This window comes from Mya arenaria, chromosome 16 (assembly GCF_026914265.1).
Source record: "Mya arenaria isolate MELC-2E11 chromosome 16, ASM2691426v1".
NCBI classification, from domain to species: Eukaryota; Metazoa; Mollusca; class Bivalvia; order Myida; family Myidae; genus Mya; species Mya arenaria.
In genome coordinates, this window is record NC_069137.1 from 51346774 (window position 1) to 51418862 (window position 72089).

General features: G+C 35.2%; 5 protein-coding genes across 5 annotated transcripts in view; 1 reads left to right on the forward strand and 4 right to left on the reverse strand.

Annotated features, from left to right (window-relative positions):
• Positions 1 to 4828: 4828 nt before the first annotated feature.
• Positions 4829 to 24406, reverse strand: LOC128221920 (methylcytosine dioxygenase TET-like). Its single transcript, XM_052930605.1, has 3 exons — positions 23963 to 24406; positions 13786 to 13929; positions 4829 to 12479 (listed from the first exon to the last, which is right to left on the reverse strand). The coding sequence occupies exons 1-3, from the start codon at positions 24080 to 24082 to the stop codon at positions 8145 to 8147; spliced, it is 4599 nt and encodes a 1532-aa protein (XP_052786565.1). The 5' UTR covers positions 24083 to 24406; the 3' UTR covers positions 4829 to 8144.
• Positions 24407 to 36506: 12100 nt separating this feature from the next.
• Positions 36507 to 44763, reverse strand: LOC128221189 (uncharacterized). The gene is made up of 6 exons (XM_052929663.1): positions 44566 to 44763; positions 43428 to 43568; positions 41475 to 41603; positions 40471 to 40557; positions 39187 to 39317; positions 36507 to 38214 (listed from the first exon to the last, which is right to left on the reverse strand). The coding sequence occupies exons 1-6, from the start codon at positions 44675 to 44677 to the stop codon at positions 38017 to 38019; spliced, it is 798 nt and encodes a 265-aa protein (XP_052785623.1). The 5' UTR covers positions 44678 to 44763; the 3' UTR covers positions 36507 to 38016.
• An 8881-nt stretch (positions 44764 to 53644) lies between these two features.
• On the forward strand, positions 53645 to 56866 carry LOC128222648 (complement C1q-like protein 2). Its single transcript, XM_052931741.1, has 2 exons — positions 53645 to 54062; positions 55357 to 56866. The coding sequence occupies exons 1-2, from the start codon at positions 53702 to 53704 to the stop codon at positions 55764 to 55766; spliced, it is 771 nt and encodes a 256-aa protein (XP_052787701.1). The 5' UTR covers positions 53645 to 53701; the 3' UTR covers positions 55767 to 56866.
• An 8111-nt stretch (positions 56867 to 64977) lies between these two features.
• On the reverse strand, positions 64978 to 67136 carry LOC128221778 (complement C1q-like protein 4). The gene is made up of 2 exons (XM_052930381.1): positions 66893 to 67136; positions 64978 to 65393 (listed from the first exon to the last, which is right to left on the reverse strand). Exons 1-2 carry the CDS (start codon positions 67134 to 67136, stop codon positions 64978 to 64980), a joined length of 660 nt encoding a protein of 219 aa, XP_052786341.1.
• Positions 67137 to 70403: 3267 nt separating this feature from the next.
• LOC128222163 (uncharacterized) overlaps positions 70404 to 72089 on the reverse strand; it is a 4366-nt gene continuing 2680 nt past the window's right edge. Inside the window, exon 2 of the mRNA XM_052931040.1 lies at positions 70404 to 72089. This exon is cut by the window's right edge and continues 1127 nt beyond it. The gene's annotated coding sequence lies outside the window, so the exon portion shown is untranslated.

A 72089-nucleotide genomic window follows, 5' to 3' on the forward strand; every position in this document is an offset into this window, starting at 1 on the left:
TTTTATGACATTCTATTTTAATGCAAACTATTTTTCAAGAGTATATATACATCCTTAGCAACAAGTTTCCGTGTAATAAGGATTTTTTTAACAAATGTAACGAAGGAATATTTATCAGATTTGTTGAAATTGTGTTTGTATTTTTTTACAGAAATGACTTCTTACAATATGTATATGTTTTTATTACAAAAATGTCTTTATGATTAATTACTATAATCATATTTTTGTTATGTTACATGCATGTTGCTTTTTTATGAATTACAATCAATGAATAAAATAATACCATAAATGTGTTTCAGTGCTTATAAAATGTAAAATAACTGATAAAGGCACCAGACGTATTGTGTATAATGTGACAATAAAGATGCCTACGTCATCAAAACGGTAGATCACGTACGTCATTATCTTGTGCACTAAGAGGTATGCAATTTTGTGACTAATGTCTTTGGCGGGATTCGTATGCATATCACGTGGTATACAATATACAAGGGTAGTTATTTTTAAGAAGTTCAAGTCAGAAATATAATAGCATATTTATCACACACATTACTTGACCAGAAGATGAGTGATATTTGTCAATTTAGTTATTTAAAATATAATATGAATGCTGTTTGCAGAAAAGTTTCGGCTAACGCTGTGCATAATTCGACCACTGTAAGCAAGGCAATTTAGAGCCTTCACAGACTTTAAATACAAAAAAAAATGTTCAACAATGAAAAGACCGATCAGATGTTTAATTATTATATTCAATATAAATTCAAAGAAATAGTGAACAACAAACCCCAGCATCAGGCCTTTTAAATAAGGAACAAGGAATGAGGAACCAGCGGATCCGTGATCTAGTGGTAACACACTTGACTTTCAATCCAGGGGGCGCAAGTTCGATTCCCCGTCGCACCAGTAAAATACTAATCGTCTTCCGCGAGGGACGTTAAATGGGGGTCCCGTGTGACAGTGGTATACACTGGTGCACGTTAAAGAACCAGGGTAGCTCTAACCAGGGTTACATTTTGACTGCGCACTATGTTCCAAAAAACTAAAATGACTAACAATCTTAACGGAGCACTCGCCGAATGGGCAAGGCCCGAGTGCGAGTATAAATAAGCTTACACATCCACCCAGGAACTAGCTTGATGTTGCTGTTTGTGTATAAAAGCATCCTTCAGTGAGGGATTAAATACATTCTAGTAGACATGAGTTAAATAGATTGCAATTCATTTAACTGATATATTTTGGTTCACGAAGGAACATGAAGCCAATTCATTATTTTTTCGAAAATGAATTAGGAACCAACTAATTACTCATAGCGCGCATTCCAATCTAATTGATACTGACCATAAAATATCTTCAGATTTGATTGAATATTTATATAAAAAGCTATAGAAACAAGTGCAGTAGTCGAAAGTTTAAACCTAAACTCCGTTTAATGACACAGGGTCAACGCCAAAGACATAGAACACAAAAACAAACCATCACATACCAGAAACATGGAACAACAGAACAAAGATACACAAGCTATACACTACAAATATAATATATAAAACACCAGTGGCGTTTATCAAGGATTGCTAGGTACCGCTTTGGAACGGTCAGTAAAATGTAAATTGAAATGATGTTAACTTGGCGTCTGTTTTCAATTGATTTCGTTTTTTTTAGTTCGAAGGATATTCGACAACACATTTATTATTGCATTATTTTGTTATAATGTGTATTCCTCCTGGCATGTATAATGATACTTTCGTTAGAAGACAATACTGACCTTACTAAGGCGAGCTACCGCAGATGGCTGTCTTTAAATGATTAGACACTCTTACTCCCCAAATAAGATTTACCACAATTATTTCAATTTGATTGATATAACAAAAAGGATAAATAACATCGAACACAATGGTTCTTAACCTCATGAGACTACAGTAGATCGCAGATAATCTTTTAACACTCACCACTCATTTAAATGTTTTTGCGTTTTCAGATATTGTATACACGGTCACAATCTTGTTATCAGTAATTGATATTTTCAATAAATGCATTTTTTAGAATGTAGTTCAATCCATGACAATTGAACGTGTTCCGCCCATATATATGTCTTTCAAAGAGAATATCACTGAAGCCGGTGATAGGGTCGTTGACAGTGCTGAACATTTCATTGCTCTCAATAGACTGAAGCTGCTATATTCATTTTTTTGATGCAATTGCTACCTTCAAAGATGCTCTTCTCCGGAATGTATATCCTCTACTGTCTAGTAAGCCTGTCTCACCATTGTGTTTGACAAATCATTTACATATTTACTCGACTGATAATATTTACATATAATGATATCACTAGCGGATCCAAAAGGGAGCCCCCCCCCCCCTTAGAATCGTGAAAGTTTACATTTTATGTCACTATCGGAGGTTTGTGGAAGACAGGTTTGAGGGAGGGGCTTATTGATTTGATTATGAATATTGAATTGATTAGGTGTATTTATTTTTGTGTTTATAACGATGAGCTGTATATGCTTAAGTTAAATAAACATTCTGTTCTGTTCTGTTCTGTCAAAAAGTGTGCCCCTAAGTTATTATCCAAGCTGACCTATCCTTGCCTTGATCCGCCCCTGCTATCTACTAAGTATGTATTATAGTGCAATATGCTGATCGGCGTATCGTGATTACCTGAAGTAACACATTAACTAGAGGATGTATATATAACAGTAACGTGGGGTTAAATTGGAACCTATATCATTTTAAAAAGCATATCGCAATAATTACCGCCCCGATTGCAAAGTGTTACAGTGTGTGTATACCACGTAATAAATGACGTCATATATGCTACTTCGAAGACAACATTTTGCTTAAAATGATGCCTTAAAATAAAGATAACGTTTCTTTTACTACAGCATTTTAAAGAAAACAAATGGCAGTCTATGTCGCTTTAAAAGCCCCGCCTCCGTTTTATTACCGAAGTTTGATATATTGATGAGTTTCATCAAACACTTCGACTAACCTATTTCCAAAATAATGTTTAGACAGTGCTCGGTCAGACGGCTGTATTGTGAAAAGGTCTGTCGAAGTGTTCTAAGAAACTAAACCCTCAATCAAACTCTGGTAAAGACCGAAGGCGGAGCTCCGTAAGCGGCGTAGACTGCACTTTGTTTCATTAAAAATGGTTAAGAAATAGGTAAGTTATCTTTGTTTAAAGTCTTCATTCGCAGCAAAATATTGCCTTCCGACGTAGCATTTATGACGCAATTTATCACATGGTAAACACACATTGTGTTAGAGGTTGCTTTGGGGGGGGGGGGGGGGGGGGGGGGAGGTAGTGGGGTCAAACTTTGACCGCGTAATGACTAAAATCATGAATTGAAACGATCAGAGGGGTACGCCCGGGCGTACAAATCAATTCTGATGCCCTAAAAATGACAAATGCTCAAATATCGAAATCAGAAGAAATATATATATATATATCGTATATGTATGTAAAATGTGTTTACTATGTTTACTTTGTTAACTTGTACTATACTGCTCAATGTTAGAGCACTTTATAAGCTGTTAATATATTTACATATCTTCTATATAGGAGGAAATAAAGATTTGATTAATTGATTGATTGAATCATTCATAAAGAACAAGCTATGTAGCCCTTAGCCGAGCGAATCTGTAGTCTTACCTGACCTAGCTTCTCTCCTGGCTTCAATAACGATCTTAAAGGCCTAGTTTAAGCCTTCTATAAGTGCCCCCCCCCCCAAAAAAAACCCCCAAAAAAACCCCGTGTATTTGTACTCTGTTAATGGATCTTAATCTTATTGCCTTATTGTCTTATCAGATCTCCAATCTGAGTATCCTGCTATGCAGTTTGGGTTGTTTTATTATTAAAATGGACCCTAAATGGATCTGAGGCAATAAACGAATACATAGGAAATTGGCCCCTACTGTGACACCAGTGCAATTAGCAGGAGATGCACAGCCGGGGATTTATTTATTTTTTATATAATTATGTTGCTAAATATTCATGTGATTTGAACTTTATTCACTATTGCAAATGCACTCAAAGATGAGAAATAAAAACAATCAATATGTTGCCATTTTATACAGATTTAAGGTAATTTAAGTAATGACTTAGATCCTCAATTGAAACGATCAGAGGGGTGTACCAAGGCATACTCCGGTACGCCCGGGCGTACAAATCAGTTCTGGTGCCCCAAAAATGACAAGTGCTAAAATCTCGAAATCAGGAGAAATCATCATCGAAGGTTAATGGTATCAGGTTAACGTGTGTCGTAATATCACTGTATGTTGGCGTTCAAAACCTAGAAATTGCCTATAAATGGTTCTTTCGTTGGTGTATTCTTCAAAATGATGGGACACCCCTTCCTCTCGCAACCCGTATAGCAAATATATGAAGAACAATCTGATGTAAAACCTCCTCTCTCAAGTGTACCAGCGTACAGTTCAAAATGCTTCAGGACACCCTGGCACCAAGCCCCGTGTCCCGTACAAGAACGGACCTGCATACAGTCGAACACCTTTGGCTCGAACTACCAGGCATCGGCGAAAATAACTCGAGCCTAGGAAAATTCGAGCCAATCGTTAATGTTTACATTAAATAGAAACAAATCGGTCCTTTACATCCAGTTCGAGCCATAGAGAAAATCGAACCAGACGTGTTCGAGCCAACGGGGTTAGACTGTATTTAATTTGGTCTAGCTACGCTCCTGGCGCTTCCAAATCCCGAATGTGACTCGGTAACTGCACAGTTACCATAACCGCTGAACGCACGCGATTAACAAAAAAGATTGACGTGCTTTTCTAAAATAATGACAAACATATTGAACGTTAAACCGGAGTTTATTAGAACACAAACTGCATAACTTAAATGGGGAAAAGACGCGTCAATTAAATGTCTAAATATAACAAGTAAAAGATGAATCATCGACTTTTCCATGTAAGTGCATATCATATCATTACAAACATATAAGATCTGTCAAAATGAAGAAAAAACACAATAATATTAATAGTTTTATACAGGTGCATTTTCTCGTTTATCTAATTTCAATGAAAAAACTTTCGACAAATATTGCTATAATATTTCAATCTCAATTATCCGTCGTTATGAATATCAATGAAAACAGTTTTAACGATATTTGAGATTAACAAAAAAAAGCATTTACATGATATCTAATACATTAAACGTTTGTCTATGTCTTTACAGAATGTATGGCCATTTCTTATTATGACAATAGAAAAACAAAAACGCTTTATTAAGAGCGCCGCCTACTGGTCACCGTTCTGACGTGAGAACCAATGTCATCATAATTATATACTAAATCGATGGACAAATATTTTAGACGAATAACTTTTGATAAAAAATGACACAAATAACTTAACACAATATAGACAAATACCTTTGGACTAATAACTTGAGTCAAATAACCTTAGTCAAATAACTTTAAACAAATAACTTTAGACAAATAACTTTAGACAAATAACTTTAGACACAACACTTTAGACATATAACTTTAGACAAATAACTGTAGACACACCACTTTAGACAAATAACTTTAAACAAATAACTTTAGACAAATAACTTTAGACAAATAACTTTAGACACAACACTTTAGACATATAACTTTAGACAAATAACTGTAGACACACCACTTTAGACAAATACCTTTAAACAAATAACTTTAGACAAATAACTTTAGACAAATAACTTTAGACAAATAACCTTAGACACAACACTTTAGACAAATGACTATAGACAAATAACTTCAGACAAATAACTTTAGACACAACACTTCTGACAAATAACATGAGATAAATAACCTTCGATAAATCAGTTAACACAATCAAATTCACATACAAAACCATAGACAAATCCGTTAGGACAAACACATTTAGACAAATAACTTAAGACAATTTCACACATATAGACTTAGAGAAACGATCTCAGACAAATAACATGAGACAAAAAATATTAGACAAATAAACTGTGACAAACCAGTTTAGACAAACACATTTAGACAAATAACTTAAGACAATTTCACACATATAGACTTCGAGAAATAATCTCAGAAAAATAATATGAGACAAATACTATTAGACGAACAACCTAAGACAACATTAGAAAATAAAAAAAGTCATTTTGTCATTGTGAACGCTGAAAACGACCAAACATACTAGTATGGTATATATATATATATATATGGCATGGTGTTACATCGTTCAAGAAGAAACAAACTCTAACTCAGACAAAAAGGAAAAACGTTGATAAAATCCAGGAGTGCGTAATTTAAAACTTTTCATTCCATATGACGTCAAAAACTGACCTGTTGCTGTATTCATGTTAACAATAAAAAAAACCAGCAGATTTTATCAAAATATAGAATTATTTTTTTTAACAATTAGTACAATTTGATAAAAGAACCTTTTTGAAAATCTGTATCAAAAAGGTTATAATGCACGAAACTTCGGAAAAAGTAAGACATCACTTTTCTTCTTCATATGGACTCATTGTCGCTTATGACGTCACTTATTTTAAACAGATGTTTAACCGCGATTGAAGTACACGCCTCAGCAATAACACATAAATACGAAACAGGAAAATATATGTGATGAACACATTAAATTTATTGCGTACTTTTCACACATTTCATGATTTAATATGCAATATTGTGCATTTATAACATTAGATAACAAAACTTGAACATTGATAGATTGTATGAATTGTTAATTTTTAAAGGGACTTATTCACGTCTTATCCGGTCAGACATCAAAAATAATAATTGCTTGTAAAATGTGTACTGGTATTAAGTGACCCTCCAATAATAATATTAACGAAATTAATTTAACCATGGTGTAATATTGTTTAATATCTCTGATACAGATTACATTCAATATTAATTCTCTGTTATTTGAAATATGGTTATAATGTTAACATGGTAATAATGTTAACATCAATAGGATGCATATATGTGCATTTTAGATTTTAACATTGAGATTGTCACTATACTAAACTATTTTATAGACCTTTATGTTATTTTACATGGCCTACATTTTTAACAACATCAAAATGACTCTACTATTGCCATAGGATAATGTAAAGGAAGGTATAATATCGAAATTTTATATGATCATTTAGCAATGTTATAAATTTATTTCTTTAATAACATAATGTTTATACATAGAAGCTCTCGGTGAAAACTTTCAGAATATTCAAACTTTACATTTTGTAACTTGAAAATGAAACTTTACCAGTAACAATGATATGCATTTATAGATTGATAGATGGGTCACCTTAAACGACTTTCCGCTTGTTGCTTTTTTACCATAATTTTTGTGAATTAGTCCCTTTAACGCAAAAAAGTTGCAACAAAATTGATTGCCATGTGACAAAAGCAATCAATCAGTATAATTGAATTTAATTAATCTTGAAATTATAGCTTTTCGAGAAATTTGATTTAATTGGCAATTACGATGAAAGAAGAACATATTCGTGAACTTTGTCAATGTGGTTATATTTATCAAACAAAAACAAAGCGCAAACTCATCGAAATGCATTTCCCTTCTTAGTTTTAAGAACGAAACATGTTTTTTATTCATATTAAAATATTCGAAGTATAAGACTTTTCTTAATTTTAAGATAAGAATTCAAGTGTTTTGATTGGACAGTAAAAACAGGTTGCATATGATGCATATCTAAGGTTAAGGATAATAATTATATTGAATACTGTCCCTGGTTAAGTTGCATAGTCAACGGAACATTCAAGTTTTAACCAACACCTAGTGAACTTATCGCTTTTATAATCGCGATTGAGACATAACAAATGTATTAATAAATACGAGCACAGGCAGCGTAATCAACAATAAATTAACTACAACATAAATACTAGAAATGATCACGCCCTCTATGGCATATTTGTAGACTATTACTGACGTCATAAATGCATGAGACCGGAAATGATGAAACGCTCAACCAAAAGGTTATACAAAACGAAGTTTTTCATAATGAGGCTTTAAGCTAAACCAATCAGAACTTTCGAAACAAAATCTTCACTTCGAATCCAAAAAGAAGAAACATTTCCCAATGTTTAATTCGTTTCCAAGAGTTGATATCATTCCCTGATAATGACGTCATTAAGACCAATACGCAGTCGATTTCATATCATTTAATCATTAGCCTCGTTTCCTCCACCCTCTCCTCCACCTTCTTCCCCGCTAGATGGACTTCTCCAGTTAAACCTCATACCCGCACCAAACTGACCCGGAAATGGCATCATCATCGGCATTGGCATCATCATATTGGGCATCCCCATCATTGGCATCGATCCCGACCACATCTGTGAAGGCATGGCGGGTTGGGCAGGTTGTTCCGGTTTACTGGTCGGCTGTGTTTCCGGATTGATTAAACTACTGAAACGTTCGTTCCTACTCCATTTCGCTCTCAAGCGTCGTCGTTGCCAGTTTCGTCCCGACGGGGTGGGGTCGGGTTTGGGAGCCGGAAGCTGCCATTCTGTGCCTCCCCAGTCCGGAAGTCTTGCCGCTGCAGTAGTGGGTTCAGTTTTAGCGGGTGTCGCCTTCGGGCTAACCGCCATTTCTGACAATCGTTGCTGCGCCTCGGAACCCCAGGCCACATTGTTGATATTCGCAACGTGCTTCTTTTGGGCACTCGAACTATGCTGGTCTAACGGGTTCAATTTGAAGTCCAACATTGGAGATGGAGTCGACGGTGGAAAACCCCATGGAAACCAATGCATCGTCGTGGACGGCGGCGCAGGCGTTGTGGTCCCGTCCTCCGCCTCGTACTCTTCTTCTTCCGGGGGCTCATCAGTTGTCACTTCCGGTTTAGGCGTTGATGTCGGACGCATTTGCTGCCAAGGATTCTGACCACCCCACGGGTGCAGCTGCTGATTTGCTCTCGCTTGCTGACGATATTTCAAACCGGAAGTGATATTACACCCGCACGTGCAGACGGTCTCTACGCATGCGTTCTTGATGCACATTCCAAGGCACCAGGCGCTCATTGAAGCCATCGTCGAAAACATGTCTTTGCCTTCACAGGTAAATTCCGGAGACCTAGGCGTACATGGTGCTGGTGTTGTTGATGCTAATGTCGTTTGAAGAGTCGTCGTTGTGGCTGGAGTTGTCGTTGTGGCTGGAGTTGTCGTTAATGCATCCTGTCCGCTAAGCAAATTTCGCAAACTTGCTAACAAATCTACAGTTCCAGGTTCCACAACACCAACCGATTGTAAAGACTGCTGAAAACTTTTGAATAAATCAGTTCTATCAGAGCTCACAGGTAATGGGACTTGTGTAGTTGTCGTTGTCGGTGTCGGTGTTGTCGTCGGGGAAGGTTGATGTGTTGTCGGCGCTAGCAGTAGCTTCAAACTCTGTAAAAGATCATATACACCATTACCGCCATTAGCTCCTGTCCTAATTCCATTTTGTGATGACGTCACACTTGCGGGCACTGGTTTGATGTTAACGTTTGATGACGTTGTGATATCATTAGCACCGATTGGCTTAATGTCAACAACACCGATCGGTGCCCCGGCAATATTGCCTAAATTGGAAAAAGCTGTATTCGTATTCGCAACTGGCTGAATGTCATTTTTTGGAGACTGGATGCTGAAAGGTTTAAACTGTGGTGCCAGATCTACTCTTGGTGATAGCGCATTTGGAATTTTCTTAATCTTCAGCCCCCCGATGTCGTTGCTTGACATGAACTGAGCTGCGTTTATACCAACATCATGCAGAGTTGGCAATTGTGGTAAACTTTGAATGGCTTCAACCGGGGATACGTTGAGTGGTCCAGAGTTATTATCAGTTCTTGAAACAACAAGAGGTTGTGTTTGAATCTGATGATGTTGTTGTTGATGATGATGCTGTTGTTGCTGCTGTTGTTGTTGTTGTTGTTGTTTTCCGTGTTGTTGTCGTTGTTGTTGGTTTTGCTGTTGTTGTTGTTGTTGATTTTGTTGTTGTCGATGTTGTTGTTGTTGTAGTTTTTGTTGTTGTTGTTGTTGGCGTTGGGAGTGCTCTACTTGTATCTGCTGTTGTTTTTGTTGTTTTTGTTGTTGTCGGTATTGCTGTTTTTGCTTTTGTTGCTGCTGCTGCTGCATTTGCTGTTGCCCGTGAGGTTGATTTTGTTCATGACCTTGTTGATATTGTTGATGGTTGTTGCGTTGAATAACAACAGGTGCGCTATTGCCAGTACCGATTTGTGAATTTTGTGGTTGTCTATGAACATCACGGGAACTAACTCCAGAAGAGATTTTCTGCGGAACCATAGATTGCTTATTGCTTTCTAATACAGCTGGAATGTTAAGTTGACTTTTTGGTGTTTGAATAGCATTTCCTCGCAGACCAGCGATCTGTTTGATCGACGAAGATCTGGTTATAACATTGACAGGTTTAGAGTTGACGCCAGATTGTGACTCACCAGCGTTCACATTCGGTATCCGATTAGAGGGCCTCCTTCTTATAATGTAGACAGTGTGTCTTGTCTGGGAAGGAGAACCAAACCGACCTCTTGGAGCTTGTTGTTTCATAAGGGCTGGTCGAACTACATCAATGTTTGCTGATGTTAGATTGTGTTGGGGTATTCTTGGAGCTGTGTCTTTAGCATGGAAATTCGTTTGCGGTCTTTGTTTTGGATTCCAAAGTAGATTTGGTCGAGAATTTTCTGTAACCATTCCAAGAGTTGGTCGAAAGGTGGTTTGAACACTTGGTGAAGAAGATGGATCAATATTATTTAGTGCAGGAATATATTTATCAGCTGACGCAGAATTTGCTGTTGGCTTTAAATTCAGTAGTTGCGCGTTATGGTCAACTATGGATGGCGGAGGTGCCGCCTTATTTCCGATAGCTGCGCTACTTGGTGTTAACAATGAGATTATTCTCTGAGCTAACGATTGAACAAGACTTGATACTGTTGTACTTGGTGGCGTAGGTAGTGAAGTCGTGGTAGAGGCTTGTGTCGTCGTTGTTGTTGGAGCAAGGGTAGTTGTCGTCGTCGTTGGTGCCGTTGTGGTGGTGGTGGTAGTTGTGGTGGTTGTGGTAGTGGGCGGTAAATCCTCCCATTCAATCTCTTCCTCTTCCCCACCACCTCCGTTATTACCGTTGCTACCCTCGCTTACGGGAGTGCTTACATTAGCCACCCCTTTCGAAAGTTCAGCAACTAGCACGTCAACTAAAGTTGTTGGATCAGGGTTTTGAAGGGCGTTAGCAATTTTGTTTGCAAGCGTAGGTTCAGTAGCTTTCTGTGCCGGTGGAGTGGGATCCGGCGGATCGGGCGGGGAGTCAGGCGATTCCCCGCCGAAAAACAACCCGGGATAAAAGTGGTTGGCACCAAGTAAGCGATTCATGGCCGGGTATGTTGGAAACCCTATGCTTGGAAGACCGTTTGGTTGATAAATTGTATTCACCGACGACGCAACGTTGTGCGTGTAAACAGCATTTGGATTAATTCCTAGCACTGAACCTAGAATGCCTGTATTCGTATTTTGTGAAGTAGCGCCATTTGGGATTTGTACAGACGTCTGTGCGGGAGAATCCGACGGAAGGCCAAGTGCTTGAAATATTGCCCTCGTTAATGACGTCATCGGTGTGCCTTGTGACGCGGTACTTGCAGCCAATTGCTGTACGGGCACCTGCTGGACTGCTTGCGTTGGAATTGGCGTTCCTGATGGTTGCACATGCGTATTGATGTTTCCTGTCACTACTTCGGCCCTTCCGGTCGGTTGAACATCTGGGATAACGGATGGTACGAAAGTTTGGCGAAATGATGTCTCAGTAGGACCGGGATCGTTCACATGTGCACGAGGACTTGAAACTTGACTGTGTTGACGTAAATGGTTGTTTGTTTGAACATTTGCATTGGAATTGTTCGTATGTACTTGCACACTATTCGGATTCATCCTATTTCGGACATTTATATGTAAGTTACTATAATCGACATTCTGAACAATATGTCTGGGGTAGGGTTTAAAATGGTTATAGCGACTAACTATAGGAATATATTGCGCTGTTTGGACACTTGGTCTTATAGCGGGAACTGGCCTAAAATTTGATACTGGTTTTGAGGTAAACGCTTCTAAATGTCTATTTTCACGTGTTAAATCCCTTGAAATATCACGAGTGGGTAAAGTCGCGCGTCTGATATTTTCATTCCCGCCTACTCCTGTCTGACGTCTGTCAAAGTCACTTATGAAGTCACGATGGGATGTCACATCACGCATTGATTGTATATCACGTGTTCTTTCACGTGGTAATCTGCTAGAGCGAGAACTGTCTATGAACCTGTCTCTGGTATCCCCTCGAAAACGTTCATCGCGAAAATAAGGATCGCGATAATCCAGATTATTTATTCTGGTACTACTTTCTCGTCTACCGCTTGGAATATTCCTGCGCGCACTACGTCCTCTAAGGTGATCTCTTCTTGAAAGACCATCTCTAAATATAGCCCTTTCCCTTTCCCGCCTTAAGGGTATGTCTCTCCGTCTGCCCTGAAATATAATTTTTTCAATTTAGATCGCGTTCATTACCCGTTTAAAAATCGTATTATTTTTTTATTTTTATCCATAAAAAAGGCAATTATTTACATAGAATTAAAATGCAAAATTAGGGAAAGTGCAGGTCTCCTGATCCCGAACAGCCATGCGTTCATTAAATGCGTTTCCGGCGAACGTTTGCTGTTTGGTTCCCCGCTTGCAGTGTATGTACTGCATTGCAATAGGGTAACCAATCAAAACAGTTTGCTTATTATATTAAGTAAACGCTAGCCCAACTAAACGTTTTGCAGTCTCAAGTTCGAGTCAACACTCAGGGTTGTTCAGAAACGTCTTAATTATTCAAGCCAAGTCATTGCCTATGTTTTATCAATGCAAAAGCCATGCATCCGTTCATCAATACAATGCAATGCAAATTCCTGTGTATGTTTTATTCAAGTAAAAAGCAAAAAAGGAACGGATTTAAACCGATAACCTGTGTCGTGTAGCCGCGGCACACTTTTACGCTCTGTTTCATTGAAGACAATAACGTTAGCATGAATAATTTATCAGGCAGTTTCATTTCTGTATTGAGTAACATGTATGTATGTATGACGTCATTGTTAATCGTATAGGTTTAAAAGCAAAACATTTTAACATGCGACTTCATTGTTTGCAAAGATTTTCTCCGCTATCTCATTATTATTTATAAAAACAATATCTTATCAATCAATTTGCTCATGTGATAAATGTAGCATTAGCGGAAAAAAGTACCGGGGTTGCAGACGATGAGGAAGAACGTGACTTTCCTGTAACGCGAGTATGCAGGTAACACACTTGAAATTGAAAATAAATATGATAAACGTGCTGAAGATAAGAGTGGTGAACTCCAGGAGCGGTATTCAATATGCAATTTAAGTTAATCTGATGGTCATTCATAATTGACTTAATTACTCTATTGGTCAGTTATTAATAAAATGTAATCCGACTAGCTACATTGTTCTTTTGAATACCAGCCCTGGTATAGGTGTAACGATCACCCGCCTCTCTCCGAGGATGTTTTTAGATCAATCACGATCTCCTAGCCTCTCAGACATGAATTATGTAATAGAAAGACGACATGAAGTAAATTCATGATGATTAAGAAGGGACGGGTAAGCGTTGTAACCTAGCCTTCCTTAATCATTAAGATATTACTTCAAGTCATCTTACTGATTTAAAATGCAGTCTCATTGGCTTATACATTGTCAACGCAAAACTTTGCGATTGTGTATCGGATGATTGGCAGTAGGCGGACCTTTAAACACGCAAATATAATATTTACCGAATCAGGTAATCGTTCCCGAGTCACGTCGGCCCTGTTTCGCAAATCATCTCTGGTATCGAATCTCCTGTTGCTAGGGAACGGATCTCGACCTCGACCTCGAGCTGACCTTTGTGCGTCATGTGGCGGGAAGTTGCGCGGGTCCTGAAAATAATTAATACGTTATAGTTCATAGCCAATCAGCGTCAAGTATTATAGAACCTTTGTTCGTCATCCGGCGGAATAATATTGCAGTTTCTGAAAAAAATCAAGTTTATCGCTTGATAAACAGCCAATCAACTCTATGTAGTAAGTTTTCTGTGCCCTTTGGTTCGTTTATTATTCTGTTTGCTTCATTTACTGTATATATCCTCCTGCGAAAGGAAACCGAATTATAAATGGACGGTAAAATGCATTACTCAGAATATAAACACACAGGAAATGCCTTAATTTTATATCTAAACAAATCATAAAAAAAAAAAAAAAATTTAAACAACTTATGCCACTAATAGTATAGATATGATAAATAAAATGGAAGAACTGAAAATAATTCTAGAAAACATGAAACTGAAAGCAAACAAATGACACGAACGTATGCAGCAGAGAAGAAACATTCTCCATATGTTGTTGTGTTTATTTTTTCACTGGGAAATATGTGGCCACGTAGCTATAAAAAAAAAACATATAATAAAAAATATATAAATGCTTTTATTTTTTTATTTAAAAACATATCATATGTTTTTATTTGTTTTGATCATCGAAGTAATAATGCATTGAAATAAAAAATGGTATCAATATTTAGTGTCCCCTTTTAGAAAAAATGATTGTCACAATTATTGGATCTATTGAAGTTAAAAAAAAGTGGGTTACATTTCGTTTGCGAAAAAAACCCACATAGAATTGATCCACTGAAATGTTATCACATCAATGTTAAAGGTTTCATTGCTGATTTCAAACGTCTACACATTACATCGGCTGCCAATTATAAAGTGACAGGTCAGCATTACCTATGAATATTACATTAAAATGTAATGCGTAATTATACATTTATACAATTGACACTTTTATTGAATCCTTTTTCCTCAGAAGGCTGTCTTCAGAATAGCAATTAGAATTCCATCGTAAGGCAAAGTCGAAATTCATTTTGACCGAAGATATCAACAGTCTGTGACTAGTTTGTGAATTTCTACGGAATCCTGTCAGGAACATCGCGTCTTGTCCCTCGGCTTTTAAAATGCCAAGGAAAACAAAACTTTTGTTTATGATTTTTTTGGAGAAAAAAAGAAGATACGAGACTATTCTAGAAATCTCACGTGGATTGTTCCTTTGTCATAGTTGTGTCATAGTAACCAATACTAGATGGAACAAGTCCCTATGTTTCAAGCGAACCACCCAGGAGGTAATATTTATTGCACATTCACACTACATGACGTACATAAACGTTGCCATGCATAAACACATAAGCCATAATGCTGCCATCATAGGGCACAGGAAGACCTTTATAAACTAAACACAGGGACTTGTTCCAGGTTCTGGTTACTATGTCACACAATTCTAAGGGGCGACGGACGAAACCACGATGTTCAACATTCCACAGAGTTTAGGATACATCAACAACAATAATAGGTTTAAGCGAAGATAGAACCACATGTGAATTTTCTTTAGATCCTCCAGGTATACGTGACTTTGTTGTTCACGGAAGCACTTCATTTCAAAGATATATCTTCGTAAAGAGTTTACTTTTTAATTATGGAAGTAAATGTATGATTCAATATATGCTGGTTTGATTTCCAAATGGGACTATATAAAAGAAATAAATAAATAGTGCTCTAGTTATATTATCATTTATGACATAGTTCTGCCATTTCGTTCAAAGAAATCCTACATTTAGGAATAAAGTGACCGTTTCATTTTTTAACTTAATAATTTCCGAACATCAAGTTCTTAATGCATGTACATACATTACTAAGTTTTACGACTGTGCTCGCATTGAGAGCCCTTATTCATCAAGCCCACATGTATTTAGAAACAGTACCTAAAGGTGATAGTAAATTTGACTAATGGGAGGGATCGATCATGTTTTGACACAAGATTGAATAAAGCTACGGAAACTGTATGAATAAAAAGGTGAACACATTTGACTATTCTTGATAGCAAAGACACACTGACACACTTACATGTACAACGTCTAGATAGATGTACAAAAAATCGTATTAATGTTCCATTGTTGCATACTTCATTAATTTCCAGCAATCGGAATGACTGTTAAAATGCAATGGTTAAAAACTGTATATACCATCTTATTAAATTAAATGCATCGTTATGTTTAACTCATTTGACATTAATGATCTAAACAAACAAAAAAGCATATGATTATTGTACAGACAAAAAATATTAACCTTAAAAATGGGGATTTTAATTCTAAGCTACGTGGCCTCATATTTCCCATTTGATAAACGTCAAAGTTCCGCTTTCTTATCTTTTCAAAATTGTACGTTTTTGCTTCTTTTTTTAAAACATTATATTCAAATGAGTAAAATAGAGTAATGCACTAAAATTAATATGACTGCATATACAGTTTTTATCTGTCGCAAATTAGATGACGCCAGCCATTCAGATTGCAGGTTTTAGTTAAGTGAGTTACAATGACATAAAATTGTTTTCCTTATTCCATAGAAAATTAGTTATCGATGTTCTCATCATTGCGTGCACCCGTCCGATACTCCCTGCCCCAATATTGTTTTTATATATCAAAAAATTGATTCCTGATTATTTGTTTTTACAAAAATTGACACACTGACAGAACTAAGATCCTTCCATCCTCCGTAGTTTTTTTTTTTTTGAAAACATCAATGTGAGACCCTTTTATGAAAAATAATTCGTTATCCCGTTTACATACATACGCCAATCCTTATTCAACATTTCGCTTTTAATTTTCGATTTCTGGTGTTGAGTTTATAAAGGTCTGCCTGCGCCCTATAATGGGTGCATAATGGCTTGCCCCTGTCACATCCCCATGTGTGACTTAAACAATTATTTGAATCCAAAGGGGGTCTATTTTAAGTATTTTAGTTGAAGTTTATGTAGGTTTAGATTGTCCTTCAGTTTTGCAGTAATTAATGTTGTATTTCTGTTTCAAAATATACATATTACAAGATATTGTGTTATTCAGTCAAACGCCTCGCAAATATCCAACGATAGTGCTATTGTGATAGTGGCCTACATTCCAATTTATCCCCATATATTATTTTAAGTTAATGCTGTCGATTAATAACAAAATATGCATAAACATTACTTGCTTTGTCTCATAATTGTATAAATTAAGTATCTTATTTTGCATAAGTTTTATTTTTGCAAATAAATATTTGACAGTGCACGTATTTATGGTTTGTACTAGCCACGCATGTTTCAATCATTAATTAATTGATCATTGCAAGTACAATCTTTATTGTAATGGACCAACGGATTAATAAACATACAATTAAGATAACACGCACCGAGTCATTAATAACACGGACAGGAATTTGAAATGCATATGTTGGTGCATGTGTTTTATTAAGATGAACGGTTTACTAAGTAAACGCACTCATAATTTAAAAAGCACATGCTTGAAAAGAATGATATACAACTGGTAAAAGTACAAATTCCGAATATCATACAATTCATTAAGAATAATTCTTAATAAATATGCAACACAGAAACCACATAATGAACCATTTACAACACATAAAAAAGTGAGATCATAAAATGATATTATGGATTTTTTTTCACAAAATTTTACGTTGTTTTAATTTACTCTAAAATGGCGTATCTCTGCAATTCGCTCCAACCCTAGCCCCAAATGTAAACAGAATCTTAAGCTGAAATTGTACACTTTCCTTAAATTCAACCATTTCTTTAACTGATTTATTTGAAAGGTAGAAAGAGGTGTATTTAATGTATATTCTGCAATTAAAATAAGTTATCTTGAGTTTTTAAAAATGATAACACGAACAACAAGAATGTTTTTATTCAAGGAATATAACAATACCAACTTTAACAGTTAAGATGAAATGTGTTTAACCTTTTTTAAGAAGATTCCGAAGCACAGTCAGAGAAAAACCACAACACAGACACATATCAACAGGCGAGATAGAATATAAGAATCTTCCATGGCCAAGAGTGTAAGATTCCCAACCCGAGCGTAGAGTGTTTTGCAATAACTGTTTTATGATCCCATTTAAAAAGAGAAATGATTAATTAGGATTTTGAATATTGCCACAAGACAAGGTTCCCATAATGCTACAGACGACGGTTTTCAACAAGGGATGTAATTTTGTGATGACATTAAAAAAATAGTTCCATACGGGTACTTGTTTTATCTTTGTCCGTAGGCAAATTTCTAGCATGGACAAATTTTTGGATCTACTTATCTGAGGTGGGAGATATGTTTTTTTAACAAAAAATATAAAAAGGGATATGCATACATAAAAGGGGAGCTTGTCTAACGGAGCATCTTAGTAAGGCCCTTCAGAGGCTGACAAGCTTTTTGGATTCAATGTTTGACAAATTGCACCGAAATAAACGCATCACATATTCAGACAAACTGAGTTATCAAAATCACACTATCGCAACAAGCAGACGATAGGTTTACACCAACGGATTTTAGATCAAATAGATGAAGTCATAACAACGTTTTCTATGTTACGCGTGTTATTTTACATTTTACGATAGAAATGTCATTTTTATAAGATATTTGACAGCCGACAACGAGTGTGGCTTAACACACGCTATAACAACCACGGGACAAATCATTTAGCACCCATTAAGACATATTGACGTTCTTAACGCACGTTAAGAGACAATATTATGACATTTCGAGCTTTAAACCAGTCTTTTTTGTCGTCTGTCCAAAATCGCCACTATTCGGCCACGGTGAATTTCGGTAATGTCCGTTAGTTATGAAAATACAAAATAAACAGCAATCGTACATTTTCGGCAAATTCCGGACAACTTCGTAAATTGCACAAATGGTTACTTTGCACTTATTTCTTTTTCTTGTCCGCGCATTTCCTGTATACCGAGTTGAAATATTATGACACTACGTTATTTAATGACTGTCTGTGTTTATCTTTTTCCTACGTAGCATTAGTCAGCATATTTTCTGGTATGAGAAGTGATTGTTAGCCCACTAAGTTAGTAGTTTACGCAATAGTCTATTGACCACTAAAAACTTGAGCTTAATGGTTATGCGACGCAGTAAATACTAACAACATTTTACCATTACTTAAAGACATAAGGTTTAGGTCAGGAAGAAACTAATCGCGTGACGTATGCCACAAAACAAAAACGACGTATTGTAATAAATAAATGTTGGAGAAAGATCTTGAAAAGCTTGCTAGAAATGTATCAAGAATTGTAAGAAATAAATGTTGAAGTAAGACCTTAGACGGCCAGCGAAATAGGTATTACTATTGTACTGGTACGGACACTGAAGTTGAGTATGTACGCACACTATTAAAGAAACTAGACACCAGCTGGTCCTAATATCGGCAAATAAAGAAACTCCTCAAAACAAGCATAGTATTGTCAATACGACCTAGTTTGAGGCCTAAAATAAATCACTTTACATGATTAAAATAATATTTCGTCGCTCAGCAGAGGTTACCCGTTTGAAAATAACGCATACTGGTTTGTATGTTTATAGTATCATATACGCATGTGAAAATCATATGATTAGTACAGATACTTATACCAACGCGTTTTTTAATATACTGGTATTTACGTAGTAGACAAAGCCAGTAAATTCCGAATTGAAAAATACGGTAAAACTGCGAAAAATACATGTGTCGTAAGCGATGTGATATATCAGTAAGTAAGATTCAATCCGTTGTACACAACGATATTAACTTTATGTTAGTTTTTGACTATTTTCTTTTTTTCTTGCACTGGTATCTTCTGGTGTCCAGTCCCTTTAATACTGACACCAAAAGTGCACATCATGGTGCAAGTCATGCTCGTACTTTAACAATCATGATACTACTTTAAACAATAAAACCTTATAGTGTCGTTCATCACGAACTCTATTAAACACACACTATGTAATCATCATTGTCAGGTTAAAGTCAAAACAACTCGTACGAGTTTTGATTTACTGGAAAGAAAGACCGCAAAATACTGATTTAACAACATCATAAATGACTTTAACACGGAAATTAAAATAAGTAAGCCAGTGGCTTAACAAAGTGAATTATTGAATGCATTAATCTATATAAAAATCATGAAAATATTGTAAAGACTGATTTTAGTACTTGATTAAGACTTATGATCTTTGAAATGATCATTAACCTGATGTTTGTTTACCTTAATAATTTATTGCATACATTTCTACTTGGATATAATAGACCGGACCATAATGTCAAAAACAAAGAGCCACCTAGGATTTTGTTTTGAGGTTGTTTTTTTACGAAGTTCCATACCTAGGTTAAGCACATATGAGTAGGTCGTACTCAGGTCAGTGGTCAACATTTAATTTTGTCAAATTATTATTATTATTATTATTTACAAAACTTATATAGCGCCCTTTTCATATACACGTTCAAATGAGAAGGCAATATTTCTCAATTTTTCCTATACCTTTATTTCAGTAAATTTTTAGTCAGCCGTTATTGATTTAAATAAGATGAAGCGATATATATAAACTGTGACTGGCCAATTTAGTAGGTATTTTACACAATAAAATGTAGACCACTTAAAAGTGTAAATTTGTTTGTGTGTAACTACCAAAACTAAGGTTATGCGTCGAAAGTACCCAATGAAGATACGTGTAGCCTTTAACCATTACTTTAAACAATGGAGATCGTTTGGTATAGACTGTCCTACCATTGTACATAATTCGTTTGAAAGAACATCTCTTCCTTAACCAATTTGTTTATTCGAACAATACCTTGGTGGTTTCAATGTCAATTATCAATGTTTAACGGATCAGTAAACTATTAACTGCGGAATTGAGCTGCCACGAAAATACGAAGGTTCAAATTAGCTTTTCTTCAGAATCCGATGGTCCGGGTTTAAAATAGAAACACAGCAATGTTCCTTCAGTAAATACTGACCCTCTATTTATAGTGACCAAGCGCAGCAATGGTAATGCCATCGTATCACCTTGGTTTGTTATATACATTTCATAGAGATGTTTGGATTTGACTACATAAAAATAAACTGTCAATGTCCCTTTAAATACGATATATTCTGGCGTGAACCGCTGCAGTTCTAAAAAGCCTTTGCGAAGAACATTTATGATTTGGTTCCCCGCTTGCCGTGTATGCACTGGGATGCAACAGGAATTAAAAAATAAACCACATGCTAATGACCTTAACCGATCTCGTGATAGCTGTTGATACTGTACAATGTTCTTATTGTCTTGTCCAACATACAGTTGAAAAAACATCAGTCAGAAAAATAAGTCAACGTAATTCTGTGGTTTATCATTTTACCGAATAAAATAAAAACTACGATATAATGTTACATTAATAATGATAAAAACCGATACTGTTAAACTCATAGTTTTAAAACCATTTGAGTTATATCAAATTCTCTGACAAGTGAGATATTGAAAAGGACCAATCCTACGTTTGACAGATACCTCCATCACTCATATGTTTCTATAAAGAACCTTAAGGTGTGTCGACAGTTTAAAGGCAAAGAGCGGTCTTAAATGACATTAAATACAGGAGTAGATAGAACCGTTTGGCATTTATTTAATTGTATGTTTGATTTCCTAGTGTAGATCTTTAAAGGTATTCATAGTTAATACACATGATTCAAAACCTGGCAGAGGCCACTTACAACAACAACAAATATATGATGTAAAAATATCATCATGATCATAATGTTGATTATCATGCTGATGATCATACTGCTGCTGCTGTTTTTGCTGCTGCTGCTGACATTACTGATGCTGGTAATTGTGGTGATTATGACGACAACGACGACGACGACAATGATGATAATGATGATGATGATGATGATGATGATGATGATGATGATGATGATGATGATGATGATGATGATGATGATGGTGATGATGAGCTATCCGAGTAGTGATCATAAAACAGTAGTCCGAAATCATGTGCACGAATATACCATATGAAACAAGAGCTCTATTCGTTTCGGTAAGCTCTATGAATAAGGATCTCTATGTGGAGTTGTCAAGCGGCAACGATATTGACAAAATTATATGAAAAATTCATGTTTCCCTCCATCAAAACATAGCGTTCAAGAGTTCAACTAACAAACTCCTACTTCCATTCGAACCTACCTTAAATGTTTTATATTCAAATGTTAGTCAAGGAAATGCATCGCGCGTTTTATAGCCATTGGCTTTTTTATGTTTTTTAAATTAGCAATGATTTATGTTTTTATGTTGATAAATGAGTATCATTTGACACACTGTCCAACTTAGGATGAATGATATTTGCAGGCCACTTACTAAAGACATATAACCTGTTTGCTTCGTTCGAAATGAATGTATCAATATGCAGGATTACAAAAGAACACTGTATGTTTATACTGTCGTTGAGGTTAAATATTCGTCTTTAAAACAATAGTTTAAAAAACACAATGAATGGTAGTAATAAATGCCTTAAAATTGCAGCCTGATGTTTTGCACATGCGTTGGGGAACTTGTCTACAGCTGTATCATTTGCAAAATGATAGACGGGATGATGATGATGATGATGATGATGATGATGATGATGATGATGATGATGATGATAGTAGTGTTTCGTAGAAGCAGGATAACAAAGCATAACGTTTTAGTAGAAGCAGGATAACAAAGCATAACGTTTTCGTAGAAGCAGGATTACAAAGCATAACGTTTTCGTAGAAGCAGGATAACAAAGCATAACGTTTTCGTAGAAGCAGGATTACAAAGCATAACGTTTTCGTAGAAGCAGGATAACAAAGCATAACGTATTCGTTGGAACAAAATTTCAAAGCATCAGGTTTTCGTAAAAGCGAGTTTAGGTAGTAATATCCAATTACAACTAAACATAAAACAAATATAAGTGTACATATATAATTAAGACAGTAGACGGCATATTTCAGCAGTTTCACAATAAAAACATTTACTCCATCAAATAGTGTTAATACAATTATCAGAATGCCTTTAAAAGGGATATTTTAGGTAACCGACCCACAAATATGTGACTTATACATGCCTGCTGACTCCATATTGTTTTGGTATCACTAGAAAGGGTTTTGTGAGCAAGGAAATACAATGTAGATAAGCACCGAAAATAATAAAACAAACAAGTTTTTGTGGCTTTCTCAGATTGCAAATTATTTCTTCGTTACGTTCGATGGAATGAAAAGCTAATATACAAACTGTTATAACTTTATGTAAAAAGAATTTTGTTTTTTTATTTATTGTACACATTACAAACCTTTCAAATGATAACAAAATAATATAAGGTCACAAGGCATCGATATTTAACTTTATATGTAATATTAGATGTCAGAGAACTAGCTCAACGGGATTCCTATAGTGACACTTATATTGAAAATCATTACATACACATGTAAAACAAAAACAAAATTGAGTGATACACCCTCAACTACTCATCAAATAATGCATTTATGGAAAATATTAATTACTATTAACAATATTATAATCGTGTATTTAATAGCTGAGAACGCAAAATTATTAAATGATTGGTGAATGCTAAAAGATTTACTGCGATCTACTATGGTCTCGGAAGGTAGAAATACCGTGTTTTATACACATTTCTTTTAAATTTAATTCTGTATCCTTTAAAAGCATCATTGTTTTCGACATTTGTTCATCCTTTTCGGTATATTAAAACAATTGTATTAAATGTATTAAATCTTATTTGGGAGTAATAGTGCATCTTTAACATGCGGATAACACAGCATCCTGCTTCTGGAAGGCTAACGGAAGGTCTGTAAAATGTCTTTAAGGACAAAGTACATGTGTATAAGGAAATCGACTTCATTATTCTTATCATTGTAGTTATATAAATGTATACGTTTTCATCCAAACCTAAAACAATGAGTTTCCCTGATATCAGTTTTGGGATCGAAAAAACAGGTTTGTCAACAGTAGTTTATACGTTTCAAAATGAGTATGAGCTTCTGGTCTCAAAGAATCAACACATTGAACACGCATAAAAAAGGCCGTTCATGGTAGCAAGTGACTTACCCTCGGGTTAAATCTCTGTCCGTCCGTCTGTGCCACCAGGAAAGTTAAACATATCACAGCAAATACACTCCAATGTTGAAGTAAAAATCGTTTGAACGTTATACAGTGGAAGCCCATCATCTGTTGGTATCAAACAATATATGTCCAAATTTCAATCGGGTAATATCTCGTTCTAACATTAGGTATATGAATTAGTCCTTAATGTACCCACGAGGTATATTTCTCGTACGTAAACTCCAATTCTATATTAGTATAGCGTGTGCATGTAGGTAACGAAAACTGTGTTTAAAATCCAGGTGAACTCCTTTTTCTATTATAAAAAAACACCACTCGCTCGGAACGTAAAGGAACTAAGCGATAAACAATTATACAATTTTCACTTATACGCTCAAACGTTCGCGGCTAAATCGACCATCTAGATGTTTCACCGTCATTCTAAGCCTGTACTCGTAACGTTGCCTGATGACGTTATTACGTTATGTTCACGTTCACTTTTTACGGCTAACTTGATTGACAGATGAAATTGACAAGCGCCTGCATAATTTGAAGTGATATTTTCCACACAGCAAAGCGTTTGCCCACAATGATCGGTACATTTGTTATAGACTTCAAACCAGAATGGGGCAAAAAACATCTGAATGACACGGGGCTGTCAATTATTTAGCTGTCTGGTTTTGCATAATTATCATAATTAAACCGAAGATAAATAGTTCCTTAAAACATGTACTTAATTCATATGAATATATTAATAATTAATACATGTCAGAAAAGTATTTGTAACCAATTATAAGATTGGAGTGTATTACAAAATTATGAGTGAAAAATAATTTAACGCACTTTCAGAAAGGGGAGGGAATATACATGTAACCGTTCGATTAGACCTTAAAGCTGCACTCTCACAAATAGACAGTTTTGACCTTTTTATTTATTGTTTTTGTCTCAGAATCAGCCCACTTTAGTATCAGTGCCTTCAATTCAGTCATACTTATATAAGATTACAGGCAATAGTACAGATCTCAATTTCTGGGTAAACTGCCGCAACTTCATTTTTCTTGAAACGTTAGTATCGCCTTTAGCCATAAAATATCAATTTTTAAACGTAAATATGAAAACTGCGATCTGCTCTTCTGTCAACAGTTTTATATCACTGTTTTCCAGACATTTTCGCAACAATTGGCTCATTTCAAAGACAGAAATAAAAAAGTTGTCAAAACTATCACTCTGTGGGAGTGCAGCTTTAAAATAATGCTATTGGAGGTATTAATTCGTGATCAGGAGATTGTGATTTATGCGAACATTTATAAAATCAGCATGTCGTGTGAACGTACATCAAGATTTCAAATCACATTAAACAATTAACTTTCATAATAACTGTATAATCGTAACACGATCGAATATAAATGGCACAGTTGGCTGTGTGATAAGGCAACTATGAATTAATTGCTCGACTTTCATCCCCGCCCGCCCCCGCTTTTTTTCGCCGCCTTCTGAATTGTATTGACTTGAATAAAAATGTTTAACTAGGGTCTGTATTTGTGTAACGGTCCGGTGTTGTCCGGGAATGTCCGGTACTATCCGGGAATGTCCGGCACTATCCGGGAATGTCCGGGAATGTCCGGCACTATCCGGGGATGTCCGGGAATGTCCGGCACTATCCGGGAATGTCCGGCACTATCCGGGAATGTCCGGCATTATCCGGGAACGGCGTTTATTCATACCTACGGTGTCGATGTGTAAAATTCTCATTTAAAAAAATGGAGAATTGTTACGATCGTGTCCGTGGTACGTTTAGAAACACAAGTATATGGTCTCTTATGCAATAAGAAAGAGCTTGAACACATATTCAACGGTGAAACAGTCATATAAGAAAAAGAAAAAATAGAAGTCCCCCCCCCCACATCCATTCAAAAAATGATTGAAAATCTAGGAATTAATTTATATTGCCCTAATATTTATTATTTAACAGTATAATTTTGACATGAAAAGATAAACTCAAATCATTATTAATTGATTATGTAAGCGCACTCTCACATATTTTCCGTTTTCACAACTTTTTTTTATTTTTTGTCTTGGAAAGAGCAAATTTTTATGCGTAAATTTTTGCAAACCAATGATAAAAGACTGCTGACAAAAGATCAGATCGCAGATTTTCATATTTCTATTCGAAAATTAATGTTTTATGGCTTGGTTTAAGGAAAATGCATAAAACATCATTCTTTGTTCTTAAATATAAAAATCTGCGATCAATTTTTTTCCCAACAGTCTTTTATAACTGGTTTCCATAAATTTTCGCAAAAATTGGCTCGTTCCAAGACAAATAATAAAATGGTTGTCAAAACATTCAATCTGTGCGACAGCAGCTTTAATGCACTGGGGTCCGCCCGCTGAGGTCGCCACGTTTCGGTACACAGACACATAAATGTGATTCATTATTAAACGTAATTATTTCGAAAGATAATTTATATATTTCTATTATTACGGATGTGAATAAGTAATTTTATTATACTAGAGTCGGCAATTTGAGTGTAATACTTCATTTGTATCTTATCATATACAGTACATTTAAGTCACACTGCTTTCGGTGGTTGAGTGGCGGGGGGACGTTTCCTTCTCCCTCGAAGCAAAGACAAAATAATTAAACTTATAAAACAGAGATGTTGTGATTTTTTACACCTAAATCAATGTTTAGTGGTCAACATTATATTTTGGTCAAGGCTGTTTTTCTTAAAGAAATAATATGTCATGATGTAAACAATAATATCTGGTTAGTTTTGTATCTTCGGCCACTTTCTGGAGTTTTTCATAGATATTATTGTCCTTGCTCAAAGAACAATTGGCACACCAAATATTTAGAACTCCTAACAAGTAGTTTTGTAAAAAAGGGCGATTAATTTTATCCACTTAGTGTACAATTACCAAAATCAAATTACCATGGTAGCAAGCTAAATATCAGTGTTCTGACACGGCCATGTTGTAATACACGATGACGTCACAAGCATGCGCTGTTGTAAAAGAGAAAATGTCTTTTAAGTAAAAAGTAATGCAACAGTCAATCGTAACCACCGCCCCCAGGTTCGGGAAAAAGCGAGAACTTTGACTTTCGGGTCACCCAATCCCAGGTTAAATCCCCGCCCTTCGAGTACAAACTGCTGGTAAAAGCCACGCCAAATGCCCCCGCAACCCAGGAACATCATAAGTAAGGCCAATTCCCCACTATTTTCGGAACGAAAACAAAACCACTACATTCACTCGGCACTGCGGGGCCACATGAAAGGTAAAAACACGGCTCAATTCTCCATTTATCCCCAGTATACCCCCACGGACCTTGGGGCCGTGGTTACAATTGACTTGTGCATAATAAATAAACTTTACGTTTATTAATTATAGTATTCGTACCTTTTCATCGTGTATTCATTTGAATAGATATGAGGCACTCCGACGTTTAAGGTTACAGGCAACCATTTCATTTGTTTATTAGTATTTCACATCACGAAACATTAAATGAAACACGTGGGTTTTTATAAGTTGCCAATATTATTAAACATCACACATGTCATAAAAACATGACAAAATGAGCATGAAAAAATATAATACAACATAATGAGACATATTAGACATAATAATACAGATATTTATTTAGATTTTCTAATTATTCATATGTTCCAAGTTATTGAAACTTATTTTGCACACGATATACAAGATAATTGATGGCGTAGTTCGCATGTAGTAGGTTAATGTTACGTATGTTTTGCAATAGAAAGATACTCGTGTTGTTAAAACCTGGTGCCTCACGTAAAGGTGCACTCTCACAGATTTACCGTTTTTACAACATTTTTTTTTTGTCTAGGAAAGAACATTTTTGCGTAAATATCTGCAAACCAAATATAAATAAAATGCTGACAAAAGATCAGAGCGCAGATTCGTTACTAACGGTTTAAGAAAAATGCATAAAACATGAAATTTTGAACTTGAATATAAAAATCTGTGATCTATTTTTTTCAAGCAGTCTTATATCACTGGTTTTTATGGATTTTCGCCAAAAATGGATCGTTCCAAGACAAAAAATAAAAAAAAAGTTGTCAAAACGTTCAATCTTTGAGAGTGCAGCTTTAAACGATAAGTTAAGATTAACATCCAAATAAACAATAACATATACATGTAGTTTATGCAATTAATATTGTGATTCATATTTAATTTGCACTTAATTGTCGGTGCTTTTGAACCACGCCGCCACATGTTTTTGATTTACAAGCCTTTTTAATACAATACTGCAGTGTTAAAAACTAAACATGGTTTATGACTATATTTTATTCGATGTGTCGAAAGAACACGATGAAAGAACAGACAAAAACATTATAAATCAGTGTACTATGATATTTATATGTATGCGGTTGTAATCCTGGTTTATTAATGGACCTGTTTTACGCCTATTCACAACAAACCTAGTTCCTTGTTCATTCCTTTCTGCTTTTTGGTGAAATATTGAGTTCTATAAGTGAAATATCAGCAGTGAAAATATCAATTTGGTATTTTCACTTCAAGCCAGGAGTGAAAATATCAATGTTAAGAACTACTTTAAAATCATTTGTAGTTACTTCCCTTTGATCCAAATTGAACACGTGACTTTGGACCTGCAAATTAAATCAAAACAAAAGACGAAAACAAATGTTCGATTATAAATTCGATGTTATACCATGTATTCAATATCTTTCTCCTTTTTTTTCTTTGTCTGACTTAGTAGTACGAACTTCCCGGGAAATCCACACACTAATAGACGGATAAATTCAAATACCCCACCACACGTCAATCCTCTTGAAAGACGAAGCATGGTCTTCGACACACATCGGAAACGAACATTCTACAAGCGAATAAGACTGATCTCTTACAGTAAGTGTGATATAATATATACTAGCATTGAAGTTCACTCCTGGTCAAAGAAAAACAACATTTTCGCCACTCGTGAAAATAAGTATTTCCTTGACACTCGTGAAATTAAATACGATATTAAACTGAAATCAACAAATATATTCTATTTAATCACGAAGTTGGTTCATGTAGAATATAACACTTGTATTATTTTCAACGGCTTTGCATGCTATTCTGGTTGATGTAAGCTTGTAATCCTTGTTTAATAGGTCTATTCATCTCGAATATATTACTTTGTTTATTGAAATAATACATTTTATTTCTCAATGTTTATGTTGTAATTCTTGTTAATTTGGTCAATTCGTCTCGAAAATTACTAATTTCATTTTCAATGAGCATGGTTGTAATTCGTGTTTATTAGGTATGTTCGTCTCAAATGATTTCCTTTGTTTACAGAAATAATACTTATTTCATTCTTAATGTGCATGGTTGTTATCCTCGTTAATTTATTAGAGAAATAATACTTATTTTTCCAATGTTTAAGGTTGTATTCCTTGTTTATCTAGGTAAATATTTTACGACGATTCGTACTTTGTTAACTGAAAAATAAGTTTATCCCATATCGAAAGACGAAAGCGAAAGGTTGTATCTGCTTCTTAATTTAATGATACATATAACCATTGTGCTGTCCACCCATTCGGAACTCCTCGGCCATTTTTTCAAAAACAACCTCGGATGTATATGGACGGTTTACATACTTAAAAATTGGTACGTTTAAGTCCGCTGCAAATAGATCGCGTAGTAATCTTATTTGGTAGTTAAAATTTATGGCTTAACTCTTGGGAATCGTAATTATGTTTGCAATAATACACTTCACTGGCAATCAATTTGAACTGAGAGCAATGAATACAACTCTTAAACACTACATTTAATTAATGCTTTTATTCAAAAAAATACGGACTACTTCAACAGTTGTACCGGCATACATCCGAGGTTGTTTTTGAAAAAAATGGCCGAGGAGCTCCGAGTGCTGTCCACCTAGGCTTTAAAATGTTTGTGGTTGTAGTCCTGGTTTATTAGGTCTATTCGTTTCGAATGTATTTCTTTGTTTATTGAATAAATGTATGGGAAATTTTACTATTTCCGTATTCAATGTATTTCATGTTTTGATGTGACAGTATAAACAATAACTTGTTTCCTGGTGAGATTTTTAACAGCAGGAAATCTGGAATACATTTCAATACGCCTTGTATTTTTAATAAAATACGGTTTTATGAAAGCGAACATGTTTTTATGGTTAGTTTGACACGCTCATGACTTGCAGCATTCGTTAAATGTAATGGTTTTTGACATTTTTAATCGTCAATATAAATCGGAGGTTGTTTTTGAATAAAACAGGCAGAGGAGTTCCTGATGGACTTGCAGTTTTCAATTAAGATTATTATACTTCAATGCCTAGTCTTTCAAAACATTACATGCTGGTTAAAAAGAGTTCTTTGATCACATTGTTAGTAAAAATAAATGAACTAAGGTTGTTGAGTTTTCTTTATTCAATAAGTTTGCTTGTGATTCGAGTCTTTTAAGATTTACATTTTACACATGTTAGTGGTAAATACAATATTTTGTACTTTGGAAAGGAAGTAGTTCTCAAGAAAACCCAATACAACCTTAACTGATTTAATCAGATGAAGCGGTGGATGAAAATAGTGGCTGGCCCAGTAAATAGGTAGTTTACACAATATAATGTAGACCACTAAAATAAGGATTGTATGTATATTTTTACACAAAACAAATAAATATACAGCGTATAAGCTTTTAACATTATTAAAATTAAACTTCAAATAAAGGTCACGTACACAATAAAACAAAACAAAAAAGTTGAACAATTGTATATAAATACTTTTATAGTTTTAAATAAAGGCGATTTGGGGTCTTAAAACGTACTTCGGCTCGGCCAATTTTTTTAGTTGCAAATTTAATTGTGAGGAGAGTGGTACTTAACTAAAACATTGCATGATTGGCACATATGGCTCATAACTGAATCATTGCTTGATTGGAACAGTTGTATGTAGTTTGGCTCATAACTGAATCATTGCATGATTGGCACTTAGTTGTATGTAGTGTGGCTTATAACTTAATCATTGCATGATTGGCACATAGTTGTATGTAGTATGGCCCATAACTGAATCATTGCATGATTGGCACATAGTTGTATGCAGTATGGCTTATAACTGAATCATTGCATGATTGGCACATAGTTATATGCAGTATGGCTTATAACTGAATCATTGCATGATTGGCACATAGTTGTATGTAGTATGGCTCATAACTGAATCATTGCATGATTGGCACATAGTTGTATGCAGTATGGCTCATAACTGAATCATTGCATGATTGGCACATAGTTGTATGCAGTATGGCTCATAACTGAATCATTGCATGATTGGCACATAGTTGTATGTAGTATGGCTCATAACTGAATCATTGCATGATTGGCACATAGTTGTATGCAGTGTGGCTCATAACTGAATCATTGCATGATTGGCACATAGTTGTATGCAGTATGGCTCATAACTGAATCATTGCATGATTGGCACATAGTTGTATGCAGTGTGGCTCATAACTGAATCATTGCATGATTGGCACATAGTTGTGTGTAGTGTGGCTCATAACTGAATCATTGCATGATTGGCACATAGTTGTATGTAGTATGGCTCATAACTGAACCATTGCATGATTGGCACATAGTTGTATGTAGTGTGGCCCATAACTGAATCATTGCATGATTGGCTCATAGTTGTATGTAGTGTGGCTTATAACTTAATCATTGCATGATTGGCGCATAGTTGTATGTAGTATGGCTCATAACTGAATCATTGCATGATTGGCTCATAGTTGTATGTAGTGTGGCTTATAACTTAATCATTGCATGATTGGCGCATAGTTGTATGTAGTATGGCTTATAACTGAATAATTGCATGAATGGCGCATAGTTGTATGTAGAGTGGCCCATAACTGAATCATTGCATAATTGGCACATAGTTGTATGTAGTATGGCTTATAACTGAATCATTGCATGATTGGCACATAGTTGTATGTAGTATGGCTCATAACGGAATCATTGCATGATTGGCACATAGTTGTATGTAGTATGGCTCATAACTGAATCATTGCTTGATTGGCACATAGTTGTATGTAGTGTGGCTAATAACTGAATCATTGCATGATTGGCACATAGTTGTATGTAGTATGGCTAATAACTGAATCATTGCATGATTGGCACATAGTTGTATGTAGTATGGCTTATAACTGAATCATTGCATGATTGGCACATAGTTGTATGTAGTATGGCTTATAACTGAATCATTGCATGATTGGTACATAGTTGTATATAGTATGGCTCATAACTGAATCATTGCATGACTGGCACATAGTTGTATGTAGTATGGCTCATAACTGAATCATTCCATGATTGGTGCATAGTTGCATGTAGTATGGCTCATAACTGAATCATTGCATGACTGGCACATAGTTGTATGTAGTATGGCTCATAACTGAATCATTGCATGATTGGTGCATAGTTGCATGTAGTATGGCTCATAACTGAATCATTGCATGACTGGCACATAGTTGTATGTAGTATGGCTCATAACTGAATCATTGCATGACTGGCACATAGTTGTATGTAGTATGGCTCATAACTGAATCATTGCATGACTGGCACATAGTTGTATGTAGTATGGCTCATAACTGAATCATTCCATGATTGGTGCATAGTTGCATGTAGTATGGCTCATAACTGAATCATTGCATGATTGGCACATAGTTGTATGTAGTATGGCTCATAACTGAATCATTGCATGATTGGTGCATAGTTGCATGTAGTATGGTACATAACTGAATCATTGCATGACTGGCACATAGTTGTATGTAGTATGGCTCATAACTGAATCATTGCATGACTGGCACATAGTTGTATGTAGTATGGCTCATAACTGAATCATTGCATGATTGGTGCATAGTTGCATGTAGTATGGTACATAACTGAATCATTGCATGACTGGCACATAGTTGTATGTAGTATGGCTCATAACTGAATCATTGCATGATTGGCACATAGTTGTATGTAGTATGGCTCATAACTGAATCATTGCATGACTGGCACATAGTTGCATGTAGTATGGCTCATAACTGAATCATTGCATGATTGGCACATAGTTGCATGTAGTATGGCTCATAACTGAATCATTGCATGACTGGCACATAGTTGCATGTAGTATGGTACATAACTGAATCATTGCATGACTGGCACATAGTTGCATGTAGTATGGCTCATAACTGAATCATTGCATGACTGGCACATAGTTGTATGTAGTATGGCTCATAACTGAATCATTGCATGACTGGCACATAGTTGCATGTAGTATGGCTCATAACTGAATCATTGCATGACTGGCACATAGTTGTATGTAGTATGGCTCATAACTGAATCATTCCATGACTGGCACATAGTTGTATGTAGTATGGCTCATAACTGAATCATTGCATGACTGGCACATAGTTGTATGTAGTATGGCTTATCACTGAATCATTGCATGACTGGCACATAGTTGCATGTAGTATGGCTTATAACTGAATCATTGCATGATTGGCACATAGTTGTATGTAGTATGGCTTATAACTGAATCATTGCATGATTGGCACATAGTTGTATGTAGTATGGCTCATAACTGAATCATTGCATGACTGGCACATAGTTGCATGTAGTATGGCTTATAACTGAATCATTGCATGATTGGCACATAGTTGTATGTAGTATGGCTCATAACTGAATCATTGCATGACTGGCACATAGTTGTATGTAGTATGGCTTATAACTGAATCATTGCATGATTGGCACATAGTTGTATGTAGTATGGCTTATAACTGAATCATTGCATGACTGGCACATAGTTGCATGTAGTATGGTACATAACTGAATCATTGCATGATTGGCACATAGTTGCATGTAGTATGGCTCATAACTGAATCATTGCATGACTGGCACATAGTTGTATGTAGTATGGCTCATAACTGAATCATTCCATGACTGGCACATAGTTGTATGCAGTATGGCTCATAACTGAATCATTGCATGACTGGCACATAGTTGCATGTAGTATGGCTCATAACTGAATCATTCCATGATTGGCACATAGTTGTATGTAGTATGGCTCATAACTGAATCATTGCATGACTGGCACATAGTTGCATGTAGTATGGCTCATAACTGAATCATTGCTTGATTGGCACATAGTTGTATGCAGTATGGCTTATAACTGAATCATTGCATGATTGGCACATAGTTACATGTAGTATGGCTCATAACTGAATCATTGCATGATTGGCACATAGTTGTATGTAGTATGGCTCATAACTGAATCATTGCATGATTGGCACATAGTTGTATGTAGTATGGCTCATAACTGAATCATTGCATGATTGGCACATAGTTGTATGTAGTGTGGCTAATAACTGAATCATTGCATGATTGGCACATAGTTGCATGTAGTATGGCTCATAACTGAATCATTGCATGATTGGCACATAGTTGTATGTAGTATGGCTCATAACTGAATCATTGCATGATTGGCACATAGTTGTATGTAGTATGGCTCATAACTGAATCATTGCATGATTGGCACATAGTTGTATGTAGTATGGCTCATAACTGAATCATTGCATGATTGGCACATAGTTGTATGTAGTATGGCTCATAACTGAATCATTCCATGATTGGTGCATAGTTGCATGTAGTATGGCTTATAACTGAATCATTGCATGATTGGCACATAGTTGCATGTAGTATGGCTCATAACTGAATCATTGCATGATTGGCACATAGTTGGATGTAGTATGGCTCATAACTGAATCATTGCATGATTGGCACATAGTTGTATGCAGTATGGCTCATAACTGAATCATTGCATGATTGGCACATAGTTGTATGTAGTATGGCTCATAACTGAATCATTGCATGATTGGCACATAGTTGTATGCAGTATGGCTCATAACTGAATCATTGCATGATTGGCACATAGTTGTATGCAGTATGGCTCATAACTGAATCATTGCATGATTGGCACATAGTTGTATGTAGTATGGCTCATAACTGAATCATTCCATGATTGGCACATAGTTGTATGTAGTATGGCTCATAACTGAATCATTGCATGATTGGCACATAGTTGCATGTAGTATGGCTCATAACTGAATCATTGCATGATTGGCACATAGTTGTATGTAGTATGGCTCATAACTGAATCATTGCATGATTGGCACATAGTTGTATGCAGTATGGCTCATAACTGAATCATTGCATGATTGGCACATAGTTGTATGTAGTATGGCTCATAACTGAATCATTGCATGATTGGCACATAGTTGTATGCAGTATGTACATAACTGAATCATTCCATGATTGGTGCATAGCTGCATGTAGTATGGCTCATAACTGAATCATTCCATGATTGGCACATAGTTGTATGTAGTATGGCTCATAACTGAATCATTGCATGACTGGCACATAGTTGTATGTAGTATGGCTTATCACTGAATCATTGCATGACTGGCACATAGTTGTATGTAGTATGGCTCATAACTGAATCATTGCATGATTGGCACATAGTTGTATGTAGTATGGCTCATAACTGAATCATTGCATGACTGGCACATAGTTGTATGTAGTATGGCTCATAACTGAATCATTGCATGATTGGCACATAGTTGTATGTAGTATGGCTCATAACTGAATCATTGCATGATTGGCACATAGTTGTATGTAGTATGGCTTATCACTGAATCATTCCATGATTGGCGCATAGCTGCATGTAGTATGGCTTATAACTGAATCATTCCATGATTGGCGCATAGTTGCATGTAGTATGGTACATAACTGAATCATTCCATGATTGGCGCATAGTTGCATGTAGTATGGTACATAACTGAATCAGTACATGTTTGTGCCTTGATCGTCTTATATTTAAAGTTGTGCTGACCTTTAAAATTTGCCATATTTGAAGAACGGATTTATATACTCACAGGAAACATATACTTGCAGGAAAAAAAGTTAAATGTTAAAAAGGACTTACAACTTACATTTCGTTGGGTTACCTTTCTTGCATTGAGAAAATGCTGACATACTTTGTATAGTCTATACATGCATTAAATCCATTGTATTTTTATTAGACTATGTTCATTTCCATTACTGCCATGTACATTGTTTTGTGTGCTCATGATTTTTCTAAAGGAAACAGTGTACTTCAGGTAAAGAAGAACATCTTAATATTTAAATGCGAACATACTTTGATATTACAATTTATATCTTCCCTTAAACACGCTCATATAATGTATCAACACAATTCAGTTCCTTTTTTCTTTATGACAGTACAATGGGCCTTCTTTACGCGGATTAAAAAATGGTGTTAACGCCGACGGCCTCATCACATTTTCGTTACCCGTACTACTTTTTACGATGTTTATACCGAAGTTTACCGGAGATGGCCGAGTTGTTACGATTGACAGTATTGTGATAAAATCGAGCATGAAATATATGTTAAATGTGGTTTGCCAATCTGACAAAGATATATATTATAGTTCTTTAAAACTTGTGTACTGTTAGTGAAATCGAACAACACCATTAAATATTGTAGTTTATTGCACTCCTATAAAGAACTCTTCAATCAAAAGAGGTTCTTTATAAGAAAACACATTTTCACAAGAAGGAGCATCTATCTATTTGATTACATTAACAAACACATATACAGTCGAACCGCGTTGGCTCGAGCTCCCAGGGACCTGCGTAAATACCTCGAGCCTCGGTTAGTTCGAGCAAAGCTGGAATGCTTACATTCAATATAAAGAAATTGCTCCTTTACATCCAGTTCGAGACATCGAAGAAATCGAGCCAAGCGAGTTCGAGCCAACGGAGTTCGACTGTAGACCAAAGCCCCAATATCTCAAAAGTTCTTAAGCTTAGTCAGCTTAAGTAGCTATTTCATTTAATACTTTTTTGTTACTTGAATTTCGTTTTACTAATTATAAACTAGTTTATCGTGATGAGAATAAGAATAATTTCTTTTAAAAGTCCAAAAGCTCTCAGATGGTTCACAAGACAAAGAAAACAAAAATAGTGAGCTTAGCTTAAACCTGTTTTAAGTTTGAGAAATAGGGGCCTAACATTGAAATAATATTATTGTAAGAAAATAATCCGTGTACCAAATTTGTTTTTATTCTATACAATTAGTATAATTGTTTAAAAAACATTTTCAATTATTTACTTATCTAAAAATAATATTTTAACCATATATATATATATATATAATGTAAACAAAAAGGAAATAATTCCTGTTTATTTCATCATTTAACTTCGTTTTTATTTTTTAACAGAGTTTTTATTTCTTTAAAGCTTTTACTAATATTCGCGATTCTTATCTGATCAAGTTTACTTAATATGCAAAAATGTAAACGTTTACATTAAGATTTATTACTCAATTACATTTCTTTCTCTTAAACAAATTTAGTTTAAATTATTGATCTAATATTCATATAAACATACAGCATGAGAACATTAGATTCTAAATGAGTACAAGTATACATGTACAGTAAAGTATTTTTATAAACAGTTGGCTTAATATCTGCCCTAATCATACACGCACAATCTGCGAAAAATTTTGCAAAACCGTTTGCCCGTATATCACCAAGTGCAATACAGTGATTTTCCGATGACGTCACCTCATAACATTCAAGTATTATTAAATAATTATTCAAGAAATTTATTATATTTATACCTGTCTGATCAATATGTAAAAAAGAACAGTAATGCATATACTATTTTTTTTATTAGAACTCCGTTTTGATCCTGAAGGTCGTTTTTGACTTCCCTTGATTTTTAAAACTGCAAAACCCACTTGGGTCCAATACGAACACCCTGATAAAATTGCTGTACTTATAAACCTATTGTATCATCATTTAGGTATAGAGATTATCTTCAAAGAACCAAATGTCTATGCTAATTGTTCATTGTACAGTAGTTTTGTTATCAAATATATATAGTCTACTCGCATACAAAAGTCTACATTCATACATTTAGACAAATCCGTTTCAAAGTCCTGATAGTTTACTGATATAAATATAATTATCAGTGTCCTTTAATTATCCAGATTGTTCAGAGATTTCCAAAGCTCTGTCACGAATAGAGACATCAGTCTATCCGCCGGCTTTGTGACGTCAGCATAGGGCATGTCTACGTCATCAGCTCCAGCCTGTCCCAGATAAAGACTATCTGCGTCCTTCAGGATTGGAATTTTGACGCACCCAAGATCTAAGTTCACTTTGAATTCATGGACCTGAAATTATGTAGTTTGAAAACAAAATGGAAACTAAGAGCAATATCAAGTAGTCAAAACAGCATGGATGTCTCCTCGTTAGACAGTGTGTGTATACCACGTGATAAATTGCGTCATACATACTACGTCGGAAGGCAATATTTTGCTATGAATGAAGGCTTTGAACAAAGATCATTTTCCTATTTATTATCCATTTTAAATGAAACATAGCGCAGTCTATGCAGCTTACGGAGCCCCGCCTTCGGTCTTTTACCAGAGTTTAATTGAGAGTTTAGTTTCTTAAAACACTTCGACAAACCTTTGCACAATTCGGCCGTCTGTCGGAGCACTGTCAAAACAAATTTTTGGAAAATGGCTTGTCGAAGTGTTTGATGAAACTAATCACCTTATCAAACTCCGTAATAAAAAGGCGGGGCTTTTTAAGCGCCATAGACTGCGATTTGTTTCATTTAAAATGGTGCTGTCAAAGAAAAGTTATCTTTGATTTACGTTTTCATTTTAAGCAAAATGTTGCCTTGTGATGTAGCATAATGACGTAATTTATCACGTGATATACACACTGTTAGAGACGCATGGTCAAAGCATAAAAGACACATATGTCAAACAAGAAACACAAGTTACATTCTAACATGATCCTGCTATGAACGTATTGTACATGTTTCATGCATAATCGTTATAGATAATTATTATTATTATTATTATTATAACTAGTAGTAGTAGTAGTAGTAGCAGTAGCAGTAGCAGTAGCAGTAGCAGTAGCAGTAGTAGCAGCAGCAGCAGCAGCAGCAGTAGCAGTAGCAGTAGCAGTAGTAGTTGTGGGATCCACACACTTTAGCCAGCCCAACTGCGTTCAAACCCCAATGATGACATCAATCCCGCAATTTATTCCTTAAATATTGCCTACCGACGTAGCATTTATTTAAATATTAACGCTTATATGGTTACACTATACTATTAATATTACTAAGCTACCTTAATGTCCAGTTTGCCAACAACTTTGGCACAGATTTTCCTCTGAGCCATGTCGAGTCCATACAAATCCAAGCAAACCTTGGCTATGCTCAGGCCGGGTACACCGTAACAAAGAGCTGGCATATGCTTTACTGAAAGGAAAATAAAATATAAAAACAGATTGAATAATTTTGGTTACTTCAATACCAATCGTAACGCAATCGACTGTGAACACACTGAAAACATATTTAATCAAAGCACTGAAAATGCTGATAGACGGTGCCACATTTCGGTCTGCTGCTAATCAATACTGCCAGCATTTCACATAGTCAGTATATAATTGAGTTTTTCCTCTATGTAACACAGGTGACCCGCGGGGCTGGGCCAAATTTTAACCCATTGGCATAATTTGAACCTTTGGGACACCGTCCAAACACTGACAATATTGCTTCCATACAGCTCAAGGTAAACCCTGGTCACAATTAGGCCGGTAACCGTAACATAGACAAGGGACGTGTGTTAGTCAATTGATGAAATTTCGTACACTTTCTTTCATTTAAGCGCGGTACATCTCACGACAGAGGAAGGGCATTCCCCACTTAAGCCAGAGTGAAATGCTGGCAGTATTGATTACGAACACTTTTAGGCATACTAACTACCAGTAGGATTAGAACTAAAATTACTAAACTGTAGAAAGATACCTTCACATCTAACCTATATATAGACCGAAAGGACCATAGATGAAACTATTATAAAGTGTAACTGTACCTACAATCACATCTACATCAAGTCCGAAAGGACTTTAAAAGAAATAACTACACTGTGAAAATATACCTACAAATCTTACCTAGATCCGGTCCGAAAGAGCTATAAAAAAATCACTACATTTTGAAAAGGTACATACAAATCTGACCTAGATCCGGTCCGATGCGCGATACCGCTTGAGCATCCGCACCGATAGCCCAGACGGACCATAAATGAAATAACTAAACTGTAATAAGGTACATACAGAAGAGAGACTGGAAGAGGCATTTATACTTACATCTCAATTCTCTAAATGTGTACTTTCATTATTGCCATGTCATACTTACAAATATATTGATCATCGTGATTACTTTTTCTTTCATGCTTTACGATGAAATATGGGGGTTTAACAGTGAAATAACAACAGTAAAAATATACATATTGATCATCATGATTACTTTGTGATTACTTGTTTATTTGCTATTATATGTGTTTTGAACTTATCGTATTATAAAAATAAATACTGGTTAAAACAATTAGATGCATACAAATCTTACTCACAGTTGACGGCATGGCTGAACAACCTATGGTCGTTAAGGGCGAAAGTCAAGGTGAATGTTCCAGCGCTGTATGTGACAGTCACGCTGGCTGAAGGCGAAAATACATGAATTATTTGAGCATAAATTCAATTCAATTCAATAGGCCCATTTTCTCGAAACTTCTTAATGTAGCTTATTTCATTGATGATTTTTTTCATATTATTTTTATATATTTATTGATTTTACTAAAAACAAATGTGTTTATCGTGCTTTTCATGGAAGAAACTTCTTTTTAACGTCCAAAAAACTTTTCAACATGTGAATATTTCAGACATATACGGGAACAAAAAAAGTGAGAGTAGCCATATCCTGTTAGCAAGAACTGAAAATGCTTTTAGAAATCGGGGCAAAAAATGAATATTAGATTAATCGTTTCAATTAATATTTTCAAGTGTGATATAAAATATGCTATTCATAATTAAAAGCATAAACTACATTACGTCCTGGAATAAAGAGGCTTTAGAAAAAAGAAAGTACAGTTTACAAAACATGAGCGACTCCTTTTGACATTAGACTCTTTCATATCATAACAAATAAATTGGGTTCACCAGGCATCAGATTTCACACTATTGTACATCGAATATGACACAAATTACTTCAAAACATGTGAAGCATCCATTCTTCTTTTAATCACAAGAAATTATTACGTCATATTAATCGCAAAATTAATACCAAATTTTAGCACTATTTCCGCATGTCACTGATAGTTTGAAAAGCAGAGACAAAGACTGAATGAAAAGTTCCAAAATGTGCCCGAATTTTTTCACAATCAATGAAAAATAATAGGATACACTTTTAGAGTTGAGAAGGTGTTTTTGCGCAGTGAAATCATTTTATTTGACAGTGATTCATTTTCACGATCCTTTACTTCGCAAGTTTTCAATTCACGATAGGGTAGAATCAAAATGAAAGCTAGAATATCGACTCGAAAAATTAAAGCAATATACAGCAAAAAACTACCCTTACCTTTGAGGGTAAACTTTGTAAAGAAGAAGCTAAATGTGTGGGACAGACTACATTCGCAGCTACTCGTCTGGCATTTACAGCCGGCGTGGAGCCCTAAGCGTTGTAGAGGGTTCAATCTGCTCTCTTCGTCTTCAGGGTCATCGTGATTGAAAACGTTAGATTAATGCACCATTCAATTGTAACCACGGCCCCGGGTCCGGGGAATAGCGGGGACTTTGATTTTCGGTCCAGCCAATGCCCAGTAAAATCCCCACCCTGCGGGGACAAACTGCTGGTAAAATCCCTCCCAAAAGCCCCCGGACCCCAGGGGCATCCTAGGTTAGGCCCATTCCACGTCATTTTCGGCGCGAAAACAAAACCACCGCAGTCACTTACCAGCAAGTTAAAAACACTGCCCGTTTCCCTCGCTATCCTCGGTAAACCCCCGGACCTGCGGGGCCATGGTTACAATTGACTGGTGCATAAACAATATGGTCATGTAAAATAGTCGAGTAGGTAGCAAGAACAGCTCAACTGCTGAACACATCGTCGGCATTCACGGTACTTAATTCCGTTATACTTTATAAATACCGTGGGACAATTGACGGACAAAATCTCGATTTAATAAATATGCATGAGACAAGGGAGTGTAGTCTTCTCCCAATGAAATCGCATGTGTTACAATTAAATAGTCTGCAATAACTTGCACAGTAAGCTCCATTGCTGAGTGGACTTGACTGCTGTCTAAAATAGTGTTGTGAAAGGGCGACTCCGGTTCAAATCCGGTTTTTATACCTTGCGGAACCAATGAAAATGACTTATAAATGGTTCATGATAACGAGATTTCCGTAGCCAAATTGCCCACGGTACACAACGAAGCATAGGGCAGTAGGGTGTCGGGGGTCTCCGACTATGAGCTGACCGAGGCGTTGTAGACGACGCAAATGGTAAGTCGTGGCCTCATCACCTGAGAAAGCTGATTTGATGAAGCGAAATTTAAAAACTGTGTCATTCATATTTGTATGACAGGCAACAAAATACAGCTGAATTTTCAGACTTTAAAATTGATCTGAGTCAGACTAGGCCATGCAGAGTGCTGGTGGTGGTCTCTTCATCAAAGTCAGCTGGTTTGAAAACGTTTCATGTATAAAATGTGTCACGTATATTTATTTGTATGACAGACAACAGATACAGTTAAATTTGTAACCGTTACGGCTGGTGCCTGCCCCTAGGCGCGGCAGGGAGTTAAAATGGTCTCATCAGAGTCAACTGGATTAAAAACGTACAGTTAGCAATAATTGCATGTATATTTGTATGACTGATAAAAAAATCCAGCGACCCTTGCGGCTTTAAAACATTAACAGACCCCTATGCGCTGCAATAGATGGCTGGCGACTTCCTCAGAGTCAGCTGAATCAAGTTATATTGGGGCCATCTTGTTAAAACGCATGCGAATAAATACCATCAGTCAGAAAATTCAACGGCATACTTGACGAATGACTGAAATAGTATAAGACATTCAATTTGCAGACTGAAATAATCATATAGTAGCCCTTTAAAGCTGCACACTCACATTATGTTTTATGCATTTTTCTTAAACCGTAAGTTTTTGAAAGACCAAATATTGTCGTAAGTATCTGTAAACAAATGATATAAGGTTGCTGACAAAAATCAGATTATAGATTTTCATAATTCCGTTTGAAAATTAATGTTTTATGGCTTAAATCGTTACTAACGGCTTAAGGAAAATGCATAAAACATCATTTTTTAAACTTAAATATAAAAATCTGCGATCTTATTGTTTGTCAGCAGTCTTATATAACTGGTTTCCATGGATTTTCTCAAAAATTGGCTCGTTCCAAGACAAAAAAAATAAAAAGTTGTCAAAACGTTCAATCTGTGAGAGTGCAGCTTTAAACATGTTCGTAATTATCCAAATTAAAGATATCCTCTAACTTGTTTTACAAATCTTACCGGACTTATCATTGATTATCTCCAGAAGTCCCATTCTCTCAAGAACGTATTCTACGTCAAATTCATCGTTCGGTCCTCCAGGAAGATATATGACGTCATCATCGTCGGCTACGGCTCTGCCTCTGTACTCGACGTTTTCATCTGTAAAATTATGATATGATGTTTTAGCAAGAGCAAACACACCTTTAGTTTCATATCATTTGACAAATATGCATGTTCGTTGTGTGTAACATCAGATTATAATATGTAATTGTTTGTGAATGACATTAGCACTAACACCATCACGTAGAGATATCTACACAAGAAAACTTATTTTTTTTCTTTATTTTATCAGGCTTTCATTCATTTTTATAACTGATCGCCATGTATATATGCAGAATATTCAATGTATAAATGATCAAGGGTCATCTTTGACTTATATCATTGTCTTTATTATGTGAAATGTTTTATACGAAATAAACTTTGTTCTGTTCTGTTCTGATTAGAACTGAGCGTTGAGGTCTCTATCTCAAAGAATAACGTTTATTTGTTGTTTATTTAACAGTTGTTTATAAGCTGTCATGACGTCATTAACTTAGATGTATGGCATTATTATACATCACCTTTGTCTGCAATTGTAAAATTCCATTACCCGAAAAAGAGATATTTTGACTATCAGAAACATTTACAACCTTTTTGACACGCGACTAAGCGAAAATGCACTGTCAGGTCATGTGACCGCAGTGATATTTTGAATGTCATGTAAGGGCAAATAACTGCTTTGATATTTTTTGCTAAATCATGACGTGATTGCCTCCCTTATAAATATACAGCAGTGACGTCACTATTCAATGTGTACACAAAAACATCAGACGACAGGAACTGTCAGCAAGTAAACATGTCTCGATTTGCAAGTGTTTCTGAAGATGATTTAGACACTTATGCTAACGTCTCAGGTTTACAATATCAATGTCATACATGCTGCCATATGATATTTATATAATGAAACAAACAAACTATTGCAATTATAATGTTGAATTGTATATTGTATTAATGTAAGTTTGTTAACAAAACAATAAACAGGAGACTATTCTGAGAATTCAAGAAACATAATATATATGTCCAATACCGTTACAAATAAGAGAAAAGCATATATTACCATCGATGTAGGGTTTGACGGCTTGGTAGAACTCATAATTCGTCATTGATGCAATCATCTGCAACTGGACGCACACCATCGCCAACAAAACCAAGCTTTTAAACGACCCCATTCCAAGTTGTCGTGATCGGAAACGTCGCCACAAACAGTAGCAGGTCACAAAGGACCGATATTAGTACACCGAAGTGAGCACACGATATCTGCGTTTGGGAGTAACTGCACGGACTATTTATAAGAGGTTTACAGGATGTCAGACATTTGGGATGGGCGTCTTACTGGTTGTATGATTTTGAGGGGTGTTATAACAGTGTGAACAATTATATAGGTTTAGAGCATTGGTTATGTATAATGTACTCCATAATATTTATAATAAGAGAAATACAATGAGAATGAAAATGTAAACAACTTCGTACTATGACGTGACGTCATAGGTTGTAAAATAAAAGTAGCCCGGCTATGATTATCAATAAGCTGATTTTCATACACGAATGCTTCATGAAGAAATGAATGAATGTCAAATGGGTTGTCTTATCCATTTGGATTTAAGCATTTACTCGCACCTGCTCCAAGTTGTAATTATTGCAAGCATTTACTCGCACCTGCTCAAAGTTGTATTTTTTGCAAGCATTTACTCGCACCTGCTCAAATTTGTAATTATTGCAAGCATTTACTCGCACCTGCTCAAATTTGTAATTATTGCAACCATTTACTCGCACCTGCTCAAAGTTGTAATTATTGCCGTTTGGACCCTTGCCTTGTGCCCCTAAACAGGGTTTAGTTTTTAATTTTCGACTACTGGGCTTGTCCCTGTATTATCAATACCATAAGGCAACAAACATAGATCATATGTGCATAAATATCAAACTATACGATGGTGAAAACGCGATGGTACGATGATGAAAACACGACAGTACGATGATGAAAACACGACAGTACGATGATGAAAACACGACAGTACGATGATGAAAACACGACAGTGCGATGATGAAAACACGACAGTGCGATGATGAAAACGCGATGGTACGATGATGAAAACGCGAAAGTACGATGATGGAACGCGACAGTGCGATGATGAAAACGCGATGGTACGATGATGAAAACACGACAGTACGATGATGAAAACACGACAGTGCGATGATGAAAACGCGATGGTACGATGATGAAAACGCGAAAGTACGATGATGAAACGCGACAGTATGATAGTAAGATGATGAAAACGCAAAATCACGATATTACGATGGTGAAAACGTGAAAGTACGATAGTGAAAACACAATAGTTTATCGCATTATCATTATCGTACTGTCGTATCATCGCGATTTCGTTATCGTACTGTCGCATTTTCATCACCGTACTGTCGCGTTTTCACCATCGTAGTTTCGTGATTTCGAGTTTTCATCATTGTTCTATCGAGTATCGCGTTTCAGAACACATTCATATGCGATGGCCCTAACGGCTTTCCGTACTTATAGGCCCGATGGGCTGGGTGTAAATGTAAAACTTTTCATAATGAAATGTTATTATGCTATGAATACATGTCACTATAATCAACAATTTACTTACTTACTTACTACATGTATATATCTTAATTTAACCTACAATAAAATTTGATGACCAGCCCACAATCACTAATTGTGCTGACAAGTTGAATATATACACATATATACATATATATATGAATCCTGAATCTATAAGTATTTCATATAGATGCGAGATACTGATTTTGATTATGAGATTATCAGATAACCAACCCACAATTCTTAATTATTCTTACATGATAAAAGATTAAGGGATTGGTTTTAATTATAAATGCTGCAAAGATTATATAATCAAATAATTGATCACTTATATTATTGACATTTTATCATTTAAAATCTGTCTGGCGTAAACAGAACTGCGTCGTATTGTTTGTACTTCCCCCCAGTCAAGTGCTCGGAAAACAGCGAGCTGATTTTGGCAAATCTATTAAAGTGACACTCGTAATCAAAATTTATACATACACATGTACAACAATCATCAATTTTGAGTGATAAACCTTTAACTACTTACTAAAAAATGCATTTATGGAAAATATTAATTACTGATTACAAGTTTGTAATCGTGTATTTAAGAGCTGAAAATGCACACTTTTTTTTAAATTATTGGTGAGCGCTAAAAGATTATCTATACTCTACTATCGTCTTATATGGTAGAAATACCATGTGTTCTGCACCTTTATTTCAATTTAAACTCGGTATCCTTCATATTAAAGCAACATTGTTTTCGACATTTAGTTTAATATTTAAGTGATACATACATTTATCAATCCGTTTTGATATATTAAAACAAATGAGTTGAATGCGTTAAATCTTATTTGGGAGTAAGAGTGCATCTTTAATACTATCGAAATAAATGTACGCAAGCAGGGTTAATGTTTGCTTCAATGTTATCAGAGAACTGCGAACAAAGTATTTAAGCAATTTTTACTGCAGATTGCCAACATTAACAAAATTCGAATACCTTATGATAACTAAATCGCCAAAATTACTTCTAAATTTATCAAAGTTTGTTTATTTTTCATTTTGCAACAGAAGTGGAAATTAAATTAAATGTTCACTCTTCTTCCGTGTAAAAGTTTGTGTTCTTGTGTACTTGTACCACTGTATTTCATTGTATGCTATTTTTGTATGGCTATGATGTTGCCATAATATTAATACTAATACAACTTATGTTATGTTATTAGTTTGTCGAGGAAAAATATCAACATTTTATCACAGCGTCGTTACACCTCGCTCACTTATCTAGTTAAAGGCCTAGTTTAATGAATGTTTTGCATGATAATCCCCTGCTGTGCCTATTCTGCTAATTGCACTGGTGTCACAGTAGGGGCCATTTTCCCTTGGCTTAGGGTCATTTAGGGTTCAATATCATAATGAAACCTCCAAAACTGCACAGCAGGATACTCAGATTGGAGATTTGATAAGAAGGCACCAGGCAATTAGATTAAGATCAATACACAGAGGTTGTGTACTATACACCGATTGGGGGGGGGGGGGGGGGGGGGGGAGGGGTCACTTATGGTAGGCTTAAACTAGGCCTTTAACAAGTTAGTATGTTATTTACCTCAAGTTGGTGGAATTTGAAACCATAATTCGTTAACCTGTTAATGTTGCACAGCTATAAAAGATAACAGGTGGGCACCTTCAAGCCAGTTTTTAATCTTATGATATTTATCTTACCAAGCTAGACAAATATTAAAAGTAAAGGGGTTAACATGAAACAATTTGCGAACGTTTACAGGGTAACGCGATTCCAAAAAAAGGCTAAAGGTTAAGTTATCTTTATGTTTGTGTTTGAGTCCTTGTGTACGTGAGGCTTTGTTGTCAGTTTTCTACTTTTTTCTTGACTGTCCTGGCATGGGTTCGCACCCCAGTAAAACCAGAATAGATTTTTTGATATACTTTAAGCGCATTTTTGGCAATTTCGGTACCAAAGAGTACCTATACTTATATAAAATACTTATTATATAAGTGTGTTCAGATGCATTACCGGGAAATCAAAGATTGGGTGCCAAAACTTGAGCGAGTCCCTATAGTCTTTCGTCGAGCGGTGTTGGACTTGACATGTTCATTATTCTTATGTGCGAAAATTACGGTTCAACATGGACATTAGCTGGATTATGATTGCTCAGTATTTTTTATGAATTGCAAATAAAAGTCAGCTCTATATTTGCGTTATTTTATGAAATTTAAGAACAACTTTCTCAAAACTAGACACGCAACTTTCTCAGCACAGTATAGCAATTATCACACAATACATCTCCCCGACCCCAACCTCAATTACTATAGGAACAATTAGCAGCTGGGAAAGTGGGAACACACCCTCAGTATATGTTCAAAATGAAACTCGTAAATATAAATGTTTTGAGTGTATTGTCAATAACGCTGCGTAGTGTATGTGACCTATTAATGCTGTTCCATACATGTTGCTATGTTGCTATGTTGCCATGTATCATTGTGACCATAATATTTATTATTTGGCATATCATGTTTTGTCAAGAAACTGTTAAACAATAAACAACTATGTCTGTCTGTCTGTCTGTCTGCCTGCCTGCCTGCCTGCCTACCTGCCTGCCTGCCTGCCTGTCTGTCTGTCTGTTGTTTCATGTTCGAATTATGTAAACACTTATATTTCACTATCGAACAATCAAAATGCATTAATGAATAATTATGATTCCGATCTCTTATGGTGATGATGATTCCGATATCAAGCAATGCAAAGTGTTTCTTTTCCATATATTGAAAAACGCTTGTATCAAATCATGCTTCTGTTATCTTACTAGACAAGTGACATTCCTTGTCGTATAAGTATTTATGTACTATGCTATTGGTTGATCTTAATCAATTGATGCTGAGTCATGACCCATGTTTACAATGTGTCTGGATAAATTTAATAAAGCTCTGGGCTATTCAATTCAATATTGGTCTTAATTGGATCAAAGAACGATGTAGCTAATCGGATTACTTGTTATAAATAACTGACCAATAGAGTGAATGAAGTCAATGATGCATGTAATAAGATTAACTTAAGTAGCATATTGAATACCACCCCAGAACAATCGTGCAAATATTTCATAATAAGCAGCATACAATGTTTTTTATAGAAGTTTAATGGAAGTTTAATTGATTTTTTTTATGAGAAAAGTTATTTAGTAAAGAAATAATCACCGTGTGTTAAAAAGTCATTAAAGAACAGCTACAACACACACACAAACATGTATATGAATGGATATCTTAAATATATAAAACTGTTGGTAAAAGTGTGAGGCTGCACGTAACCCCCCCCCCCAATTGTTCTTTCAAATTTGTAATAAATTGTTGTCATGCAAAAACAATCGGAAAATGATAGTCGTAGTGGGGGCAGCAAAAAATAGAGATCTGATCTTCTTCCAGCAGACTTATACCAATTGTTTCCAGACATTTACGCAAAAATTGGCTCATTCCAATATTACTAGAGTCTTCGTTACGGTGGTGTTCTAGAGATAAGTTGTGAACGGTTCAACACATCAAATACTACTATTTTAAGCTTATAATGGCCAGTACTGTTCAATTTTCCTGACGTATTAGATAAGTTAACCTGCAAAGGCAATGCAAATGCAAACGTAATTTGCAATTTTTTAAGTTATTGGCCGCGGTGTACTTGTACTTATTATCTCCAACAACATATGTACCAAGTCTCATACCACTATATTGAACGGTTCTTGAGATAGACCGTGGTAACGAGTTTCCATGCCGACGACAACAACATATGTACCAAGTCTCATACCACGATAATATTGAACGGTTCTTGAGATAGACCGTGGTAACGAGTTTCCATGCCGACGACAACAACATATGTACCAAGTCTCATACCACGATGATATTGAACGTTCTTGAGATAGACCGTGGTAACGAGTTTCCATGCCGACGACAACAACATATGTACCAAGTCTCATACCACTATATTGAACGGTTCTTGAGATAGACCGTGGTAACGAGTTTCCATGCCGACGACAACAACATATGTACCAAGTCTCATACCACGATAATATTGAACGGTTCTTGAGATAAACCGTGGTAACGAGTTTCCATGCCGACGACAACAAGGCCAAGGTTACGAATATATCTCAATATGTTCTATCTCCGAGAAACAAGCGACCTAATTAAACAAAGTTACATCAATATACGATGTAATGAAATAGAAGAAGAATAATTTTATTCAAAGGAAAATACTCACTAAATACATATTTAAAATAGGCCAACATGACCCGTGATCAAATTCATGTAATACAATGGTTTATATATACATACTAGTGTATGGCGGACTAGATTTATAAACAGGTTTATTCACATCACAGTTTTAACACAATTCACTATAGAATTTGATATAATTTTATTAATGTATCAATAATGATAATATGACGCCTTAACAACACAAATGACGCAACGCCATTGGTCTAGGACTGGTCACGCGGTGACCCCATATTTTTCCATATTGGGTCATCAAATTTATATCGGACCAAAATGGCGTCTATTTTCCGATTCTGATGAATAAAATGAACATTTAAACATGTAAACATGTTGTCGACGTAATATTTATGTTACGGGGCGCAGGAAACCATATTCAGGTTCGAGCTTCGGTCTCACCCGATATGGTTTCCTTTACACTAAATACCCCACATCGAGTCACCTACTAACCCCGTATCGTAAATATTACGTCGACAACCTGTTTATATGATTAAACGTTTCAACTTGGTACACAAATGGATATTTAAAAGCAATTAAACGAACCAATTAATGTTATAATTATGATCAACAAAAATGAGTTTACTTGGGAGAATAGTCGAATCCCGTTGGCTCGAACTCCAAGGGACCGGAAAAATACCTCGAGCCTCGTAAAATTCGAGCCAAGCGGGAATACTTACATTCAGTATAAAGAAATCGAACATTTACAACCAGTTCGAGCCAAGGGGTAATTCGAACCAAGCGAGTTTGAGCCAACGAGGTTCGACTGTACTTATTCAGATAGTTTATTTGAATCGTGAGCAATGTTCGTCAGGGGCCTTTTACACGCGTTTATCTACTATGTTATACACATTTTGACCTGGACGATGTCTACTTCCTTTTGCCGCAAACTTCGTCCATGAATAAGTTCGCCATTTTCGCATCCTCAAGTAAACAGCACTTTACCATTATAAATCCCTCTCCAAAACTGAAGCGTCTTCCAACTTCATAATAAAACATTAATGGTTGCCTTCGACCTAATTTTCTTATCAGATTTAATGGAATTTGCACTTATGCTTTTTTGTATGAACGCACTATACGGATGCCAATGTCTTCGAAGTACAAGGTCGCTTTCCCAGCTATTCCGCATAATGTTGTAAAATGATTTTCGAGGACTTCACAGAAAACTTCCTTGGCTGAAAGAAACAAATTTATGTTTAGTTAAATGCGTTACAAAGCCCGCTTATCAGAAAGTGGAATAAAAAGTACGGTCGAACCCCGTTGGCTCGAACTACCAGGGACCGGCGTAAATAACTCGAGCCTCGGGGAATTTAAGCCAAGCGGGAATATTTACATTTAGAATAAAGAAATCGGTCATTTACATATAATTCGAGCCAACGGGAAACTCGAGCCAAGTGAGTTCGAGCCAACGGGGTTCGATTGTATTTACAACAAGTTAATGTTATTGCAGTATGAACACTTCTGGAATATCAACAAAATGTTCAAGTGCATATAAGTGCATCTGTAGATATATTTTATTGCATTTAACTTAAGAGAACGAAATGACATTACTGGCAGATCCATAAAGCGCTCTAGCCCTTATAATATTTTATCACGGAACGTTATTACAGTCGAACCCCGATGGCTCGAACTCGCTTGGCTCGAATTCCTCGTTGGCTCGAACTTGATGTAAACGACCGATTCTCTTTGTACTGAAGGTAAGTATTCGCGCTTTGTTCGAGTTTTCCGAGGCTCGCCGGTCCCTGGGAGTTCGAGCCAGAGGGGGTCGACTGTCTGTCTAACCGGTAGTATATTATGTATCACTGAATTGTGTTGTCTTACCTACTTTTATAATGCCTAAATGGCATATCGTTATTTTTTATATTTCTAACAGTCATTTCAATACGTCTAACACACATTGTATTACGCCTAAAAGACGTGCTTATATGTCTACTTTTCAATTTGGTATGTATAACTTACGTGTGACGATGTCTAACCGAAATGTCGTTACATCTAACTGACATAATATTTACATAGAGACCGGATGTCATGGTTATATGCTTAAGTGACGTTTTTTAAGTCTAATTCGTATTGCGTGTCATAGGCACAGAATTATGTCTAACTGACAAAATGCTATGTCACTGTTAAACATTTTGGACAAACACTATATCTCTACATATTAGTTTAGAGGTAGTGAGCTGAAAGAACCTGTCATTTACCTATGCCAACATGTTAGTTAGATTTGATATCATGCTAAGTCGATTGAAAAAAAAAAAAAAAAAAAAAATACATTTATACATAATAAGACATAGATGGATAAATTGTAGCGCGTCATTTCCACACGATGAAATGACAGTTAGACATTAAAACACGCACGTAAGACATTACTTCGTCTCAGACATACAATCTAATACTTTTATATCGCAATACAGTCGAACTCGGTTGGCTCGAACTCGCTTGGCTCGATTTTCCCGGTTTCTCGACCAATATGTAAATAACCGATTTATTTCTTCTTAATGCTAAAACCCGCTATTACCTTACACTTTTTCTACCCGGTTGTCAACTGAATTAACATAAAATAACAGGACTAGATTGTTTGTAAAATGTACATTATTTGGCACACTGCAGTCGAAATTCGATCGCTGAAATGGGATTGATATCGCGAGAAAAAAACACATTAATTGCTGTTCATGTAAACCCCGGGTGTTTGTTGTGCTTTGCTTTTGATCACAGTCATTGACAATGACAATATCACAGTATTATTAAGGCGGCTGTATGCCTCCGTATCTTTAGTTTCAATTGTATATGTTAAATGTCTTCCTGTATAATACTCACTATACTTACAAGACATGCTGGACTACACAAAGCACTATTCCGGTCTTTTTCGGTTCTAGTAGCATTGTATCACTTCTGGTAAGGGCGCCTTTAATATAACACATGCTCTCATCATTTAAGGGACACAGATGGTTCTATCATCAAACGCTTAAAGTATAGCCCACATTGAATCTATCATTGGCTTAAATTTGGGCACTAATGAACCGTTTTAACCCCATTTTCTGCTCTATGGCTTCAATGAGGATATTTCTCTATGCCGTTGCCAGATATCAGCAGTCCTGTAAATGATGCGTATGGAATGCTTTTATCCTTCAAACACGCAAATAAAGATGTTGTTTGCTAATGAAATCTAACGGTTGTTAGATAATATCTTTATAACCAAGCCAAAAATGATCAGTGGTGTTATTTTTCAAATAACTTTTGTTAAAATGTAAATGTTTTATTACTTAGTCAACATCGTATGTTTGTCATGGCTCTGACATAAGCTGCCATTAAATTGCGTAGTTTGGCTACAGTATTCACGTTATATTTCCTTACTTTCCATAAGTGAGAACATCGCAATATGACTGGAATATTTCAGTTGTTATTATTGGTCAGCGTGACTTTGGCCTCGGAGCCAACGTGTCCAGCGTGTTCCAAATACGACTATGAGGAAAAGATGCTCGAGAGAATGATCCGCATGGAGTTCGCTTTTGAGAAATTGGACGAAAAGTTGGAACAGAATTTGAACAAGCTTAAAGAGGAGAAAGCACGTCTGCAAGAGATCGTTGATGACCTAAAGGATCAACAAGAACAAGCAGAAAGTAGACTGGTTTCGCTTATGGAGGAGGTTGAGAGAAACCAGTCCAGTACACTTAAGATGGTTGTAGATAATTCTAACAGTACGTTAGAACAAATCAGTGCCGCCTACAATAACATAAAAGGTAAGGACTGGAAATTCTAGCTTTTACCAAAACAGAAAATATATTCTGATACGATTTGAGTTGGAATTAAGCAGAGATTAAAATATGTGTATTCAAATTCGAGAGTACTTAAGAAACTAAGTTATAAATTATATAACGTGTTCAACATCAGAATTGTACTCAAAATCTCTATTGGAAACTGTTTTTTTAAGGTTTTACTTTATAAAATATCGACATTTTGTAAGAATCATTTACGTTGGCCAATACTTGGACTGTGTAATGGAATAAAACTTTTAGTCATTAAAATAAGAATCAAATTTTACCGCCAATAAAACAACACGACTACGTATATACGATGAGTTGGCTGATACTATGGCACTATATTCGTGAAGATGATGATAAAAAAGATGAAATTAATTCTGCTGGGATTGAGATAGAAGGAGATTGATGACAAATGGTTTTCAGTATCACTTCACTCCTTAGTGCAAAAGGTGCCAAGTTATAACTGAAATATCTAAATAAAAACAAATTCCAAGAGACAAACAATAAAAAAGTACCAGAGGACAGCTTTGCCATTTGGTAACTTTTTAACGATGATTTCAGGAAATAGATTAATGCTAATATTACTATGAATAGGAATTAATGTTATAAATGGAATTGTATGGGCTTACTGCAGTTTCCAAGACCATAAAAATATTAAGATATAAGAGTTATTTTCTGCGGAAAAAAATGTGCTGAAACGGTAACTTTTACCACAGGAATAAGGCAGTAATTACCCTTTTCTGTGAAATAGTTCTAAAATAAGTAAGCGAACATATAATACTAGAATGACTTTTCAAGATAACTATGTCAGTGCTTTAAGCATATACGAATGGAAGTCTGCTCTGGTGGTGTAAGACAATGCTTAGAATAAATAAAGAAATATTTTTTATACAGGGTGCATATAATACAGGGTTACAACAAAGCGAGCTGTGTATCTGTTGTGGTTTGCATGATATTTACCATATAAAATAACTCTTTGAAAACCCTCATAGGAGTATTTTGCTTCGTCCAAAACGACCAATAAAACCGGTTTGAATTATTAATTTCAAACCTTCTCTATAAAATAGCGACATAGATGAAATGACAGTAAATGCTTGTAAGAAATGATCAAACATTGTAATTTAATTGCATTATATTGATTGCTTATTTCTACAAATCTAAAATTCATCAATGTTTTGTTATATATCCATATCATTTAAAAAAATTCAACGTTTAACCCAAAACTTTTACAAACAATTATTATATCTCAAATAAAATCATGTTTTTTTTGCAGAACAAGTTCTCATCCCAGCGGTGTACTTCCACGCTCGCTCTCCTCAGACTAGCAGTCTGTCCACAGGAGAAATAATAGTTTACAAGACAGGGGAGATCAACCAGGGCAATGGCTACAGCGCTACCACGGGCAAGTTCACCGCTCCAGTACAGGGACTCTACATGTTCTTCATGCACACCTGTACCAATACAAACAAGTATGGTTATCTACAAATAGTGAAGGACGGGTTAAATCTCATTGCAAATGACCAGCATGAAACGACTGGAATTACCTGTTCAAGTAGCCAGGTGTTTGTAAATCTTGACATCGGAGAAAACGTGTGGGTACAGTGCACAGTTATTGGCTCGCAGCTATATCATGATGAAGCGCACCGTTGGACTAGTTTCGGTGGTGCTTTAATTCACAATTGATAGCTATGGAGCGAAACGTTCCTGTTCAAACTCACGCACGGAACGCATATGAACGACGACTCGTCGAATATTTTATCGATATTTTTATTGCAATTGGAACTCTACTTATAGTGAATTGAAGACCTTTTTTTCAAATAATGTATTCAATTACTCCTATAGACTTTATGACCCATCTGTATCTTGTTCTTAAACGTTTTGCTTTAGAAGTGTACCAATTAGTTTTACAGATTTTAAATGATAGCTTCAATTATAACTATGAGCGTTTTAAAGGCACAATGATTAAACCCTAATAGACACTCAACGAGACAGGAAACACCACAAGGCAACAAAGACAGACATATAACATTATTATTAATACTTATAAATTGTTATCAGTACAAAATCGCTTTACCGCATGGGAGCGGTCAATGGAAAAAAATAGTACGCTAGGAGGTTAGAAGATCAGACGCCTGTTTTATCACATAAAAATGCATGGATTTTAAAAATTCCGTATTGAAGTCATATTTCAGAAAAATCACTTTAACTTATGTTAATGATGGACGAGTAAATAATGGCACGTAATTGAATGAACATGCGTATTTCAAACAGTACTAGTTGAGATGTTTGTTTTCGTTATTCGTTATCTATATATATTGAGAGTTGCCGACAGTATCTTTTGTTGCGTTGTGCTATAATATATATCCTTCCGTTCAAGATGACATCACGCTAATAGCGATAAGGCTACGCGTACCGTGTCACATGACCCATTAGTAAGGGCCTTCCGAAGTGTACACAGAAAAAGCCGATTAGAATAAACAGAAGTTATTTTGGCAATTAAATAAGGCAAAGACATTGGACGTGGTAACACGTAACAATTAACGCAAGTATTGCATTCAATTAGTTGAATGCAGCATATGACTTAGTTAAATATATGAATATAAACGTTTCCCTTAATTTCTTAAAACATCGAAATCGCAAATTTCGGTTAGGAAAACGCGTATTAATGTTTCTTTCGAAATTAAAAAAACACACCAAAGACGTGTTTAGAAAAAAAGTCAAAAATGAATGAGTTTTGCTGTTCTTATTTTTTTTCTCCATTAAAAATTGCTTGTTTTGTTCAATTTAAATGAAGTTTCATTATAAATTTAATATCCGTATTGTTTCTTTGCAATATATGAATATCCAACTGAAATGAAATGCAAACTATAATAAAAAACAAAAAAATAGGTTTCAAAAGATTATAGTCACAATCAATATACGTTTTATTCTTTGATTTGCATATTCTCATAAATGAAAAAAATCCGATTTTGTATCTGTGCGTATTTTATTTGTGACCTTTAAGTATATACAGTGGAAACTCACTAAACCGGATCTCCACAAAACCGGAATCCTCGGAATACCGGAATTTTTTCAGAGTCCCGGTTTTCCCCTTCTATTTTCAATTTTTAAAAAATCCCTACAAAACCGGAACCCCGGAATTCCGGATACCGGACAAAAAAATCGAGAAAATTTGTTAGTTGTCAACGTAATTTTACCTCACAAAAACGGGCGTGTATTTGTTCAAACATGTCAAAATGATGTTGTGTATTAGGAATTCGCGAATCGCGTGTCACTGTTTTGACAGTTTAGTTTAGTTTATTCTGTTTATCCTCCAAATGTGAAGAGAAGTATAGTTTATATACACATACACAAATATATACAATACAATACAAAGTATGGACATAGAAAAATAACAACAAAAAACAAACAAACACACAAACGTTATGGACACATATAAAGCATAAGGTTATTTACAATATATACAAATAATACATTGCCTATGTCATTTGACAGGAACTGACGCTTATCGTTTGATTGAAATAAAGTCCGTTTACAATTGTGTTGTGGCATTTATTGTCAATTTATATTTTTTGCAAAATTTGACACTACAATAAAGCACTGGATTCGACATTCATCAGTAATGTCAAGATTGGTGAATCCTCTTAACATCTCAACAAGTTGATGGTTCAGATTTAATAAAATCAAGCGTCTAAATTGTTCTTCACCTAAGAGGTTTATAAGTTTGGACCATAGCCGGCATCGTTCATTTTCAAAATATGGACAAAAGAACACCTTATGCAGAACAATTTCATTTGTTACTGCATTACAATGATAGCATGTAATGAAATACTTCCGTGCAAAAAATTTACATAATAAACCGAACATTGAGAAACATTGCTTTTTATAGACTGGGAAGCTTTTTAGAAATCGCCATATCAGACAAAATTCATAATTGGAGTGAAAAAGGGAGAATAGTTTGAGGTTTTCGTCATCGTGTACTCTACTTTTCCACGATTTTGTCACATGTTCATCAATGGCTGATTTGCAAATTCTTTTCCAAATGAATTTGTTTGGAAACACGGAAGACTTAGAAAATTCTGTTAAGTATGATGTGAGTTCGTATTTACCTAGAATACTATATATATCAGGGATAAATCCCTGAGCTTTTATAGGTTGTGATATAAACGATACAAGTCTGTTGACAAAGACTTTTTTAATTTTCATATTTGGATCAGCGTGACATAATTGACATAAGAATGCTAATTTTTTCGAATCAATGAAATTTTGAATTGGTTGGATTCCAAGACAACTGAGTGCAATGTCTGTGCGTGATTCTTTTGGGACCCCTTGGATCCACTTAATGCATTGCCGGTGGATTCTTTCCAAGGGGAGCAACTGGTTCGAAGTGACACCGCTCCAGAGTTCGCTCCCGTATAGAGCGGCTGAGAGAACTTTCGTTTCGTAGATGCGTATTGAAGTGATTGGGTTTAGCCCGTTTTTACCGATTCCACAGTTTGTCACACTGAAAAACGTTTTTCGAAGCTTATGGCAGCTTTCTGATATGTTTTCATTGATATTTAATTGTTTATTACAAAGTATTCCAAGGTGGTAATATGAATCGGATTCATCAATTAAATAATCACCAAGTTTCCATGTCCTAGGGCTCTTTTTATTTTCATTAAATACTAAAACTTTACATTTTGATGGATTATAGTAATACCTTTCCTTTCCGGCATGGTGAAAGCAGACATCTAGGAGATCGTCGAGACCCCTTTTTACATTAGAGATAATGACCATATCGTCTGCTGATGTAGGACATGCGCAGACCATGTTATGTATCTTAAAGCTGCTGTTGCAGGCGTCAATCTTATGTAGTAATTCATCAATAAAGAGGATATAAAATTGCGGGCTACAGCATTGGCCTTGGCGAGTGCCTTGTAGGATCGGGAAAAATTCAGACGAAAATCCGTTGGTTTTGACACAACTGAAACTATTTTCAAAGAACGATTTTAATATACTAAATAGAGAAATATCAACTCCGGTTCTGTACAACTTCAGAAGAAGCGAAGGTAGCCAAGTATGATCGAAGGCCTGTTTGGCGTCAAGAAAACATGTATATAGTTTCGAGTTATTTTCTTTGGCAAAGTAAATGCATTCACGTAACATAAATGACGTCATAGTACAATTTACGTTCTTTTGAAAGCCACCTTGAGAGGGGTTTAACTCTATAGAACCGTCTTTTTCAAGAAGGTTTAAAACTATCTTTTCGAAAAGTTTTAACATAGTAGAACAAAGGGAGATAGCTCTATAACTTGACGGGTCAGGTCTTATTTTGTTGCCTCCCTTGAACAGAACTGTAATCACGCCCTTCTTCATCTCTGTTGGAGTGTGCGAGAATTGTATCATATGATTAAACAATTTCGTTATGCATTTAATTAAGTGATTTCCGCCGTGGATGTAGTTTTCATAAAACAAATTGTCGTATCCACAAGCTTTTCATTTTTTGCATGATTTTAGCGCTGTTGTAACCATATCGATAGATATTCTTGGAAACTGTATGCACCCTTGACGTGTATTATTTGTTAAGTCGTTCAGTTCCCTTTCAACATACGTTTTGTATTCGGTGTCAAAAGATTTGTCTCCGTTCACTGAGTATAACTTTGAAAAATATGTTTTCCAGCCATGGTTAATACGTTCGGGGTCTGAGACTTTATTGCCATCAAAATTCATTTCAAAGCCGGGTGTAAAGTTCTTTTTTGTTTTGTGTTTGTTAACTAATTTCCAGAATTCATTGTTATCAAGATCAGCGGCACTATCAAACCGGTTTTCTTCTTTTTCAATAAATGCGAGAACTTCATGGCGGTGAGTTCGACGAAATATTGAATATTGCACCTGCGATGTTGTGTTAACTCGATAATCGATAATGATGATTGCGCTGTGGATTGACTGCCGCGCGATAATCATACTTGTGAAAAGAAAATTAATTGAACCATTAATTTATTTGTTGCAGAAAATAAAGAACTAGAAACGGTTATTAAGTGATCATTTTAGAGGGTTGTTTTATCTAAAGACTTCTATGATTGAATCAAATTAGAGTGGTGCGTTAATTAAACAATCAAACATACGTTACAAGCATTGAATTACGTGTTAATTACGTTAAATTATGTGTTTTGATTTAATTCCAGTTTTCAACTTCCCTTTAAAAGGTTCACTCAGTTTAAATTTTGAGTAAACTTACTCCGTACATCAAATCCTCACTAAACCGGAATCCTCACTAAACCGGAAATTTTGCCCAGTCCGGACCTTGTCCGGTTTAGTGAGTTTCCACTGTATTATATTAGCTATTTAATCTAAGTCTTTATACATTTGTGATTCTACTTAGTGTAAACTGAGTTGTTTTTTCCCAAATATTATGTCTATACAAACTTGTTTATGTATATTCTTCGGACCCAAAAGAGCGAGAACTTTCGAAACATAAATAAATCACAAAATATCGCCAATGTTGTACACTCACATTGATCCTATTTACTAGTAATTACATTTCAATATTTACGAATAATGAACAATAAATTTAGAGAGTGAAAGGTTGCATTTAACGATTAGAACATCTGGATGGTTAATTTGTTCTACTCAAGGTCATTTTGTTTTAAACGAATTTTAAAATGCAAAAATATAGACTCATTTAGAGATAATGTCAGTGTTAGGATTTTCTTATTTGTCCAATGATAAACACATTTTGAAATTGTATGCGGTTGTTTTATTAAGGTAATCAGAATAAATGCTATACAGATATAGAAAAAATGTTGATAATGTTTGTTAATTTGAGTTCATCAAGGTCTGCCCGCGATCATTGGCTGCATTATAGCTTGGCCACGCCGTGACGCCATCACGAATATATTTGTGTTAAAATGCCATATGTGACATGTGATAGAAGTGACAGCGATTCGCAGTCAAACCAGACATTGGAAGACTTGAAGAAACTGAGTGAGATACAAGGGATTTGTGTGCATTACTCTAGCTCTTTTGCGAACCTCATGGTTCTTTATCGTTCTCAATGTAAGGCACCGGTACAAGGGCTACAATTTTCCTCCTACAATTTTCATGGATTGAACGTACTCAGTACACCATTTTGACTTCAAAGACAATTTTGAGCATATATCAACATCTGTTGAAGGGTTCTTACCGTAAGTATTATAGTTTTAACACTTCTTATTATTAGTTATAAAAAATGCATTTTACAAAAAAATGAGCGATTTTCTTCCGATGTAATACATGTTTGATTCTGCAACTTCCGGTTTGAGTTTACCCACAGAAAACTTGTGGCGAAACGGGTCGGTGTAATTACCGGAAAATCGAAAACACGAACAAAACTTTAATATGTATAATAACATAAACTAGAGTATGCGAAGGGGATTGCTTCAGCTGGGGTTCATACTATATTGTGTTGGAAGGGTGTATAACAACAACATATTTACATTCTAACACGGTGGTAAGTGCTGATATTGTCCGAACATTGACCGGACAAAGGTTTTGGTGGTTGCCTGTGGGTAGGGATTGACCTCTTGGGAGAAACCTTGCTTCTGTACGCTACTGTTTTTGATAATATCAGCCTAATCTAGTAGTATTTAAATTACACGATAGATACAATATCTCCACTTAGTGACACCTTTCAAAGACTTTTCCTATCAAGCTAAATTAATTATAACATTTTACCAACTACACGCCAATGTACCATGCTGTAATTCACATGTAAATAGTGCTGCTTACAATTATTCTTTTAAAGGGTTTACGAGTATCCATTAAGTTATACTTTTGAAAGAACTAACCATTTGACAGTGGTATGTCAACTAGGTGAACCGTGCGCATGTGGATTGCCCGTACAGCCGGAAAAACAAGTTAATTTTATCACTGTGATCATGCTCAAATCCATCTTGCTTTTTGTAATTGTATGCATAATAAAAAAATAATAAAAAGTATAATAAGGAACAACTTTTGTAAATACTTCTTCCAGTATGTGTACCTATTTTAAACTATATGCTTTTACTTCCAGGTTAATGTTTTGATATTCTATGTATGTTTGTTATTCAGGTCAAATAGTAGCTCATTGAGCTAAGGTTTTCTTGCCATCATATACCCGACTTAAAATAAAACAAAAACCTAATGTATTTATATTTTGTATATTTGTGCTAAACTTGAACGTAAATCTCATTGATTTGAAGTGATATTAACTCTGAAAGATGTATAGATATGTATACAAACATATGTGTAAGTCTAAGTTAGTTAAAGTCCATTACATTATCAATGATTGAATTCTTAGATTTTTCCTTACATCGAAGTAAAAATATTATTTGTAAATAAACATTACGATTCTATGCCCCCCCCCACCACCACCACACACACCCATCTTAAATTGTCGAAGTGATCTTTTCATATTAATACGGTCTGGGACCACTCCCGAATAATGATATATGGTCGACATATGGACCTTAAGGGTCAATGTCGTGGTAACCTTAAGATTGATTCAGCTGGAAATCGTTTTTCGATCAACATTTGAAATACGCTTTGGCCTAGAGACCTCGAACTTGGTAGAGGTCCCTCAAACATGACCAGTACCCTAACTATTGTAAGATCAGTTGGTCAACAGTCAATATCATAGTGACCATTTAGCTGGAAATCCGATTTCGTTTCATAACTGAAGAATGCTTTTATCCACGTACCTCAAACTTGGTATTCTGATTTAATCCATCGGCTTCTTTTTAGTTATGTTTCAAAAAACATTCGCGACGTGTTTGGTGCTTTGCATCAAAATTAGCCTTGTTGTTTGTTAATAAAAACATTCCAAAAAGAACACCAGGTTATTCTGCGATTGTGCGATTTTTCCCGGACAAAAAATAATTGTTTTGGGTTTTGATTCAGATTAAAAATCAGTGTCAGCTTACTTTATCTGTCTTCAATATCTAGAAATCGTTGAAAATCAATGTAACCCCACTTTATCCCGGCGAGCTTGTACCTGGATCCAAATCAATGAAAATATTTTCTTCTCGCTCGCTTGTTTAAGATAAACAATATGCATATAAAGATATATAAAGACAAAAATTCGAACTCTTTTGTGGCATTACATAGCCGAGAGTTCATCCAGGAAGCACTACAGACGGCGATGTTAAAAACAATCGAGGGAGCATTCCTCTGTACCTCGGTTGAAATATGCATCTGGCTACGGCACTGCAATATATGGAGAGCTGAAAGGAACACCCCACTTACTTCTTAATTTTAAGTCCTTGATGGACTGTCACACAAGTAATTATCATACCTTTCTTATCATTTAACACCAGTTTGGGTTTTTTTGTTTAGAATTAAAGTCAAATCAAGAATATGCTATACAGGGATAAAGGTTTTTACATTTCTCCTTATTTCAGGGGGGGGGGGGTGTATTTGTATATCCGTGATTTAATAAAATAAGAACCCTCTTTGCGTTTGCGTAAAACATTTCACTGCTTTTAAGAACTTGATTGAGCCATCACTATCTTTCGATGCATCAAGTCTATGATATTACCCTTGTGTCACTGTCTGTGGTGTAAATGTAATAATGGCATCGATCCCGAATTTAATTCCTTTAAGGGAAAGCGTTAACTCAGTTTTCAATAAACTGAATCACAAATGTTAAATACTTCAGATTAAATTACTCATATCATACATTACTTAAGGTCACAAATAAAATATACGTCCAGATAAAAAATAGTATTTTTTAATCTTTGTTTATAGCGCAAATCAAAGTATAAAGCGTATATTGATTATGACTTTCATACTATGCAACCTATTTGTTGCATGTTATTATAGTTGTGCATTTCAATTTTTATTTGGATATTAATAAATAGCAAATTAACAATACGGACATTATATAAATAACATGCATATATCAAAATAAGTGATTCTAAATGGTTAAAAGAAGATAAAGAGCAAAACCCATTGAGATTTTATTTCTTTTAAACAGAACTTTGTTGTTTTGTTTAATTTCGAAAGTAAAATTAGTACACGTTTTGTTTAACGAAATTTTGGGTTTCGATGATTTGAAAATGAATTATTTCAACGTTTATATATATATATATATCTATCTATATCGTATGTTGCATGTATTGTTATACTTGCTTTAATTGATACGTGTTACACCATGCTGTTTTAGCTTATTGTTCAGCATAACTTTTGTTTACTCTTATCGTCTGCATCTGTGTACTTGTCGAATGACCCCTACTATTGGGTCACGTCACACGGTGGGCGTAGCCTTATCCTTATCGGTGTGGTGAAAAATTAAACGAAAGGACATATTACATAGCACAACGCAAAAAAGCACATGGTCAGCAACTTTCTCTCTCTCTTTATATATAGATAATGAAAACAAACATCTTCAATAGTACTCTTTAAAATAATACGCATTTTCATTTAAACATGTTTTATCATTACCATGAGATCAAGTTTTACTTTGGATTTTTCTAAAATATAACTTGGAAATTTTTAACTACATGAATATGCATATACTAGAAACGCACCCAGTTAGAAGGGAAAATAGGTAAAATACCTTTTTTACCACCTAGCGTACCATTCTTTCACGGACAGATCCCATGCGGCTACACAATATTTGTACTAATAACTTTTTTTATTGTTAAAGAACTGTGTATGTTGCCTTGTGGCGTTACCTGTCTTGTTGAGAGTTTCTTATGATTTGATCACTGTGCATTAAAACGCTCATAGTCATATTTATGTTATCATATAAAATCTGTAAACTGATATACTTTTATATTCTTAAGCAAAACGTTTTGAAACAAGATACAGACGGAATAATGACTGGACGAGTAAGTGAAATACATTTTTTGAATAACAGGTTTTTCAGTTTAAGCAAATTTTCCCTCCATAGCTTTCAATTGTGAATCAAATCACCACCGAAACTAGTCCAACTGTACGCTTGAGAATGATATAGCTGGACGGTCGAGGCACCTCCGGAGCACTGCACCCAGACCTTTTCTCCGATGTCAAGCTTAACAAAAACCTGGCTACTTGAACAGGTAACTCCAGACGTTGCATGCTTCTCATTTGCAATGAGATTCAATCCGTCCTTCACTAATTGTAGAAAAGCAAACTTATGTGAATTGGTACAGGTGTGCATAAAGAACATGTAGAGTCCCTTTACTGGAGCGGTGAACTTGCCCGTGGTAGCGCTGTAGCCATTGCCCTGGTTAGTCTCCTCTGTCTTGTAAACTATTACTTCTCCTGTGGTTAGGCTGCTGGTCTGAGGAGAGCGAGCTTGAAAGTACACCGCTGGGATAAGAGCTTGTTCTGCAAAAATATTATAATTTTATTTGAAATACATAATTGTTGGTAATTAGTTTTGACTTAAATGTATTGCTATTTGAGTCTATGATTTAATATGCAATTTGTAATTGCAATATAGCCGAAAAATGGTGTTTACATATACATTCCAATTCACAGTCAGAGTAAAATAAGCATTAAACTTTTTCTTGAAATCATAGTTGAAAAAGTTACAATATGGCATATGGTACCATTATTATAGAAGCATTTTCTTATTTACTGAATGCTAAAAGGTGCCATAGGACATATGGTACCTTAATACCCTAAATATATTTATCCTTTCACAAAAGTCATGTGTTAACTGGTACCTTTTTCCACTAATACTTATGTGAAAAACTACAGAAACCAGCTCAGTAGCCAGAAGTTTAAACATCAACCCCGTTTAATGATACAGGGTAAACGCCAAAGACATAGAACACAGAAACAAAAAAATCAGAAAAAAGAAACATGGAACAATAGAACAAAACTCCAAAAACAGCGCAGTCCATATATATATATATATATATATACATAAATATGTATGTTTATCAAGGATGTTTAAGTAACGCCTTGGAACGGTCTCCAAAATGTAAATTTACTGGGGGTTTAAACCAGTTTACGTGCACAAACCTCACTCTTATCCCAACAATTCTTAATAAAGGAAAAAGTAAAAGGTAAATGACTTCATTGTTTACTTCTTTATTTTTGATATTTCAAGTCAAACCTATAGGTTTTAATTTATATTCTTATGTCACATGTAGATTTTGAAATATGTAAAAAAAATGTTTATCGATAAAAATGTTATATGGCACCTTCCTACACTAAGGAGGGGAAGTAATACTTAAAACCATATATCGCCAATCTCCTACCATCTCCTTTACAGCAATATCATTCTTTTCAGTCAACTATGCGTCCATTACAGTGGCCATCGTTTTTACTTAATTGACCAGCTATAAGTTACGTTTTAATTTATCAATTATCATCTTCATAAATAAAGGGAAATTATTATCAGGTAACTCTTCATAGTCGTGTTTTTATCGTTGATGAAAATTGATATCTTAATTACATGACTAAAAATCTACCTTTATTACACAATCTAAGTACTGGACGGTCTATATGAAATATACTACTTCAAAAGTAAAAACAACAACTTTTATTAATCTTTTTGAAAGTTCACCTTTTGTAAAGTAAAGTCTTGATCAACATATTCAAATACAGTTTTTGAGTACACTAGTGATGTTGAACACATTACATAATTCATAACAATCTTTTTAAAGTACTTTCAAATTTGAATGCACATATTTAAATATCTGCTTTACTTCCAAAGCGTATCAGAATATAGCTTTTGTTTTTGTAGAAGTCCTTACCTTTTATGTTACTGAAGGCGGCTAGTATTTATTCTAACGTATTGTTAGAATTAGCAACAGCCATCTCGAGTGTGCTGGACTGGTTTCTCTCAACCTCGTCCATGAACGAAACCAATATACGTTCTGCTGGTTTTTGTTGATCCGTTAGGTCATCAACGATCAGCTCGTGCAGATGTGCTTTCTCCTCTTTAATCTTGCTCAAATTCTGTTCCAACTTTTCGTCTAATTTCTCAAAAGCGAAATCCATGCGGATCATTCTCTCGAGCATCTTTTCCTCATAATCGTATTTGGAGCACGCTGGACACGATGGCTCGGAGGCCAGAGTCGCGCTGACTAATAATAACACCTGAAATATTCCAGTCATATTGCGATGTGTACACTATTTAAAAATGGAAAAAATAACGTGAAGTTTGTAACCCAACTACGCAATTTGATGGTAGCTTATGTCAGAGCCGTTTCTTATAAAGACCAGAAACGCATTCTAACAACAATAAATTGAACCTTGACAAAAATCCGATGTTGTCTAAGTGAGTAGACATTATCATTCAAACAAACTTTAATTGAAGCTTAACACAACAGATTGTTTTTGGCTTGGTTTTAAAGATATTTTCAAACATTCGTGATGTTTCATTAGCAAACAACATTTTGATTTGCTTGCTTGGAGGATAAACGCATTCTATACGCATCATTCGCAGGGAGTGTTGATATCTGGCAGCGGCATTTTGAAATAAATGCATGGTAATCATTGAGCAGGAAATGTTCAAAAGCTCATTCAGAAAAAAATGTGGCAAAATAAAGTACCGAAACATGCATTCGACAAAGTTTAAATGTCTCCATTATTTGCATAACTACAAGGACAAATCAAATGTCTAAATTTTGACCATGCTCACATGTTAAGGTCTAGTGGTCAAGTCCCAACAGACACGTAACAAAATACATTCGACGTTACATGACAACAAAGAAACAGTAAGAAATCACTGGGTTCAAAACTGTCTTTAAGTGCCCGACCTTAAACCAATTGAAGAATCAATGAGGGCAACATCTTGTGCGTTTTATGATATAACCATCTGAGCTCCTCAAATGATAAGGGCAGGTGCTAATTTAAAGGCGCCCATATCAGAATTTGTACAATATTACTAGAACCGAAAAAGATCTGATTGATTTGGGCGTTACACATTGTCCAGCATTTCTTGTAAGTATATAGACTAGTTGAGTGGATTTTATATATGATATAAATATGAGCAAGAAATATACTTTTTACTGTTGACCTAAGATACTTATACAGGCAAACATTTAATTTATACAATTGAAACGAGAGATATAAGGACGTACAGCCGCCTTCATAATACTATGATATTATCATTGATAGTAATCGAACGCAAATCACAACAACAAACACCCTGGTTATCAAGAACAGCAATCATTTTTTTCTCGCTTGTCTGTGACTTGTACCTAAACATCAAATTATGAAAAGAAAGACTTGGTGCAAAAAAATGTGAGAACGCTAGTTTTACAAACAGTGATTATTATACATTTGTACATAAAAACAAACTAAAATGTGCTTAAATCACGGTTCCAATATTTGTGCGTTTATTGAAATTCGATTGAAACGAGGACTCTGTTCTTCAGCGAAAGTTATAGTTGAAAATGTCATTACACATTACTCTTTCTAAGAATTTTTCATTCAGATCATAATCGAAATTTAAAGAGTATAGTTATTAAGCAACTCTTTGTATAAGCAGGCGTCGAAAAGGCACAAACAACACTATCCACATGGCAACGCCATGCAAGCGGGCAAGACCGAATCTTTCTGAATATCATGGGCATACTAAAATAAGGCCAGAAATCGGACTAAAAGTCATTTTGTTCATCAATGGTCACCTGTATGCTACACGACACAGCATAACGGGCTATTTACCGAGTTTCTTAGTCATGCAAAATTGTTAATGTTACGTTTCTTTCTGAAGATGATTAATACCTATAAGCTTCGTCGCCGGACGATTGCGTGAGTAGATGGATGAAGAAGCAACTCCATTTTGAATATAAACTAGCGAGCATGTCTTTAGCACAAGTGTCACCCAAGCAAGCATCTGTATTGGTCTACATCATCAAATTATAAATTACGGTAAATAAACATGTCTTTAACAGGTGTGTGGTATTTTTGTATTGTTCGTGCCTCGACCGTAAATAAAAAATGTATTGACACACATCTTTGAATCTTCAAATTTATCTGGGCGCATTCATAAATTATCTTAATGCTTTTAAAGGTATTTAGGTGCCACTACAACGGACTGAGGAAGGCCTTTTCAGGTTTCAAACACCCTACCTAGCCTATTGCTGACCACAAGGTGCACTTTTCTTGTATCCTCAGTAAAACACCACCGCAATAGTTTTGGTTAACAAAACAAAACCAACTTTAAAGATGTTAAAAAGTCATTGATACTTTATTGTTTGTATACCTCAATATAATTTCCTGTATAAGTCTACCGGTTTCTTGTTGTTCCGACTTATTTTTATCCAGACTACAGAAAACAATTTTTGGGCCAATTCTGAGGGTCATAACTGTTAAAAACTAAAGTGTACTCAATAAGTTAACATACATATATGGCTATACTGGTGTGAATCACATGCCCTTAGCACCTTTTTCACATAATATTTGTTCTACAGTATACACAAAACAACACAAATTGATGGATAAATGTGCTTATTGTTGTTGTTGTATTTTTAAATATCAATGTACATAGGATTGCCTTAAATTTACACATGTCTTATGTGGAAATGGCTACGTGAAAATACTGGAAACTAGAAAATATTTAAAAAGAAATTGTGTTAACTCACAATTCTGTTTTAAAACTGAACTTCATTAAAAGGGACTCACTCATGTTTTCCAACCATTTCTTTCATGGTAATACATCTGAAAACATTAAATATAACTAGTTTACGCTTTGACTTCGAAATTTATAATTAAAACATGTTCTTTTTGGGTGGGGTGCGAACCCACCACAGTACGGTCAAGGAATAAATAGAATCCGCATAGTTTTTTTGAGAACGTAAGCTTTGACATTTCTTGGGGTGCTCATACGCATTTAATGTTTTATTGTTGTTGTTTTTCTCAGTTTTCATGAAAATACAATTGACATGACTTGGCCTGCTACTCAAACCTGCCGATATATACCCGATGGACCAATCAACATCAAGATAAATAGGGGCTTATGAGTTGCATGTTGGTACCCGCAATGTCATAGCGCTCGGCTTGTAGTAAGGGTTGTTTTGGGGAAATGATGTCCTAAGTACTGGTTCAACCAGGAAACATGTATCCCGTGTATCAGTGCTGTGCACCGAACATGTTAAACAACCAAGAGTTATCTTCGAAAAAGAGCTAGGGTATCGCACTCGGATCTCTTGAATCTCAGTGTGTTTCTTTAAGTCATCCAAAGTCAGGATTTGACTGAGAGCTCCTATCACTTCTACAATATGTCCGTTTTGGCATATAAACACAATTAAAGTCGTGATGGCGTCATGTCAGGGACAATAATTATGTAAAAAAGTACAGACAATAATGCAATCAATGGGCGCAAACAGACCTTGATTAACTCAAATGAACAAACCTTATCAACAGTAGAGTAATACGCTATTTTCTATATATTTATTGAACTTATTGTGCTAAACTAATAATAACAACCACATAAAAATTATAAAATATGTTCATCATCACTGAGGGAAAGTTAAGACATGTATAAGAAAAGTCGAAATACTGAATGATGCTAGATTTTCCCATTTTGGTATAAGTTAGAAACAAAAGTGAACTTAAGTAGAATACTTTAACCATCCAGATGTTCTTATCGTTTAATGTAACCGTACATACTCTACATATAACATTTGTTAGTTTCAAATAGGAAATGTCATTACTAGTACAGAGATTCAATTTGAGTATATACTATTGACGATATTTTGTGATATAATTACATTTCGAAAGTTGTCTCACTCTTATGTCCAAAGCATATACATATATGTTTACAACTCAACTACCATTCCTTGAAATAACTGCCTTCCGTCAATTGCGAATATTTCCCAATTAACACCATATCTTCGGATTTAATCTGATCGCGAATCGTCACGTATTAATATACATGTAAATCGAAAAGTGTTTATCTTGTAATCGTTTGGGCTGTGTTAGCAGGCCACAGAAAACTTTAATCAACATGTCAGAAAGAGTTAATATATTATATTTAAATCGTTCGATTAATAGAATGGGAAAGAAAGAATTACTGTATGTTTTTTAAATGTAAATAAAGCATTTTATAACAATTCTTGAAAGAAGAAATGAACAATTGGTGTAAATATAAGAACTGAAGTGTGTAATTATCGGATTCACTACATTTAAACCAGCCCACCTGGGTTCATACCCCGATAATGAAATCAGTCCCGCAAAATATTCCTTAAACATACTTTTAAGGAAGGAGTTAACTCTGTTATCAATAAATTGAATCACAAGTGTTTATTAATTTAGATTAAATCACTTATATCATATATTACTATAGGTCACAAATAAAATATACGTGCATATAAAAAGAATAGTTTTTAAAACTTTGTAAATGACGCAAATCAAAGTATAAAACGTATATTGATTATGACTATAATCATTTGAAACCTATTTGTTGCGTGTAATTGTAGTTGTGCATTTCATTTCATTTGGATATTGATGCATAGCAAATAAACAAAATCGGATATTATATTAATAATAATTCTTCAATCAAAATTGTAATTATTAATAGAGAAAAGAAAAACAACAGCGAAACACATTGAGTTTTGACATTTTTTTCTAAACATCTCTTTGTTGTTGTTGTATTTTTTTAATTCGACAGTTATATTAATTTACATTTTGTTTACCGAAAGTTGGGGATTCGATCTTTTTAGAAAGAATTGTCTTAGCGTTTATAAATATCTACCTATATCAAATGTCGTATTCAACTACTTAAATGTTTAACAGTCGAACCCCGTTGACTCGTTCTCGCTTGGCTCGAATTTCTCGTTAGCTCAAACTGTAAGTAAACGACCGATTTCTTCATAAGAAGGCTGGGACCAATAGCAATAATTATACTCCAAGATGAAGTTAAGAATTCCCGCTTGGTCCTTGGTCCGGGTTTCGACTGTACTTGCTTGAATTGTAACATGTTACCACGTTTCATGGTTTTTGTATCTTATTGCCAAGTAAAGCTTCTGTTTATTCTAATCACCTGTTTCAGGGTACTTTTTCGGAGGGCCCATCCTAAGGGGTCATTTAACACTGTAGGCGTAGCCTTATTGCTATCGATAC

Coding starts and splice junctions, on each gene's coding strand:
- LOC128221189 (XM_052929663.1), bottom strand. CDS start 44,677: ATGGGGTCGTTTAAAAGCTTGGTTTTGTTGGCGATGGTGTGCGTCCAG. Junction 43,569..44,565: donor CGTCAAACCCTACATCGATG/GTAATATATGCT, acceptor ATAATTTTACAG/ATGAAAACGTCGAGTACAGA. Junction 38,215..39,186: donor TTGGCAAACTGGACATTAAG/GTAGCTTAGTAA, acceptor ACATAATTTCAG/GTCCATGAATTCAAAGTGAA.
- LOC128221920 (XM_052930605.1), bottom strand. CDS start 24,082: ATGATGGGCTTCCACTGTATAACGTTCAAACGATTTTTACTTCAACAT. Junction 13,930..23,962: donor GACAGAGATTTAACCCGAGG/GTAAGTCACTTG, acceptor AATTATTTTCAG/GACCCGCGCAACTTCCCGCC. Junction 12,480..13,785: donor GGGAACGATTACCTGATTCG/GTAAATATTATA, acceptor ATTATATTTCAG/GGCAGACGGAGAGACATACC.
- LOC128221778 (XM_052930381.1), bottom strand. CDS start 67,136: ATGACTGGAATATTTCAGGTGTTATTATTAGTCAGCGCGACTCTGGCC. Junction 65,394..66,892: donor TCAACAAAAACCAGCAGAAC/GTATATTGGTTT, acceptor ATATTTTTGCAG/AACAAGCTCTTATCCCAGCG.
- LOC128222648 (XM_052931741.1), top strand. CDS start 53,702: ATGACTGGAATATTTCAGTTGTTATTATTGGTCAGCGTGACTTTGGCC. Junction 54,063..55,356: donor CGCCTACAATAACATAAAAG/GTAAGGACTGGA, acceptor TTTTTTTTGCAG/AACAAGTTCTCATCCCAGCG.